This window comes from Microtus pennsylvanicus, chromosome 11, assembly GCF_037038515.1.
Source record: "Microtus pennsylvanicus isolate mMicPen1 chromosome 11, mMicPen1.hap1, whole genome shotgun sequence".
Classification (NCBI taxonomy): Eukaryota; Metazoa; Chordata; class Mammalia; order Rodentia; family Cricetidae; genus Microtus; species Microtus pennsylvanicus.
In genome coordinates, this window is record NC_134589.1 from 85850302 (window position 1) to 85921481 (window position 71180).

Consider the following 71180-nt stretch of genomic DNA (forward strand, 5'->3'; position numbering starts at 1 on the left):
CTGGATGTTCTTCCAAATGTGCTCTTAGACACATATGCGTTTTTTCATAACAAAAGATGAGCACACTTACATTCTGCTGTAATTGACTTCATTCACCTAATAAATCCTTTCATAAAGATGCTCATTCCTCACTCCACGGACAGCTGATGAGAACGCAAGGGTGGGGGAGCACAATGCCCAGAGGGGGGTGACATTAGATCAGGATCTATGCCTTTAATAAACAGAGGAAGTATTGTTATGGGATGGATGGCTGACATAATAGAATTAGAAACATATTTTATTTTGGGACAGAGACAGGTATCCTCTGATTGGTGGATTTCTGAAAACAAACACAACTTGTGTCATGAATGTGCCTTGCTAGATAAAAGGGTATCTAAGAAGCCAAACCCAAAGGATTTTCAAACAAAAAGACGTGACAAGCAACTGTTAAAAAACAGTGCCTTGCTGAATGGCACCAGCTCTCTCAGACAGCTAGCCCCTTGCTTGCTTCAAAAGGAAACTGGAAGACGAGGAAAGCCAAACTCTGACACAGTAAGTGCATCCGTGCTAACGTTCTGAACACCGCGGTGGAAGGCTTCAGCCTTCTCTTGGCTTCTGTACCAGTCGACTCTACGAGGCTTCCCACTGCTGTGTTCACTGCTGCAGTGTTCGGGACAGAGACTTGCCAGCATTAGCAAACAGAAGTGTGGGAGCCCCCGTTAAATTTGAATCTCAGATAAATCACAGATCTTCTGTCTAAGTGTGTCATACAAGAGACTCGGGACTTTCATACTAAAAAAAATCTTTTATTGTTCCTGTAAAATTCCAGTTTAGCTGAATAACCTGTATTTTATCTGGCAGCCTTCTCTGGGAAGCTCCCTGTCTCAGTGGGAGAGGGGTATTGGAAATACGAGGCAACTGCTTACTTGGAGGGAAGCGGGGAGCAATGTAGAGTCCCATTACTAACATCAGTTTGCACTTCAGGAGGTATTTCCCTGGGAGAAAACTAAGTGGCTGCTTGATGCCAGCTCCTGGATGATGGCAGTGGGCAGTGAGTGAGGCATCACTTTTCATCACAGCAGTCAAGGTGCTCCAATTGTTCCTGCACCCACTGTATAGTGGGCCATGGGCAAGCCCTGGTCATCTGGACAGCGAGGGAATTTTCCTGATCTTTCTGGCTCTGGTCAAGCCTTTCGGATAATGAGGCTAGTGCAGGTTCAGGGCTGCTCCCTCCCGAATGCATGTTCCCAGGCATGGTACATAGCCATGTTCAGAAGAGAGTTAGGAATCCCAGGAGCATTGGTCCTTAGACACAGTGACTAGCACTTTTAATTGACAATGAGCTGACAAAGGAGAGAAACAGAAGCCCCGTGCCCCAGCAAAAGTAAGGTAATTCGTCCAATTTGTTCTCCTGGAAACTAAGGCTTTATGTCAGGAATTTGCAGTAAAACTAACCGAGGGACTCACACTCAGCTCCATAAAAGGCTTAATTGCCTTGTTCTGCAACCATTTTCCCTTTATGGGGAATTCACCAGCTTTTTAATCTCCTTTATTTGATTAACATTAGAATCAACAATTGCAACCTATGCTGGTTTCTGGTAAAGTACTGCTACCAAATTAATAAAGACAATAGGTTTGTTTTGCTTTATTTTCTCAACTATAAGAACCCCAGGCTATAAGGAGCTGATCATGCTTTTATGGTTTTATTTCCTTAGGGAGAAAAATTCCACAAAGACAGAATATATAGCTGTGTAGCTATTTAAGGAAGGAATCTGCAATCAGTTGTCATTGTCACCTAAGGCAGTGGCTTGCCATAGCTGCCCCTTCAGAGTTTCTCGTCCGTCTATCCTCCTATGATGATTATTTAAAGGAAATACGAAGTCAGTTCTTTGTGAGTAACAGATGATGGGCCACTGCCAATGCCAGTCATGGCAATCCCCTATAGTAGGAGGGTTCAGAGCGGGTGTGTAGGCAGGCCACTTACAGAGGTTACCGAAGTTTCTGTTAGTCCGGCAAGAGGTATTTAAAGCACAGGAAGTGAGACAATGGCAGTTACTGAAAACGCTAGACAGATTCTGAAATAGGTTCAGTGTGCTCAGAGCCCCACACCTACACAGTCTCAACCCTCATCACCACTTGACCTTCAGGATTCTCCAGCTGCAATGCCATCTCAGCACACCTACCTAATAAATAGTTCTTCTTAAGTATCCCCTCCCCCCTTTCTCCTGCTGTTATCTGCAGGGATTTTCCAACATACCTGAAGGGGGGGAGGAGGGCGCAGGCTGTAAGCTCTTCTCCTAAGTCAATTTTATTCTGAAACTGTTTTCTTCCTAAGAAGAAAAACTGCTTCTTGCTAAGTTAGCCTTGCTTTTTGGAACACACTGGTGCTAGTTCTGTTTATTTTATTATTGTTGATGTCCTTGATTCAGAAAACAAATGTCACTCACTCTATGCTGGCCACCATACATTTGTGTGCCCGTGTGTTCCTTATTATGTGTGTTTTTATGTTCAGTGGTCAATTGAAATTAAAAGTTTTGGGAGGCAGGCTGGGCTCATTTACCATCACAAGATGGTCTATCCATGTGCCAGGCAGTCCTGACACGACACCACTGACAGAATATCTCGGACAGCAGAAACAGCCACTCGTAGTTCCGGAGGGTGGAAGTCAAGGCCAGAGGGATGCTGTCACCTTTGGAGACTTTTTGGCTCGCAGAGAGCCTACTTCCTTCTGTCTCTTCGCAGGATCTTTACTCTGTGTGTGATCATTCCTGGTTCTTTCTGCCTGTTAGAGTCCCTCTCTGCTGTCCAATCTTAAGCCCTCTCTGCTTTAAGTCACAATGACCTCTTTAAATGCACCCCAAGTAGGCTCACATTCTGAAGGGCTAGGGGCTAGCATTCCAACACAAGAATTTGATAGGGACAAAAATCCAGCCCAGCAGGTGTAATCTGGCCGAGGAAGCAGCCATCATCGTGCAGAGAAAATAACAGAAGAACCAAGTCACAGACACGGGATGAATTCTGTGGTTCTGCCATTTCCTGGCTGTGGACCCTTGAGCAGGGCAGGAGTTAAGCTGTGTGAGAATACTCCGCTTTTTCTATATAGCTGGGACAATAGCTGCTTCAGAGCTATCAGGGTCAAGCTCCTAACATAACACATGGCACACAGAGCTCAGAGAACCCCCGTTGTCAATTCTTTAGTGTCTACTTATATTCTCATAACTCAGATTACCATACGGAGATAAGACATCAAGTAGTTACATTAAACATATTAAGGGAGTACCAAACAGAAGTATTGCATTAAAAATATTAAGCAAGAGGAATATTGGCACAGGAAACTATATTAACCACAGCACTGTGGAGGGCTGATTCAGGAAGTCTATTTCTAGGAATTTGAAATTTTATTTCTAGCTTGTTGAGGATTAGGAAACTTTAGAAAGGGAAGGATTGTCAGAGAGCATCGAATCTGGGATCCCCCAATGCATGAAGAAATCCCTCCAGTAATATGAAGGATGCTTATTCGGGCACATGGGCATCAAACAGCATAGACTCACAGCGAGTTACTCCTCTTCCAGTTCTTTCACTCTTTCTGATACTATTCAGATGGAAGTCTCAGTTTGTGACACTTTCCTCATCAATAAGAACCCATTTAAACAAAGATCAGACTCTGAAGACAGAGCATCCAGAGGCAAGCTCACAAAATGTAAAATATTGTCTTATTTTCATTTGCATTCTCTTCGCCTGTTACCTTCTGGTCACATTTTATTTCACTTATACTGGTGATGTATAATTTTTTAAAGTAAATTTAAAGGGAGGGAAGTTTAAGACGAGATAGTAATAATAATTTAGGTGCCACAATAATGTTATCTGCAATAGGCTGTTATATGTTAACCCAACCACGAGTGAAATTTATCCTGTGCCTCTCACAAGGAAACCCAACAAGGAAAGGAAGGCTCAGAAGAAAAAGGTAAGTTTTCTAGGACCACACAGCTACAATCGGGACTGAAGCTCAGTTCTCCTACACTTTCCTCATCTACTGAACTCAGCGTCGGACAAATTCTACATGGTTAAACGGAAGGTAGGCTAAATTCAAAATGACCAACAGACTGTGCTGTGTCTTGTCAGGAAGGCACTGATTCAGTAAAGCTTGCCTGTACCGTGTGAGAGGCCTGGAGGAAACAGAACGCTCTAGCACTTGGTGCTGGAGACCTAAGATCTCAGCAGGTCTAGAGTAATAGCCCAGAGCACCAGGTCAAATGCCTGGGCCAGAGCCTGAGTGTGTCATGGCAGGGATTCCTCTTGGAAGCAAGCAAAGATGGCTTGAATCCCAGCTTCTCCACTTGGCAAGAAACCGCTGTATCTGTCAGCTCATCTGTAGCCTACGCATTTGAAAAATTTATAAGACCGACACCAGCAAGCTGGACGATAATAGCAATTGCCTTTAATCCCAGCGGAGACAAGAGAATTTCTGTGAGTTCCAGGCCAGACTGGTCTACATGTAAAGTGAGTTCCAGGAAAACCAGGGCTACACAGAGAAACAATTTCTTGAAAGAAAAACAGAAAGAAAAGAAAAAAGCAAACCATTATGTATGAGACAGTTATCAACCACCAAACACCTCTGATAAATTATCTCAGCCCTCAGAATATCATTCCAGCATAGTTTTTTTATTGTTGCATAAAATGGAGGAGGGGTTTGGTCCCAGGGGGTTGCAGGGTTTATCTGTTTCTATTCAACTGAAGGAGTGGTAAATTCGGCTTCAAACCACAAGAATCAATCTAGAATCTGCCACTAGCTCCAGCACTGCACTGTGGGAAGAGAAGTACAGGTAAACCGCACCTAGGAAGCAGAAAATGACAAGGCCTTGTTGGCACTCTCAGGCGTCACTTGCAGTCTAGAATTCAGAATCTGCCCTCGAGTTGCTTATTTAAGACTACAATTCCCAGAATGCCACAGGTGACAATACTACCCAATCAGAATGCTGCAGGCAGAGACACTGGCCAATCATGCAGGCGGAGACTCTGGCCAATCAGGAAGCCTATCTTGGTTTCCCTGCCATCTCTCCACACCCAGCGTCAAGTTGGCTGACTGTTGAGGAGCCGTGCGTACAATATCCGTTGACGCTTTTCTTTGTGGTGAGCAGTTGGGAAGGTGAGTTGTTTGAAACCATTCGGTCACCAGGCCAATTTCCAGGCTGAGGGGTGGCTGGAGAACAGGTACCCGCAGGGTGGGTGAGGGCTGTGGAAACTTCCAGGCTGCCTTAAGCCTGTCTGCAGCCGCTGGGCAGGGCATGGGCAGCGGGTACTCGGTGACCCCCAGAGAGCAGAGGCCCTCAGGGGGTGTTGGTGGGGCCCAGGAAGAAGACCTCTGAACAGACTCTGACCCCGAAACCCTCTATCAGGGTTGAGGACTCAGGCTGGGCCCAGGGCAGGGGGAAGGGCGTTAGTGACGTCATGCCCGCGTGTGCGCCATATTGGCTCTGACACCATCTAGTCCTTGGGCCTGGATCTTCTGTGTCCAGTTAGACGTCATTTGAATAACGATTAAGCTGAGCCGACGCCAGCCCTCTAGGATTTGGCACCCTAAGCCCTCTGACGCTCACTCCCCTACCCACTGTGTGGGCCTCAGGACGTTCCTGTTAGTTTCATTTTCTTATTTTATCAGTATTAAGTTTTATACTTATTTACAGCCATGTTCCCCCCCCCCCCAACCCGAGACCTGGGTTTGGCATGTCCAACTGAGGTTATTATTGGCATTCTTGTGTTACTATTCAGGGACATAGAGGTGGATGCAAAGTGCGTTTTATTCATTAATGTCCCGGAAAAGAAAAAAAAAATTTGCAGCTCTTGTAAAGGGAGTGTGAGGGAATTCAGGAAAGGACAAAGACAAGGTCCAACTTGGTGGTTTGATTTCGTTATCCTGCTCCAACAGTCCTGACTGACGTGTAACTTCCCAGCGTTTAGATGGCAGGAGTGGCCTGGGCTAATTAATTGTAGTTTATTTTTCAAGTCATTTTGTGGGGTTTGACTAAAAGGTTAGTATCTAGTGAGCCATCTCTCTGCAGACAGCCTCGGTTAGATATATTTACTGTACTTTATATAGCACAATGTGGTGGTTTATACATTTTTAGATATACCCTTGTTGACAAATTCTGTGTAATCACATCAACTTTTCGTTTTAAAGAAATTGCAAGTGGGCACTGTCATTCAAGAGTCAAGACACTGGCTAACATGAAATTAGGAAAGGTCCCACACGATTGCTGAATTGTGCGGTAGTTTGTAAACACAGGATTTTTCTAGAGGGGACTTTGTTTCTATTGTAAGGGCCCCATCTTGTGGATGTGGTTTGATAGAGAAGGAACTTCACCCCAAGAATTCCAGATGCAGTTGTTTCCAGATACAATTCCTCTTGAAACCTGGAAAAACAAAACCAGTTGATGCTTCCCTAGGTTGTAACTGCCCTAACCATTTAGGAAAGACATTGATTTTAAATTTTTCTTTTACAAGTTACATTATTTTTTAAAATACACATGACTATTTTTAAAAATAACTTTTTTTTTTTTTGGTTTTTCGAGACAGGGTTTCTCTGTGGCTTTGGAGCCTGTCCTGGGACTAGCTCTGTAGACCAGGCTGGTCTCGAACTCACAGAGATCCGCCTGCCTCTGCCTCCCGAGTGCTGGGATTAAAGGCGTGCGCCACCATCGCCCAGCAAAAATAACTTTTTAAAATTTATTTTCAACTGTGTGTGTTTGTGCCATTTGTGTATGGGTATCTGAAAAGGCCAGAAGAGGCCATTGGGTCCTCTGCAGCTGTGGGAGTCTGATGCCCAGTGTGAGTGTTGGGAACTGGATTTAGAGTCACCTCACCAGCCTCCCACAAAAATAGCTCTGCTCTGTACACCATTCTGGTTTCTCTTTTATAATCAGATGTTGAAGAATAATCATCATGACCACAAGCAAAGAGTGGAAGCCATGATTAAGAACATTAATACAATTTCTTTGGAGATGAAGAAGATGAAAGGTAAGGACAGACTCGGTCAATATGTTTGCACACCACTGCTATGCAAGACACGGTAGAGCTAATTTGTGCTTCAGGTAGGGCAGTTTCTCTGCTGATTATAATTGTCCTGATGAGAAGTGTTTACAGTATAATCTCAACTATGTGTTTGAAGGTGCTAGGCCTGAATCCCTATTCCGACACCACTAAGTTAATCTACCTGTCTAAATTTCCCTTCCTTCAACACAGTTAGATGACTACCATGTTCCACAAAATTCAGTGTCTTTATCCATGAATCATTCATTATTAAGCTCCTGAGGTTTTGCCAGATTAAGAATTAAAAGTTTAAATCTATAAGTGAAATGATTGTCATTTTAAATATATTCTTAGTGTAATAATAGATCTTAAAGGTCATGATGTGTTCTCCTGTTTTACTCCTAGCCATGTGAGCTTTCTCTGATTGAATATTTTTAGGGATAAGCTCTCCCCACAGCATGCTGGGGAACTCTCTCATCAGTTAGCCTATTTCATTTTCGATAGTTCCTCAGGGATTAGCTGGGATCTGTACCCCGGCTCTCTTCATCTATAGGTCCCATTCCCATCCCTGGAACCTATTTTGAGTGTAAAGTTATTCTTACAACCCTGTAGATGTTTTCTGTGTCACTTTTGGGACCTGCAGCTGCAAGTAACAGATAGCACCTATGTGATGCACGCCAGGAGAGAGGCAGTCAGAAGTGAGGGCAGCCCTGGAATAATTCACTGGGGCCAGGGTTTCCCATCTTGTGCTGTATACTGTATACTGTCCATGTATTCTGCTGCTCATCATTACTCCTGAGGTGGCCACACACAGACACTATTTCTGCCTATGATATCTTTTTATAAGCTCCAGCAATTCTCCATTCCTTATAAAAACATGAGGGCCATGTAGCAATGATAGAAGGCTTGCCCAGCACGCACAGGACCCCAAGTTCAACCTCCATTACTGCAAAATAAATATATTGGGAGAGAGGAGACTTGTAATAAGGCAATGGCCAAGTTCTAAATAGGGAGAAAAGCAATTTACTAACTAGGGGACATTTGCGGTATCATGTTCCTGATTAAAAAACAAAACAAGTATAGTTAGGAGCAAGCCTGCCCCTTCCTCCAGAGTGGGATGATGTAACTACAAAATCCAGCTGTGAAGAGGACCTATATAAGTAAAATTGCAGGTTAAATAGTGAGTTAATAAAAGCTTTCCTCTTCAGGTATATTTGAAGGGGTGGGGAGTCAGTAAAAGAATGTCTTTAGTCAGGAGCAAATGGCAGAAATAGAAAGGAAAAAATGTCTTTTGAGATACAGAGAAATCCTAGCATACTCACACCCACTCTGTCTTAGTCTGCTTTCTGTTCCCATGATTAAATATCATGACCAAAACAACTGGGAGAGGAAAGGGTTTATCCCACCTGCAGTTTACATCATGAAGGGAAGTCAGGACAGGAACCCAAGCAGAGAGCACAGAGAGAGGTGGGTCACTGACTTGCTCGGTTTGCATTCTTATACACTTGGGACCTGCACAGGGATGGCACTGCTCACATCCACATCACTCACCAATCAAGAAAATGCCCCCACAGGCACGTGTCTGTGCCAGTCTAATGTAGGCAATTCCTCAGTTGAAATCCCTCTTCCTGGTTATGGGTTTGTGCCAAGTTAACAAAGATTAATCAGCACACCACCAAAGGAGGGCAAACCACCGCACACACATAAAACCTAAGAAAATGACAGGGAAAGTTGAAACAAGAAGCCTGTCTTTGTAATATCTTAGTGGTGGCTCCTATTCTGTGTACTGTGTGCACATGTAAGGTAGCTAAGTTTAAGATATATTTCTACAGTGTTGCAGTGTAGGAAGATAGCTGGTGGATGGGCGGAGGGCCTTTGTACCCATGGTTTTCAATCAAAATGGGTCACACCTTAGTAGTAGCTTGAACAGGAAATATTTGAAAATGTCATTAGAAATTAAGAAATAGCCCTTTAAAGCAGTACTAGTTGTCATGACACCGGTGCCACCATGTCTTCTCCTTACACAGAACTCTCCCATATCCTGCTGTGTGACCTCAATCTCCATTTTGGTCAGCCCAAGAAGACTGAGGACCCCAAGGAAGCAGAAACAAGCCACTCACTTGAAGAGACTGAGATACCAGATGTAGCCCTTGCTTCTATCAGTTTATCTGACTGAATTTTTTTCTATTTGTTTTAAATTTCTGGTTTTGTTGACTTAAAAATATAGAATAATTAAGTTTATTAGTGTAATTTAAAACAGTATAAAATTATAAATAAGCCTCTCATCTTGAAAACTGATCTTTTTGGTTTTTGTTTTATTTTAATGTCTCAAAGGGAAACTGCTTACACCAATGCTGGAAGTCTGATACTGGAAACTGAGCTGTCTGTGTTTGATGTGCTGGCCTTGTTCTCTGGTGTGGACAGGCTTCTTCCATGTGCTGGGTAGAAGATGGTAGTAGCACAGCAGCAGACAACTTTGCCTTTGTGTGGCTAAAAAGAACTGATTTTCTTTCCAGAGAGGGACCCTGATGGCCTAACTTTCGTTAAGATGTGAGTCCATGAGCAGAGAGCTGAGCAGTGGTGATAGATCCAGTGGGATCATAAGGCCCATGGCTCAGATAGGCAAGGCTGGCAGAAGAATAGAATTGAAAGAACCCAAAGAAAGCATGTGCTCATCCTGAAAACATGAGAATCCCATGATTGCAATCATAGGAGTGGAAGCGAACATCTTATCCATGGGTTCATTTTTGCCCCTTTACCCTAAGAAATTCAAATACGTTTTCTCTCATGTCATCCACTGCTACTTTCCTTGTTTCTGTGAGCAAACACCTGTAAAGAAGCAGCTTAAAGGAAAAAGGTTGGTTTGGGCTTATACTTTGAGAGAATATGGTTGATGATGGCAGGGAGAGGAAGTGGTGGGCTGTGAGGCAACTGGTTACATTGCATCCGCCATTATGAAGCACAAAGAGATGGATAGTTTGCTCTGGGCACTCAGCCCACATTTAGGGTCTTCCCTCAGTTGAACCTCTCCGGAAGCATTTTCACAGACACAGCCTTACCTGATTCTAAAATTTGGTTAAGTTGACAAACTTAGCCATCGGAGCTACCAGTAGATGCTTTGAGATCTACCATGTCCTTCAACTTCATCACCTTCAGATATAAAAATACCTGCAGGGTCCTGCTGCTCTCTCCCCAGGACGTAGCTCAGTACTTTACACAGTATAGATGTTATAAGTCCCTGCTGGGCATCCTACTGAGGAAATTAACACAGCGTTTTCAGCTTTAGCATCTCCAAGTTCTGGGTCCTAAATTGAGAGCTCTGGGTTTGTAAGGATGAGGTTTTGTAGAACATTATTGTCATTTGTTAAGCATCACCACATTCTACCTACTCATCTTAGTGTGTCCCCAGTATTAACCTGGTGACTTTTAAGGTCCTTTCTAAAAAAAAAAAATGTTTTTAACTCATGAAAATAAAGGTATATAGTATTCTTTTCTACCTGAAAATTTTGTAGATCAGAGAAATCAAAACACTCTCAATAAAAGTCACAAAGTGATGCTGAGAGTCCCAAAGGAATGAGATTGGAAGAACAAGGCATGCCAGTGTTCGATGAATACTAGGTTATGGCTTGCTAAACATGAACAACACTGCAAATTCTCATCAGACACTGCTGTCTTGATAAAAGTTACAGTGACAAGGGCAAACACTATGAACTGAAAATTCATTTACTGACAATACCTATTGAACATCAGAGCTCAGCCTAGCCTGTTAAACATGCTCAGATCATGTACATTAGCCTGCAGCTGGGCAAAGTCACCTAACACAAACTCTAATTTGTCTTAAAATACTGAATATATGTTTTTAATTTATTGAATTTTCACAAGCTCCCCACCACCACCAAAAGAGGGGAAAAAAACAAACCTGCTTGCAACATATAATACTGTAAAATACTGTTGGGTACCCTGGTGGTCACATGACTGACTAAGACTTTCGTGTCACCTATTGCTAGCCTAGGGCAACCAAAATTCACATTGACACACAGTTTGTCTTAGCAGGCATCACTCCCACACCATCATACAGTCACAAATGGTAAGACAACAGAAACCAGAAACCCAACTGTATGTCTCATTAAGTGTGGTTTATAAACTGAAGGAAAGTTGAGATGCTTTGAAAGGTTTATAATCCAATCTGAGAAAGATGAGATGGGAGTCACAGCACACTTCTTGTTTTGAGGGCAGAAAAGCACAGCTGAGGTGTGGATAGGTAATCTTCAAAGGCCCTTGTGTTAGAGGCTTGATCCACACACCAGGGCAACAGTGGGTAGTGATAGGACTGACCACAGGAGGACAAGCCCAGTGGGATGGTGTGAGGTCAGTACGTGCATTCCTTGAGGGAAATTACCGGTCTTCCTTTCCTTTTGCCTCCCAGCCACCATGAGCTGCACAGATGTCTTCCATACATTCTAACTTGAGTGTCCTGTATGCACCACAGGCGCACAGACCATACTGAGCAAATGACAAGCTTTCTAAATGAAAGCCAACTAATAAAAGAAGTATCTAGTAGGGAGGTGGGCTGGAGTGTGTGTGTGCACCATCCTCCCAGGAGATCTTCAGTACTAGAAAATTCTTTTAAAGATGGGCATGGAGGGGATACACTGTGAATATAGATATGGGGGATTAAAGAAGAATCATAAAACCCATTGTATTTGACAGCAAAATTGCATCACTGATTCTAAAACTGTTTCCTTCTTAGAGGATTTTGTAGCTTACATTTACTTTAAAACCAAAATATAACAGCATGGACTAAACAATAAAGTTGTTTTAAGAATCTAAAAGAGTAAAGCAAAAGATAACTTTAATCCCAGGAGGTTATCCCAACATGCATTTATCTCAAATATGAAAAATACATAAAAATACTCCCTGCAAAACCAAATAAGAAAGGATGAAGTTGTGTTTTTGAAGCCTCTTAAGTTATTGCTGCTCCAAAAATTAAATTTTAATTATTTTAAGTTGTGTAAAAAACAAATTGCCTCAGAACGATAAAGTTTCTATTATAAAATGTGTGATATCTAAAATGATCCATTCCAGTACTTCTTAAACTTGCCCCACATTATTTCTGTAGTATGGAAAGTACAGTATTTTGGGATGGATTGTTGAGAATCTCAGGTCTTGAGATGAAGTATGCAAACCCACTCTTGGACTTCATATGTGGACCTGATTACTTCTACACTTCGCAGACATGGAAGAAAATAAATAAATTATGGGATATTCCGCAACCTTCAAACATTTTAAAGGAAGGGCAAAACACTGTGCCCACACTGAGAGACTTGCTTTGGTCCTAAGTGTTCAACCATTTCCTAAGGTCGCTTGATCTTCCCTCATTGAGGACGGAGTCACAAAGGCTGACCTGCTGGGCTGACTTGTTATGGATACCCTGCAGCGTACGTCAGTGTGCACTGGTATCTGGAGCCTCTGTTTTTCCCATCAATGAGCAACAGTGGCATTTTCCTGAAGTAGTCAATAATATCTGATACAGAGAGAAAGTCCTGGAAAAGTCAAATGGGAAAATGAGTTAACATCAGAATGGACAGTACCCATTTCATAACTGTCGTTTTCTTTGTTTTTTGATTCAGAGTTTGGAAAATTTGTGGGAAAAATAAAATTTGTCAAGTATTTTAGAGATTTCTTTATTGATAGTCAACAAATTTTAACTAAGAGATAGCAACGTTAGGTTGGGTCAGCAAGATGGCTGAGTGGTTAGAGGCCTAAGGAACTGAGGTCAATCCCCAGGACCCACACAGAGGGAAGAGAGAACTTAAGCCTACAATTTGTCCTCTGAACTCCACACATGTGCCATGACACACACAAAAATAGAAGTTTGGTTGTTTTGGGTTTTTTGCTTTTTAAGGAAACCTTTAACTTCTGCAATGGCTAATTTACCCTAAATATTTCCGTCATGATACCCATGGCTTGGTATTGGTCTCTGATTTTCATTTCTGCTTGGGTTTCTGTATCCCCACATTGCCACAACCCAAACTTTTAGGAGGTGTAAAGAACTAGGAGGTCAGATGGGGGTCATTTCTAGAAGTGAAGCTTTAGCATGGTGTGACCATTTCTCCCCACTCTCCTCCACACTCCCGTATGAGGGATCAATAACCGTAACCTGGACCACCCAGTGCAGATAGTCTAGACCCACCCAGCCCTCTAGATGCGACCAGAGTCCAAGCTGTACCTAAACTGGATTGTACAGTTGTTCCTCCCTCTGAGGAAACGTGTTTTTATATCAGAGAAATCTTGGGAGGTGACACTCTGCCTCTGGGAAGACTATGTAGTTCCATCAACAAAGAACAAGTGACCCAAATGTTTGACCAAAATTGTGTTCTTTCTGCTTAGCACTGTCACTGTTTTAAAGTATTTAAAATTATTAGTGAATTGTTCTAATTCTGTTAATGTCTTGATCAGATGGTTTTCTTTGTGTAACATAAAAAAGCAAGTCTTAGGATGTTACGTTTGTTGATTTCTTCCTCAAAAGCAACCTAATGATTATTCTCACATCAAATTATCCTGGTCAAACAGGATAATTTCTTTGGTAATATGGCCATCTTCACAGAGCCAAATTTCTCAGTTTAGCAAGAAATGCCCCAAGTATCACAATAATTACTGTAGCATAATTCTAGGGTTCTCTGATTTCTTATATGGGATTTCAAATTAAAATTTTTATTATTACTCTGTATATGTGTATACATGCTTGTCTGTATGTATACCATGTGCATGTAGGTGCCCATGAAGGCCAGAAGAGGGCATGAGAGTCCCTGGAACTGGAGTTGCAGGAGGTTATGAATCACCCAATGTGGATCCTGGGAATAGAGTCCCAGTCCTCTGCAAGAGTAGCAAGTACTCAATTTCTGAGTCATCTCTCCAGCCCCTTTGAGGGTATTTTAAATAATGTTTTATAGGTATAAGCATAATCTTACATTGAAATTACGTCAAAAAGAAGTCAAAATAGATGATACTTACTGCTGTTGACACTTCCTAAATGTATTTTTTAATTTCAAAAGTTACACTACAGGACCAGTGATAGAGCTTGGTGTTAGCACCTGACTGGTGTGCATAAGACCCCAGGTTTAGTCCCAAGCATCACAAGCAGGTTAAAGCTATGATGTTGGACTATTTAAAATGAAAATACAAGAAAGACCCCTCTAGTGGAATAAGTCACTTGTAGTGTTTGTCTTCTCTCCTTCAGTAAGTGGGTGGCTTTACTAAAGTTCTTTAACAGCATCACTGATATACAACACATGATTTAATTGAATAGCTGCTATACAGCATGTGATTTAATTGCATAGTTGCCATATAGCATGTGATTTCACTGCATGGTTGCTATATAGAATGTGATTAGCTGCATGGTTGCTATACAGCATGTGATTTCACTACATGGTTGCTATATAGAATGTGATTCGCTGCATGGTTGCATAATAGCATGTGATTTAGCTGCATGGTTGCTATATAGAGTGTGATTCGCTCCTTGGTTGCTATACAGCATGTGATTTCACTGCATGGTTGCTATATAGCATGTGATTTAGCTGCATGGTTGCTATTCAGCATGTGATTTCACTGCATGGTTGCTATACAGCATGGGGTTGGGGAAAAGAGTGAAGCATGGAGCCCTTACCTCTTTTCCTCGGAGTCCAGTACCCAGCAAGTACACTTGACTTTCCTCCTGGTAACGGATCTGAATGTTGTAAACTTTATCCTTGTACAATACCATGAGCACGTATGGATTGTTTACTGTCTTCTTAGAACTATCTCTTACCAGAAAAGTACCATCCTAGAAGAATAGATGCTTGTTGTTAATGTTGTTAAAGAATAGTCCTTTTGTTGCCTGGAAGAGGCAAGCCTCTAGGGGCCCGCAAAGCTGGCACCTGTCAATTGACATTGAGTTCTTCTCACAGCTGGATCCCAGGTCACCTGGATCTTTTTTGATTGTTATGAGAGACAGCTGAACTTGTACCTGAAGTTTCCAAGTTAGTATCTTTGAAGCTTTTTGTTGTTTTGTTTGTTTTTCTGTGTAGCCCTGGCTGTCCTGAAACTCACTCTGCAGACCAGGTTGGCATTGAACTCATAGAGATCCACCTGCCTCTGCCTCCTGAGTGCTGGGATTAAACGTGTGCACACCACCGCCCAGATTTTGAAGATTCTTGGTATAATTCTTTTTTTCAGCAATGGAAACAATCAGCAGGTGAGTGAAGAACCATAAGAAATAAGGTGGCTCACTTACTGTATACTGCTCACTTCAGTTAACTATCTAAACTGCCTTTCCACGTTCTCACTCAGAACACACTGTTTGCCTGTGAAATGCATCCCCCCTTATCCCACACACTGTATTTACCTCTTACCCATTTCACACCTGAACACAAGTGAATGTGGACTTTCTATGTACTTTTACCCTTTTCCCAACACTTTGTAAAATGTGATTTGTTCTGTAATTTTCATACAAGAATTACTGCAATGTAATAAAGCATGACAAAGATCTAATATTGAAATAGAGCTAATTAGTAAGAGCAATGTAAATCACTCCCTCCTCTATGTACTTAATTAGAGTTGGTTTTAAAGAGCCATCAATATGCAATAATGAAGCCTTTGTTCCTTTTGTTTGTAGTTAATTGAACCAGTCAAAACATATCTGGTAAAGAAACTTCCCTCTGGACCAGTGAGTCACAGATTTGGCTTGAAATTCAATAACTCGGGGAGTCTGAAGACTCCCTCAGCCCATCCTGTACTCCCACTATCTCCCCAAAATTCAGAAACCCAGATTTTAAAAAAACCACTCCCCCAGATGATCAAATCTGCTGCTGAAACTGAAGATGGTTGCTGTAGCCTTAACAGTGTGAAAGATGAAGGGCTGTTTTTCTCCCATCTCTGACCAGGAGACTCAGGGTTAAGGGTCAGCACTGGAAATGAGCAAAACTTTATAACAATAAGACTACCTAGAAATTTCTAGGAGACTTTGCAGATAAGCCTTCAACTTAGATAGGCCTTTCTCATGAATTTGAATGGTAACTGAGTGTTAGGAAGATGAATTAACAAGATGTCTGAAATGCTGCACGATTCTTTGGTCCAAAAAGAGACACATTCATTAATGAAACTCCTTAATATTTGCCAACCCATGTTTAGTAATGGCTTGGAGGAAGCAGTCTATGGATGCTAGCAGGGAGGATGGCAGCACTAATGGCTCTTAAAGGAACAGCAGCAGGAGCAGCAGCCAGCTCATACTTGAGTCCCAAAGCATATCAATGCCCTTTCTCTTCCTCCACTAATATTTATAAGTGCATAAATATAAACTGTAGAGTGATACCTGGTTTATCTTCCTGAGAGCAGATTCTGCCTCTGCCCGGGTAATATAAGAGACATACCACTCTTCATCTAATGGAGTCTGCAAATAAGAAATTTAAAAGCACTGTAAGTTCTGTAGTTACATAAGCAAAGTGAAAAGAAACGAAAAGGGAAAAACCTAATATTTCCCATAAATCACCACCTCAGTTCTCTGGGTTTTGAAACATTTGTTTTCTTGACTTGAATCACTTAGATGGGACTACATGGAAGACATTTTGTGCAATTTGCTTCTTTATCTTGCCACTGGCTGCAAAAGCAGCTATGTAGGAGCCTCCCTTATATAATGGAACCTTTCATCTGGAAAGACAAAGATAGACGAACTTCTCCAGCTTATTATATAGTAGTAACATACTTAATGAAAAATCTCTCTTAATGGAGCAACTAAGAGACTTAGTCATTCGAGGCTATAAATCAAGATACATGAAAAAATAGGATTGTTTTTCTCATTTATTAATGTCCCTCAAAGACTGAGAGAGAACACTAAAGAAAACATTTCTTTTCATCTGCATCTTCCCCTTAGTTTTTGGTTTATTGTGTGCGGAGCTGTGGATTCAGGGCAAGGCTTTACATGGTGTAAGGGTTTGAGCACTGAGCAACACAGCTGCCCTCTTAATGAAATGGCAATAAACAAAACTCTAACCGAAGACACAATATAGCAGAGCAGCTGATGAGAGTTTCTTAAGGTCCCTTTGCTAGGGAGAAAGGCAAACAGAAGTAGAAACAGCTGTATTACCTCCTCTTCCTCAGGAGATGGGGGTTGCGGTCTGTTTGGAACTGGCAAGGGTAAGTTTCTGCCTTCATTTCTGAAAGGTGGTCTGTTGCTGGGACCTTTAAAAGTGAAGTATTGTGAAAATTAATTTACTGTTGGTCATTGTTTCTCATCTCATAGTGCATCCATCACAGATGCCCCGTGACAGTAGGGGCATTCATTTGTCAAGAACATGAGGTTGGAGGGAGCCTGCATGGAACTGGTCTAGGCCTTCTGCATATATGTTACAGCCGTGTAGGTTAGCTTTCTTGTGGGACTCCTAACAGTGGGAGCAGGGGTTGTCTCCAACTCTTTTACTGGTTTTTGGGACCCTACTCCTCGTACTGGGTCACCTTGCCCAGCCTTAATACACGGGAGGTGCTCAGTCTCTCTGTAACTTGATAACCATGTTTGTTGATAGTCATTTGAGAGACCTGACCTTTTCTAAACAGAAATGGAGGAGGAGTGGATTGAGAGGTGGGAACAGAGGGAGAGGGTGGGGGAGGGGCTGGGAAAAGGGGGGAAGGTAAACTGCCCCCAGAATGTAAAAGAAATTAATTTTTAGTTAATTAATTAATTTTAAAAAATAATTTGAGGTTGGAAAAATAATTTCAACCTCTTTCCAACACTGAGGGTTCTTTGGGCCATGTTCCATACCATGCTGGTGAAACTTTGAGAGAAGACCCTGACTGTTCAGTGAATCACTAAACATGCAAAAATATAATGTGGGCCGATTCCTAAAATCACATTGTCTGAATGTGTTCCTCAGCAAGGACATGCAAAAAGCAGGCCTTTCGTAGACGCCTGCCATCACGGCACACAAGGAATGCTTCAGCAACACCCTGCACATTGGCAGCGGTGATGAGATAATTATGTTCTCAATGTCTACACAGAGAGAAAGGGAAGGCCTTGAGAATGGTGTTACTTTAGAGCCAGTGTTTGCTGCGGTTTTTCTGTTGGTTTTGATTTTGCAGTTCCCCAAGCTGTAGAACTGTTAAACCAGAGGCCACCATAAACTGCTCACTTGCTTTAAAACCATCCCAGTGCAGTCCTGTCTCATAGGCCTTTGCTAGAACATGACCCAATAGCTTCAGTGTCCCCTGGGAACTTGCTACAATGTAGTCTCATTTTAGCCCAGATGATGCCCAGCCCTCTTGAATTAGGTCCTCTTGAACATGATTCCCAGGTATCTATATAAACAGTGAACATTGAGAACACTCACAACAGCATAATTAGAAAAGGAAAGTCTCCGGTCTCTCCTACTGACTCAGAAACTTTTGTTGTTTTTTTGGAGGCATGATCTCATGTAGCCCAGGCTGGCTGCAAACATGCTCTTTGGCATAAGATGGTCTTAAACTTTTTTTTTCTTGACTTAAACTCTTAATCCCCCCCCCCACGGGTGGAGATTACACATTTTAGCTACCATATCTGGTTTGATTCAGAATCTCTGGGGCTCGGTTCTTATAATCTATAGTTTGAATATGCTTCCAAATTCACAACCTGAGAGCAGTTTCATCGCTAAGACAAAGAAACTAAGCACTGCTCTAAACTCTCTACCAAACCATCAGGAACATAGCTCTGAATGGGAAGATGAGGGATAAAGGCTGGCCTGCTGCTACTGCTGCTGCTGCTGGTGGTAGTGTGGTTGGTGGTGCTGGTGCTGGTGGCGCCGGTGCTGTGTGTGTGTGTGTGTGTGTGTGTGTGTGTGTGTGTGTGTGTGTGTGTGGTTCTATGTAGTGTCTCATTCCAACAGTCTTTGTACCTGCAGACATTGAATTAAGTGTTAAATGAAGAAGTCATAAACTTTTAGGAAACAGCCTTTGCCTAAAGGCTTTGAGTCACATTATACTGTAAACATATAGACATGACAGTTGGCAGAGATCGTAATCACGTACAAACCTTGAGAGAAGTATGGTGGCAAGGAGGCACTCTGCTGGAAGCCAACGTTACTGTAGAGACAGAAAAAGAACAAGCTCTAAGCTGAGTTGGAGTGATGGGACCTGACTGGGGAGCTGGATTAAGAAGCCAGGGTGTAGATGCTTCTTGCTTTGTTAATGCTGCCCACCACACCTCCGTGGCATCATAGAAGATAGGCAAGGGGGGGAATTTATTTGACATACTTTACTGTGTCCCAAGATGGACGAAGTCTAATGTGCTTCACAAGCCAAAGGCAAACAATAATAAAAATCAAGCTTGTAAACCAAATTTAAAAGGTACATTAAAAATGGGGCTGTGGTTTGGGTCTTTGAGTCTATGGAATGGCCAAAGAAAAGACACACTAATTGGAGTGCATGCGAACAGTAAATCCTAAGGAGTTGATGGTCTGCAGAGAGAGAGTGGGTCCAGGGGGAACAAAGGGCTGGGTGCTGCTGCATCAGAGAGACATTTGCAAGGCCAGGATGGAGAAGCAAATCTGTGGAGGCCCTGGAATGCTATCTGATCTCTCTATGCTAAGCACTAGCACCAGCCATTGGCCCAAATAGTAGTATTATTTAATAGTAATACTCTGCACACCTGATCTTCTTGTTGTTGGCAATTTTCAAGAAAAAGATGGGGCTAGAGTTGTGTGTGAGACAATGCACGCAATGGGGCATGGCCATAGAGGAGACCAGCTAGAGAAATGAACGGAAAGAATTGAAGGCATGAAAACCCCAGTGCAAAGGGAAGACTTTAAGAATTTCCCTAGAGAGTTGGCAGAAGTGGACAGGCTTGTGTTTGTGGTCGGTTTTCCACAGTACGTAGGGAGAGAAGCTGGGCTTTTTTTGAATACTAAAGCGTTGGGGGGCTAGCATGCCGGAAGCCCTGGTGAGCAGCCTGAGGCAGCCCATTGGCTTTCCTGGGCAGGGATGGTCTGGGTCTTCCCTGGTTCTCCTGGCCTTGCCTCTGTTTCCGAATGGTCTTATTATGACTGAGAAATTCTAGTTTTAGAGGAACAATGCTTTTGAGGACAGCTCCCGAGCATGGTTGCTTGGCCTCTGTTGTGGGCAAGGCGGTCTCTGTTTCCCCATCCAAGAACTTCAGTTATCTCGGTTTCTTCATGTTTGTTTGTTTGAAATAAGCAAGTGACATCACCCGCCATTTTCTGTCAGCCTTTGAACAGTTGCAAGACAAGCCAACCCCTACTCCCCTCAAGTTCAGGAACTTCGAGGACAGCTGCGCTTTCAGGTTGCTCACCAAGCTCATTCCGCTTCTAAGGAAAGACAGTTCTTCCCAATGACTCATCTCTTTCCTCCTCCTGGCATTTTGCCACAAGGCTACACTGTGCTGGCTAGTTAACAGTTGTTAACTCTGGGGAAGCCAGTCACAACTGAGGAATTATCTGGATCACATTGGCCTGAGGGTGGATCTGTAAGGAATTGTCTTGATGGTTCCTTGGGGTAGGAGAATCCAGCCCATGGTAGGTACACCATTTCATGGGTTAGGGCCTAAGCTGTATATAAATGAGTGAAGTCAGCCAGCAGAAAAGTGTGCAAGCAGGGAACATGGGTACATTCAATTCTCTGTGCTCTGGACTGTGACTATGATGTGGCTAGCTTTCCTGAAATGTGCGTCTAGAACCTAAGATTGTAGAAGAAACCCTTTATCCTGTACACTGCTTCTCGGCAGGTATTTGTCATAGCTGCAGACATGAAGCTAGAACACAAGCCCCCAGACATGATGCTTTGTTAGAACTGGTGACAGCTACTAACCTTTCTGAGAAGGCACCGGGCATGTGAGACAACGGGAATGTGTGCTTGGGGTTGGGCTTGGCAGATCTCGAAGGGAATGTGTTGGAGCTCATAGGAGGTAGTGATGGCTGGGGCAAAGGTCTTTGATGCACTGTGGGGGAAGAAGAAAAAAAATATATATAGTCAGAATTCAAATCTGGGGACATTCAGAGAGTACCTCCCCAGCTTATACTAAACGCAAGCCCCAAACCAGTGCATATGGGGAGACAAAACTCCAAAAATGTAATTAGCAAATGGTAGGAAGATAACCTACCTCATTTTTTTTCTAGATAGTTCATCACCTTCGAATGCACTTAAAATTGCTGTTGCTCTCTATAGCGAATTTTTTTATTTAATTTTGAATGGCTTACTTAGGAGAGAATTGTTAGTGGGAAACTTGTGAATTGCACAGATGATTTACCATTTTTATTTTGTCTTTTGCAAGCTAAAAGCACATGATATTTTGTTCATCCACAGTTACTGATTTTGTACCCATGTATGTAAGAGGGTATAAATGTTAGAAAATTTTCTATCCAAGACATATATGCAATTTTCTGTGCAGTTAGGTGTTCTAAACATGTGAACCTAAGTTTTTCTTGGTAAATCAAGCAAGTGGTTCCATTTTACTACGGTTGGGAGGTAAAGCAATTGGTGTATGTCTGTGTGTGTTAAACGGACATGTATGGTTCCATACTCAATAATTCTATTTAAGTAACTGATCAGAAAAAAAAATGAGAGAATAAAGGTTTTAAGAAATGAGGATAGGTTGTAAAAAAGATCTCCAGACATACCATCATCTTCATCCTGTATGGGAAAAATAATAAGAGATATTAGCTTTTTATCAAGTAACATCCATCAACACTAAGCCCCCCTTTTGTGAGCTGTGGAGGTTTTCAAAGGAGAAGAGGCAGGCTTGGAAACGTTTGTGTGAGACTTGTACTCTGCAGCATCTTCCTGACCCTTTCCTCCATTGCTGCCCTTCAATGTCCTTGCTAATCACCCTTGGGAATGAGACTGCAAGAAGTCAGCCACCAGGGGCCTCTCGGAGCGAGAGGAGCTAGGCAGTTCGGCCTGGTGAACTCTAAGTAAAGATGCAGAAACTGGCATTTAACAGATTCTATGGAGGTCTTGCTCTTGTTACTTGACTTCAGATGGGGGCCCACCTCCCCAGACTCTACACTGGTTGTCCTTGTGCCAAGCATTTATTAAATGACATTTCACACTTACATTCTCCCTTCTGTCTGGTCCCCGTCCATGCCTGAAATGATTTAGAACACAGAAGTGAGCATCAAGAGTTTCAAAGAGCCAGCCCCAGAATATAATGTCAGTAAATTGCATAAGAAGAAATAAAACCCACTGAGCCGTGGCCAAAGGGGAAGTTGCAAATGCCAGCAGAAATGCTGGGGAGAGGGAAAGAAGGGAAGCTTGGCCACTGGATGCTCTGTTATCATTGCAAGCTGAGCTAGGCAAACCTTTGTTCTGCAGAGCTACTGTAGCAAGTAATTACATAATTATAGACATATATATGTGTAGTCAGCTTTTCGTAGCTATTAAATTTCACTGAGTAGATGTTTTCCCAAACAAATAAAAACATTTTCAGTGATATTCTTCTTTGCTGAAGTTTTAAACCAGCAACCACAGGGTCCACCCTTCGGGTAGTAAGGAAACTGTTGGCAAAGGCCCCTGCTCTGGGCTTTTCCACAAGGGGCTTGGTGCCATTGGCACAGATGAACAACCAACCCAACAGCTTTGGCAATAGCTGTCTAAGGGCTGCAGAGGTGTCTGTGCTTCCTGGGAAAGAAGCGGGAAGAGAAGAAGAATCTGTTGACTAGCTAGCGTCACAAGCTTTTCCGGCACCCCTCAGTACTTCCTGTGTCATTGGACATTTTCATATTTTGGCAATTATGATTTCTTTTGTATTTCGATTTTGTTAAGTAATGCATTAAAATGTTATGAAAGTCGATGACAGAGGATTTCCTTGGTGCACTCTAGCCCTGTTCTTAATTGAATCCTCACAACAGCCAAGCCAAGGCCACGGTTATGAATCTTGGTAGGCAGATGAGATAATGAACTTCACTGCTTCCTCCCCAAGTAGCCTGGCTGGTCCTTAATCCGGGCACACCTGTGTCACTTGGTAAATAGACCACATATGATTTTATTATAGCAGAGGCAAAGCTGCCAGAGCAGAACTCAGTTTTCTGTGGTTGAAAAAATGGTTAAGCAGTAAGAAAGAAGCTAACGCTGGCCTAACCCCTGCCCCCAGTCCTTGTTCTCCGATCCCTAATGACATAAACTGACAAATACAGCTTCTCTGTGCTGTTCAAGATTCAGTCCAGCAAGGTGGGGAAACCCAACAAAAAAGGGCGCTGCTTCAGCAGGGTCTCCCCCAGCAGCCACCCTGTACCCCCACCCAGCGCTTCTCCCCACGCCTCATCCAGACTCCATTCTCTTCACAGACCTGAGTACTGATCATCTAACCAGCGAGGGCAGGAGTTCCTGCCCTCCTACCCAAGTGCTGGGAGCTCAAGGGCCCACTGCAAGCATTGCGGGACAATTACTTGGGAACTGGTGGCTTCTTCGCTATCAGGGGTGCAGGTCTTTCACTCCTTTCGTGTCTGTCCATGGCTGGTGGCAGAGGAGGCTTTTGTATCTTGGGTATATGCTCCCCGAGAGTCCTGCTGAGTGTGCAGAGAAAGGATTTATTTGTAGAGAAACCACCATAACTCGGCAGAGACCTACAGGGAAACTCTGGGGCTAGAACACAATAGAGGCTTACCTTCCCACGGGAGCTGAGGGCTGCAAGACATTAGAGAACACAGGTGAGGGTCCAGCACATTCCAAAGAATAAAGATAAGACAAAAAGCAAACAAAAAAACCACGCAAAAACTAAAACCACAAACCAACCAGGAAAACAGCTTACCTTGTCAGAAAATGCTGGTTTCTTTCCTGGAAACAAGAGAGACCAGAACATTCAATTTGGGACAAGTGTGAGCTCGAGAAGCAAATTCTGATGAACACCATATCTGGGTCTCTGGGGTAAACTGGCTTCAAGCCTGGGTTCCAGATTTTGAAGGGTCTTTTGCAGAGCACCTGATCTTCTTGGCTTAAAAACACTGCTGAGCTTGTCCAAGTCACACAGCTGAGTACATGCTAATGGGATGTGGGGAGTAGGGGCGTCTGTGCTGCTTCTCAATTGTGTGAAATAGTATAACAGCATCAAATGATGGTTGACTTCTTGGGATTTTATTTTTCCTTTCATTGGCTTAAATTCCCTCCAACTCCTGTGGTACACTTGGCATTATGTAAAGAACACCATTTGGTTTCTGGAAAAAATTAACTTGGGAACAAGGACTTTAGGAGATTGTCCTGGTGTGGCAGAAAACATTTGATGGTGATGATGGTGGTCATGGTGGTGGTGGCAGCAGCAGCAACAGTGATAGTGATAATGGTGGTCATGGTGGTATTGGTGGTCACAGTGATGGTTGTCTTTGTGGGGTTGGTCATGGTGGTAGTCATGGTGGTAGTGGCAGTGTGAGTGATTTTTCTTTGCTCATTTTTTTTATTTCTTTGAGACCAGATGACATTGAGGTCAAGTATTTATACCTGATAACTCTTTAGTGCCAAGTTATTCAAAACAACTTAAGTTATTTATTGTACCTGAGATCCTGTGGGTTAGGTGGGCCTTTTGTTTTCTATGTGATGAAAACATTACTAATGAGGTTCTAGTAATCTGGAAGCAGGCCTGAAAGTACCTGAGCATGTTGGACCTCGTTTTCCATGGCTGTGAAGTCAGTGTAGTTTTGCCATGAGGGTCAGATGGCAACTTATATACAAGGTCAGGGCCAGGATGGGTGAGCACTGACAAATGCTGGCTAGTTCCTCTGTTGTTTCCACCCTCGCATGCTTAGCACCCCAAGGCTCATGCTGATGCTGTCCACCTGAATCACATTTTCACAGCATTCTGTAAGGTCTGAGTTCACAGTAGACCCAGGAAGGTCTAAGATTGTCTACTTTTAATAACTCACTGGCCAAGGGAAGAGCATTCTCGTGGCACAAAAGTTCAGTACATAGAGTTTGAGATTGACCATCTTCTTTAAATAGGTACCCCAAAAGTAAATTAACATTCTTTGAACAAGTATATTTTCATTTTTAAGAAAGTATTTGATTCATCAGGAACAAAAAAACCAAACAGCAATCTTCTGATGTGTATATGCTCTTTTCATGTTGGGAATTTTATGGCCAAAGTCTAAGCATTAGTTCCTCTGCAGCATCATGGACAAGGATGCAGTTCAAAGGTCAAGCATGTATTATCAGGAAATGGTTAGAGTCCAAGTCAAGTCTATCTACTTTTGGTGCTGTTGTTGTTTGAGACAGGGTTTCTCTTTTTAACAACCCTGGCTGTCCTGGAACTCCCTCTGTCGGCCAGGCTGGCCTTGAACTCACAGAGATCCACCTGCTTCTGCCTTTGCCTCCCGAGTGCTGGGATTAAAGGCATGCACCACCATCACTTGGCTCCTTTTTATCTAACATGTGCAGCTCTCTACGGTGAACTCTAAACTCAATGGATAACACAGCTTCTCATGACTCAGCACAGTTAGCATGTGAATCCGGGAAACAACAGCAAGCTGCAGCTTCGAATCCAAGATCTCAAAGTCATTTGGCCAGCCGAGGAAAATACTGAGGCAAAGGCTTTGTTCAGGGTACCAGTGGAGAGGAGGAAGGATGGAGCTGAGATCTGGATTCTATATCTACTTAGTTTAGGTGCTTCTTGACCAGGTCCACCTAGTCTTTAGCAGGTTCAAAGCCTAGGTCCTCAATGTCATGCGATAGGATGTAAAAGTCAGAAAGACTTGGGTTCAAATCTCAACCCACCTATGCAAACTGAGCCCCTCATTCAACCTCTCTGAACTTGTTTCATCATCTCAGAGGCGGGGCTGATAGTAACCCCCTTCACTGACTTGGCCTAAGGCTATAAAGAGCCTGCCACTTACTAGGTGTTCAATAAATGATACCTAAATTTTAGAGTTGACTTAAAAAATAACTTTAAGGGTAGCTAGAATCGTGGCTGTTTGAATCATGAGTAAATTATGAGAAAAATCCAGTGTTTAATCAACTACACACATCCACAGCAAAGGGCAACTCTGACACCTGAATGGTACTTAGAATTTGAGAAAACATTTTCTCCTAAGAGAACATCTTCCTTATGGTGAGACTGTGCTCTAAGGAGGTCACCACCTCCCGGGTTCAACATACTAAGAAGTAGCAGCCAAAACAGATGATGACAGCTCTCCAGAGCTCTGCCTCTCAGCCCATTTCCTCCCTGGGTACCAGGATGCTTCACAGTCTTGGTGGAGCAGGCACAGCCCAGGGACTAAGAACAGGGGATCTGGGTTTAGGTCTCTCTATCTTCATAATTTGGTAGTTAGGTGCTTCTAGAAAGTTACTGCTTTGTACCTTGGTTTCTTTCTCCATAAAACGAGGATGCTTCTCCCAACAGTAAAATGAGACGGTGCATATAAAAAAGTGCACTTAGTGCGCTATAAACGTAGCCATGGCCATTATGCATAAAATATGAGCAATACCAACCTAGTGTAAAGGGCTCTCGGTCAAGAGGCGCCAGTGAGCGGTCGAGGGGAGGTTTCGTGCTTCTGTCTATTGATGGAGCAGGCACTGGGGTGGAAAAGGTTGAGGTCAGTTAAAAGAAGAAATCAATACTGGTTGGAGATGGGGTAGGTGGGCTGGCGGGCAGAAGGCAACCCTATGCTTACACTTCGCTGGTTTGTGGTTTCGACTTCTGCTGGGTTCTTCATGGTTGGGATGGGATGGTGATAGTGGCTGCATGAAATTTTAAAAAAAATCCAAATATTTCAAAGCTTTTTCATCTATGCCTCAGCAAGACTTTGTGGCATTGTCTCCCCAAATCTGTCTGGATCTGCTCCCTCTTCTCCATCTCCGGGTCTCACTGGCAGCTCGCCATCCCCTCTGTCAGCTGAGCAGGGGAGGTCACCTTTCTGAACTCCCTCACTCTCTCATGAAAAGTGCTTTCTGCACAGCAAAGGACCAAGCAAAAGCTCCTTACAAGCCCTCCATGGGCTCTATTCACATCAGAAGTGAAACCCAAGCCCCATGTGAAGTCCTACATGAGATGTTCCTGCCTGCCTCTCCAAAGAATTTATATGTTCTTCTTGGATGCTTTCAGGTCACTACATAAGGATCTCCTTGCAGCTCCCACATCCTTGAACACGTCCTCTATGGCTGTGCCTCCTCTGCCTAGGGCGTTCTCTCTGCTTTCTACATGACTGGCTTGTCCTGTACCAGCTGAGTATCAGTTTGGTACCCTCGGTCGCATTACTGGGTCTTCTCCCTAACTACATTTCCAAATCATTTCTATATCTATTTACTTGTTTAGCATCAAAACCTTATGAAAGTTAAGACATTCTGTACTGTTCATGTTCTTCCCCTGGCACGGAGAACACTGGTGTGCAGTGGCTGCCCAATCAATATCTGTCAACGTGATGGACAAATTCTGCCTCCTAGTGGTGGAGGTGAAAGTCTCCAGACTTCAAAAGCAAAATGCCTGTGTAGACTCATGGGACTCCATGAAGCCCCTTTGCAAAGGTGCTATGCCAGCACAAGGGGGCCATTTATGAGAAGGAGGTTTTCTATATTTGCCAGGGCCCTCCTCTCACGCTAATCTTCCCTTCTGGTCCTGACATTTTGGCATTTGCCACAGTTTCTAAGGTGCCCTGGCCACTAGCAGAAAGAGCACATTGCCAGATGCTGACTTTAGCTCTTTGTGAGTTCCATAGGAGCTGGACTGAACGCCGAAAAGGCAAGAAAAGGGTTTCTCCCTGGCTTCACTGCGTTGGAAATTTCCTCTGAAGGTATTCATCCATGAAATTTGAGATCTGGCCAGCAGGTGGCGCAATGCTGCTTGCAGGAGGGCACTTTAGGTTGAGAACCTAGGCAACACCAGGACCAGACTTAGTTCTCCCACAGTTAGATAGATGAATATTGAAAGAGGACCCTCTCATTAAACACGCAGTTCATATTGTTTATGCTGCCAAAAATGGCAACAAACATTATGACATGAATAGAAACTGCTTATATAACACCACAAAATCGAACCGCTGAGTGGAGTTTGTGGGTACACATTTCCCCATTTCTTACAAATTTAGAACCAGGTAAAGGAGCTTAGTCCCTTTCCTCTCTGCTAAAGTAATAATTGCTGTGGACCCAAAGTGGCCTGAAAGAAAAGGAGGAGACTTACTGAGTGATTCCGGCCTGTTGGCAGCGGAGGGAGGGCGGCCATTGGTCTCTGCGGGGGCACCGGAGGCTGCTGAGAGACCTTGCTGGTGGGAGGCCGGTCTGTAGAAACACAATGTTCAAATGGAAGAAGAAATGAAAATTTGAAGTGAGTGTTGTCTAAGTGCAGGGTTCTCTTTAGAACATGCTGTGCCTGCCCATGCAGCTGGAGGTGCCAAGAGTACCCGATCCTTGTCCTCCAGACCTCCAACACCACCAGCACGAGTCCCAGCTACAGAGTCAGACCCAGTCTGGGTCCTACAGGAGACAGGAAGCCCTTAGCCGCTGTCTGCTCCTCTTCCTGCTTAAATTGGTAAGACTCTCCACATACATACGGATAATTCCCATAATACCTCACACCAACAGGTGATGTCTGAGACACTGCCAACCAAGGGAGGCCACTCTAGGATTACCCCAGTGAGAGTTTTCAGATACAATTCTACATGTGTGGACTACATGCATGCACACATAAGCCTGCATGCATATATATATGCATATATGCACATAAAGTTCATATGCATGTGCACACATGAGTACCTAGAAACATATGTGTATGCTGACACTCATGCATGCACAGAGACATATGTGTGCATGCCTGCATATATAAGCTCACACTGCACCCAAAGGTGCTTATCAGTGTTACATTAGCTGCTACCCCTCATGGGCCCCTTGTTCTGTGGCTTCCTTCCCTTCACAAATGTTCTGGGCTGCCTCACCCTCCTACTTCCTCCTTTTGCCCATCTCCTTCTGCAAAGGGAGGAGCTGCCTCCCACTTCTGTTACCAAGTTAAATAGCACATGGTCTGCCTTAGATACCCTTATCACTCTGGCTGCAGAGAACTGCCCGAGACCAGCTTCTCCCAGTCTGTGCTGGGAGAGGCCAGAGCGGAACTGTGAGGCATGAGCTGTGAGTGGCCAAGGGCCTCCTGGCATCTTGTGCTTTTGGCATGGCACTTGGTCACACCTATAGAAACCCGCACTAAGATACTGCCTATGTTAGTTTTAGGAGGACTGTGGAAGGAGTCTGGAACTTGGGATTGAAAAAGCACTGAGTGCTCTCTTGATCCACCTTTTTGTCAGCCCTGGGAAGAATGTCATTCCCTGTTCAGAAGAAATGGGCTCAAGGCAAGGGCAAGCCTGGTCTTCTCCACCCCACAGGCTGCCTTTCAGCTCCCCTGATATGTCATGTTCTTTGGGACCTCAGGGTCTTTGTACAACCATAGTGCTTCAGATGTTCCTCCCTTACCCCCACTCAGCCTCATATAACCAACTCTTTCTCATTTTCAGTACACTATTTGATTATCAGCCGAAGACTACCTCTCAAATACCACAGCCCGAGGGAGCAAGCCCAATTATTACGCTGGCTTGATGATAACAATGACACGACGCAATTGTCTGCTGTTGTCTGACCCAGGAGACTAAGAGTGCTGGCTGTCTTGCTCACTCTGTCTTTGTGGCAAACACCGAAAGACACTCAGCAACCTGGGTTCACTTTTCTGCCCTAAGTCTGGAACAGTCTTGGTGATGATTGACACTTCCTGCCTGTTAGCTTTAGTGTTCTGTCCTTCAACACACTAAATGAGGTGATGGGATGGAGCACAGCTCCCAGGGTTAGACACAACACTCCCTAGTGCGCCTACGATCATTTCCTGTCACCTCCTCTACTCGAAAGGAATCTCCACAAGACAAAGGTGCATTTTCCTTCCTGGTAGCTTCCGGCAGCACGTGCCGTCTGGCTCACAGTAGGAGATGAGGAACCTTTGTGACTTCGTGAGTTAATGAAGGAGTGAACGAGGAGGGACATATGGGCATAGAGAAACAGGTAGATGAGGAACATCGTAGAAACTGTCTCATTGTAAAGGCAGAACCAAGCCCTCTGAATACCTTCACATTTATTGTGACAGTCTGCAGATGGCAGTACCACATAGCTGCCCTCTTTCCAGCAAGCCTTGCCCTCTGTTCTGCCATTAGCCTGCTTCACTCAGGAGGAAATGGCCAGAGTGGTGGATTCTTTGGTCTCAAGCCACCGTTTCCCAGAAGCTGAGCAAGAATCAGCACCCAGAGAAGCCCAGTGGGCAGCTTCTGGCCAGCAGGTTGCAGAGGTTCTTACCAATGTACATGGAGTTGGTGTTGGGGAAAGGTTTGGCGGGCAAGATGGAGTTCTGCAGAGCCTCCTCATCATTGGAGGGCGGCGGCTCATAATCATCAGCGCTGCCCTCCTGCACCTCTTCCTCCTCATTGGGGGACTCATAATCCCCGTCGTCCTCTCCTTCCAGATCATCATCGTTGGGACTTTCATAATCATCTTCTTCCTGCCGGCACAGTGGAAGGACAGCACATCTGGTACAGATGTCACAGGACAACACTTCAGAGTACAGCCTCTGTGAGCTCTCGGCCCAGAATGCCAGCATCCTCCCGGCAGATCTGTCACAGAGGGAACTATAACGTGTCACAGCCTCCACAGATGGGAAACCCATGCTTCTGGGCCAGAACTGAAGACTAATCTCTGGCTGAGCACAGGAGGGCTCAAGACAAACCTTCACAGGGATCCAGCTGCCATACTGAAACACAAACATCTGGGGGAAACCGCCCTCTTGTTTCTTTTGTACAGAATAAATCTGCTTTGTTTTCCCATAAAAAGCATACTTTCCCAGAAGCCATTTTCTTTCTAATGAAATGATTTTATTTACTAGAATCTCAGTAAGACAAGGGTTACTCCCTCCATGACTGTTTTTGAAAGACCTAGAAATGGTCGTTTACCTGAAAGACCACTTAGACTGAGGACTGGGAAGCCTGGGCCTCAGATCTGCCCGGACTTGGCAAAGGACCTTGCCCAAGGCACACCCTCCAGAAGGTTCCCTAGCTTTCTCTTGCATCACAGAATCCTTAGCTCCAACCTGACTCTGTGCATGGCGACAGTGTGCAGTGTGAGGAGGGGGGTGCACAGCCCATCAGACTCTGGAAGGCGCTGTCACTGTGACCCTTCCCACGCAAACCTGGCGTGGGAGCCTTTCCAGCGCTAACACCCCGTTATGAAATGTCTTCCCTCTGGGTCACCCAGTGGTGACTTAAGTCCACGAGAACAAGAGTTACAGTAGCATAGATTTCTAGAAAAGATAGCAGAAAGGGAAGGATTGCTGTTGGGCTTGGCAGCGGTGAACAGTGTTGCAGCCAGCAAGTTACAGCCCCACCTCTGCATTCTTCTAAGGAAATTCTGCTGTCACAGCTGAGCCCACCTATTTGTTCATGGCCGTGACTGCTTCTGTGTCACGTGGGAGGTGGGGGGTAAGAGCTGAGTAGTAGAGAAGAAACCTTTCAACTTCCAAGTTGGAAATATTACTGCCTGGCCCTTTCAGGGCCCTGAAATGGGATGTGGAAGGGGCTTGCTCCTTTTGCAGCATTGCGATCAACATAAAGTCACCCCAGCCACCAATATGAAGTTGATTTAGCCCAAGTCATACTCACAAAGGATGACCAGCCCCCATTGTCTTCTTCATGGCTTTCTGCGGAGGAGATAACACCACCATCAGCACCCAACAGAGAGTCAGAGCAGGTCTCCCTCCCCGCATTCATCACTGGCCCTCATCCTTCCTACTTCATGCTCGGGGCCAGCAAGGGTTGTGTTGAGTACAATTTACCCTGCCAGAACTCATGGTAAGTCACAATGTAATGGTATCAAGGGGCAGTGGGATCTTTAAGAGATAATTAGGTCAAAGGGACCCCATGGGTAGATACCTTTCTCTATGAATGGATCGATACCTTTCTCCAAAGACTGACTTGGGTCTCTGCAGGCTGGAGTGGGTGTTGCAGGAGTCATCTGGGCCTTGAGACTAGATGCCTTATTACAAGCACAGTCCTGGTATTTTGGTCACTTCTATAAATGCCCTTTACTTATTCTCACGGTTTCCCACATGATGCTATTTGTAATGAGGTTGAATTCAGCCAGAAGTTGAGCTGATGGCAGCACCATGCTCTTGGACTTCTAGAAGTCTGAAATTGATAAACCTCTTCCCTGCATATGTAACCAGCTTTAGGATCAGTGTTCTAGCAACGGAAATCATATTAAGAGAGCAACTTACTATTGGCCATATGATTTCTGTTAGAAGAGTTCTTTCTACCAGAGAGCTGCAGAGGTAACTAAACTCCCTTGTGTGTATACAAAAGTGACCCAGGATTGCTTTTCATAGAGTAAGACCTGGGGCTTTATTCATAGAGTTTCTTAATCAGCATGACTCTATGGGATCCATAAGCCCCAACCTAAATGGTTTTGAGCAATCAAACAATGGAAAACTGCGTGTAAGACTCAGCGATGAAACATTGGCTAGGCTCAGGTGCTCAAAGCTGAGCCTAGGCTCTCCCACAGATGGAGTTTTGCAGTGTTCCTCCAGAGGGGCACCCTTCTGCCTCTTAGTGGGAATCCAAACTCTTCTATGATAAATAACTGGCTGATAATTTGTGTCCTATGCAAGGCTCAAAAAGGCCAGAACTGAAGCACACATCACCTCCTAAATAACTCCTCTCAGTCCCGGTCCCTTTACCTGTCTCCTCTTGAAATCGTTGAACCTGGGGTCTGCAAAAGCAAACAACAGCATCTCAGTAGCCTGTCAATCAAAGGGCATCTCCTTTCCCCAGCCTAGCCCTCTGCACCAATCGGGATTATGTCTCCCTGCCTAAGACTCATACTCCTGTTGCTTGGTAACCAGAGTTGAACTGTCCCTAGCTTCTGGGGACCACTAAAGTCACACTGGTGCCACAGTCGGGAACTTGTGACTCTTTAATGATCTAGGGACTGTTCATTCCCCTGTTGTCCTGGACCCAGGGGCAAAATGTTCACTGGGGAGAAGAAACTCCCTCCCCTCCTTAGACACTCTCCTCATGACTCCTGGGACAGACGGGACCACCACAGGTGAAGTAGAGGCCAAACCAATGCTGCAGATGCTTTTAGAGGCTCTACTTGAGATTTTAACTCTTGAGTTCCCTTGTAACAGGGCTTAGGCTGCAGCTGCAACTCACTTGCGTGTAAAAATGCTCCTTCTCTCTTCATTCTTGTTGATATCTTGACTTAACTTGGTGAGAATCCTACAAGATAAAGGCACACGTGAAGAGACAAAACAATCCCTTCCTGGCCTCCACTTCCTTGTTGCTCCCCCATCCACGTGACCTCCATGCAACGTAGGCCAAACTTGGCCAATTTTCTTTTGGTGTCCATTTTCCCCATGCCAGCCTTACATCTTCAGCTCCATTTCCTGCCCCCACCTAGAACTTGTCCCCACTTTCCTCAGGATCTGACCTGGTGCCAACCACTTCTGCCCCCATGAAGTCTTCTGTCATCTGCTGACCTATGTCTACTGAGCCTTTGATATCCGGCTCTGAGCTCTCCTTAAAAACTGGTCATCTCACGCCTGCCTTCTCCCTGCTCTGATGGCCTGGGGCCCGAGGATCTGCGTGCTGGAGTCGTATAGCCTACTGTCCTGCCATTCATAGGATGTGCTGCCTTGAGTCTTGGTGGATCATTCCTGTGACCAAACCATCTGCTAGACTCGGAGGCCCATGTGTACTTCTTATTACAAACTCCAGTGGGCTGTTTCATCCTATGGTCTCCCCGCCCACCATTGTCCCTCTTTGCGTCTGCTTAGTCACATGGTATAATGGTCCATCTTGCTTATGTGCCATGGTATGAGGTGAGCAATCTTGCTTAGCAGTTTGATTGGATTGAGAGACACCTAAGAGACTAGAACGTCACACTTCCTGGTGTGTCTGAGAAAGTGTTCCCAGAGATGACCGAACTGTGAGCGCTCTGACTTCAGTAGGGGTTTTGGCTCAAATTATGGAGACCCAGGATCTGCCCAGAGACTCTTGCCAGCTTAAAGTCAAGAATTTCAGCACAGTTAGCAACATTTGCTGCAAAAGCTGTACATTCAGAGACATTTTATAGAGAGATACTTTAATAAAAATGTTAAAATAGCAATGAATCATGCTTAAGACCTATATGTACATGACCTTTCTCCTACTCCACATAAAAACTCTCACAAGAGACCCCACTGGCAGTGAAAGACACGTCTTCACCCCCTTTGCACAATCTTGTGGCTCCTAGTTTATTTTTCTAATCTTGTAACCTATGGGTCCATCCTAAAATCTCCCTTATCAAAAGGAGACAGACAAGGCGGTGTCTGCTCTTAGTAATTATGTGAGCTGTAACTTGAGAGACATCAAGTGTATACCGTGACTGCTAAGACACTTGAGGCTACTATCCTTGAGGAAGCGCATGCCCACCCTCTCTGTGTGTCTTCTCCCTCTGAGGGCATCTCCTTCTAGTAATCCTTGTATTTAAATCTATGTTAAATTGAACTTCTTTTCTTCAGGGAAGTTAAAGATGGACTTCACCTGAGGGGAGGTCCCTGAGGGTAAGGGGACCCTGAAGGCCACTGGGAGCTGTTGTGTTTTGTGTCCCCAGTCTCATGGGTGCAAATACACTTATGCGTTCAGATTGTGAGCAGACTGTCGGAAGGAGGTTGATTGAACTACAGAAGTGACGGCCAGGTTAAAAGACGTTGGTATCTAGAGGCGGGTACCCGAAGAGTATTTCAGAGCCAGTATTTTCTCCTGTCTCTCTCTGCATTCTGGCTGCCATGAAGTGAATGAACGGCTCTGATCTTCCATGCCCTTGCGCACCGATTCTCTGCCTCACTTCAGGCCCAGAAGTCACAGACCCAAAGTGCACCCTCTAAATCTCCAAAGTCTTGAGCCAAAATAAACCCTTCCTTAAGTTGTTGTACAATGATTTGTCACAGCGACGAATAACTAAATCACCCACGTGGAGTTCTCTCTTTTTAAAAAAGATTTATTTATTTGTTTTAGGCATATGAGGGCTCTATCTGCATGTACAACTTTATGCCAGAAGAGGGCATCAGATCCCACTATAGATGGTGGTGAGCCACCATGGGGTTACTGGGAATTGAACTCAGGACCTCTGTAAAGGTACATCTTGCAGAGGGAGAAACTCTTGATTTATCCAGTCCCTGAGACCCAATTCTGGTCAAAATAACTGAGTATAACATGTGCTTAGGTACATTCATACAGAACCAGCAAGTTCCCAAAACCAAGCGCAGGGAGAGCCTTGGTTCCGGGGCTGTATCTCAGGTAGCCCCTCAAACCCCCAAAACATAAGACTTCACACTCCGGACTTTAGCAGGACCCTCCCTGGGAAGCAGACTTGATGCTCTTTGGAGATTACGTAAGTGAAGAAGCTTCAGAGCTCATCCCAGTTACATTTTGCAGGAGGTGACAGAGGTTCAGACAAAAGAAGGGATATCGTAGATTACTGATGAGGGCCACCTGTCTCCACAAAGCACACAGCAGTGGGTCAAAGCCAACCTCTCCAGTTAGGCATACCACAGCCTTGTGCAATTCTGTCTGTGCTGCCCTCTTCCTGGCACAGGGCACTCTTGAGCCTCTTCCTAGCTGTGAAAGTGATGTTCAGTCTATGTCTCTTCTGCTCACGGGACAGGTTAGTCTCGTACAAATTTACTAGATTAGCAAAGACAGTCCTTAGCAGACCTAAGGTTTCTACTCCTCCTTCATGCCTAGGGGCTCCCAACTCACTTTTCAGTACCCTCCTACCTCATAGGAGTGACAGGGAAGATTAGTTTGAGGAGCCTAGAGACTCAAGAGTGAAGTCAAATAAGGCAATAGTAAGCCCCCATAATAATGTCATTGCTAAGGCAGAGGTTCTATCTATCTGTCTGTCTGTCTATCTATCTCTCTATTTATTTATTTCAACAGGGTTTCCCTGTAGCTTTGGAGCTTGTCCTGGAACTCATTCTGTAGACCAGGCTGGCCTCATACTCACAGGAGCTCCGCCTGCCTCTGCCTCCTGAATGCTGGAATTAAAGGCCTGCACCACCACTGCCCAGCCCTAGAGCAGAGGTTCTCAACCTGTGGATCTTGACTTCTTTGGAAGGTCGAATGATATTTCCACACAGGTAGCATATCAGATATTTACATTACGATTCTTAACAGTAGCAAAATTACAATTAGGAAGTAGCAATGAAAATAATTTTACCGTTGGGGCCACCACAACATGAGGAACTGTGTTAAAGGGCTTTAGGAAGGTTGAGAACCACTGCTCTTGAGGGAGAGGAGCTTTTAAAATGTGGGGGTGGGGAGCACTTCCTAGTTCTCGCTAAACACAGGATCAGGACACTTGTGCCATGACTATTGTCACATGTGGCCCAGCAGTGATTGTTGAGAACAGACAGCAGGCATGCTAAAGATCTCCCATAGGACAGCCAGAGAAGAGTGCGCCCTGCATCCTGCCAGGATGCTGGGAATATCTCCAGCAGCCACTCGCTCCTCTTCCGTCACCTGCTTACTAAAGAGCAGGCATCAAGGCCTTCAAAGGGCCAAGGACTCTGCTCTTGACCTTGATGGAGAGAAGGAGACAAGGGGGCTATGGAGATGCCTCAATCAGCAAAGTGTTCTCTACATAGAGCATGTGGCCCTGAGGCGTAAGCTCCTTTGATCCCCGCCACCCACATCAAAGCAGGGATGGTACCGAGCACTGGTGATCCCAACACCAGAGAGGCAAAGACAGGCTGATCCCTGAAGTTCACTGGGTAGCCAGCTGACGCCCCAGATCTCGGGGAGAGACCCTCTTCTAACAGCACAAGGTACAAGGTGGATTGCTCTTGAGAAATGAAGACTGAAGTTAAGCTCTTGCCTTTATACACATCACACACATACACATGCTTGTGTGTGTGCAAGCACACACACACCTACATGCATACACACAAAATAAGAGAAAAGGCAAGAACAAGTATGTACCCATGCACACATGCAAGAGAGAGTAATAATAAATGTTTATTTGAGACAGGGTTCCACTGTGTAGTCCAGCCTGGCCTGAAATTTGAAATCCTCCTATTTCAGCCTCCTGATGGGTGGGATTAAAGGTTCGTGCTGTCACCTAGATAACAATGAATACTTAGGGAAATAATGTTCAAAGTAAGAAAGTACCATGTATGTTCACATGATGGCCGAGGGAGCTTGGACAGGAGGACAGGGATTGCAATTTAAACCTACCCGCCCTCAGCAACTAGGTTTTCAGCAAGGACCTGAGAAAGGCAGAGCTGAGCCAGAACTCAGCTCCCATCCCACAGTGCTTAGCTGGCCTTTGACTCGTTCCCACACACTCTGACTCTTAAGAAAGATGTCTCCCACTGGGTACCGTTGTGCTTCTCACAGTATCTCTAACAGCCAGGCTGGGGGCTGTTGGGGCTCTAGCTGGAAAGGAAGGAAACGCTAAACCGCAGGCCTCACACAGTGCAGCAAAGAGCTGAGAAAAGGGCAGGATGGCTCGGGCTGTCACAGGCAGCACAGCTCGGCCTCCCAGCGTCCTGCTGCTGAGGAGGGCTGCTAAGACTTCGTCCAAGGCGCCAGCCATGCCTGACCACCACCTCCGCGGGGGCAGGCTGTTGGGTTGCTTTGCTAGTGAAGTGACTGCTACCTTTGTGTGAACCCACAAAGTTGCTCTCCACCCCAGTGGACCAAATGACAGTGAGTGGCAGAGATGACTCAGTTCCACTCTCCCCACAAAGCCCCAAGCCTCGCTCCCCGACCAGGGAAGGAGAAAGAACATTAGGCATCCACACGGTCGATGGTTCTTCCCCTCTTCTGAGGGTGGTGCTGGCTCTGGAGGACTTGAACCTCCCAAATGAAGTCAAGCCATTGCAAGAGGGTGGCATTCCATAAAGGCCTAGGTCCCAGCCCCAAAGCATCTCTAACTTACTGGGTGACAGAGCCGGTCTTCATCATCACATTCTCAGATCTTTCCCGAGGATGCACAAGGGACAGAAACTGCCAAGTGTGAGATTGTGGCCATAATGTCCTTCCTCAAGGCTAGCATCTGTCTGTCCTCAGCAAAGCAAATTCCAGCCAAAGGTTACATATTTTTGTTTGCTTGTTTTAATTTTTGTAATCAGTAGGTCCATCTGCCTACTCTCCTGCCTACTCATCAGGATGGCCTAGGTGCCTGTATCACATAGATTCCCAGGTCTACCCTACAGTGGGTCAGAGTAACTCCCAACAGCCCCGAGCTGGCCCTGATGATCAGAAAATCTTGCAAAGTAACTTTTGTCCCTCTAGATTTCCATGGAGATTGTTATTTATAAAAAGAAGAAAATAAAAAAAGGAGAGAAGAGAAGGAACTTTGTCATTACAAAGGGAATAAGGTTGAAGTGGAGTGAAAGAGAGAGAAGGGCTCGTCTGTCTGGGATCCGCTGCCACGGCTCCCTTCTCAACAGTCCATTCTAATTTACTGATTATATCCTGCCTGTGGGCCTGGACTCAACTGTGCTGATCGCTCAAGAAGAAACAGAAAGGAAGGAAGGAGAGGAGAGCACCAATGCAGGGGGGTAGAGAGAGATAAGGAAAGAGGGGGAGCCATCAGAACACAGAACACACAGAAAGAGCGGACATCATCTGACCCAATCCAAGCTGTGTTGCCTCTGTCGTCCTATGTGCAGCTGTCTAGTAGCCAATGGGGTGAGGGGCAGGCTATTTCTTATCTTAGCCAGGCCACTAAAAGTGCTTCCTACCCCCACTCTGGTTGGCATGCTCCCTTGAGAGGCTTCGTCTTGCCTGGGGAATCCCTCCAGAACTACACGTTCCAGGCCCAGAATGGGGTCGATAACACACCTCCCTGGAAGGACATGTCAAAGTGTCTCCTCCAACCCTGGCCTCCGCCCTCCTTCTGGAACACCTTTGTGCCATCATGGCCCCTGCTCTGAATTTCACCATTATTTAAGGGAACAAAGTGTTTCCACCTCTTTGAACCGTGAGGCAGGCCTTCCATATCCTTCTTCAGCCAAAGAGCCACAGTGTCTATCTTTTTTTTTTAATTTATTTATTATGTATACAATATTCTGTCTCTGTGTATGCCTGCAGGCCAGAAGAGGGCACCTGACCCCATTACAGATGGTTGTGAGCCACCATGTGGTTGCTGGGAATTGAACTCAGGACCTTTGGAAGAGCAGGCAATGCTCTTAACCTCTGAGCCATCTCGCCAGCCCCCACAGTGTCTATCTTAAGATTCAGGAAGGTCCTTGCATGGCCTCTTAGCCTCCAGTGGAACCCTGCACGTAGGTTGGAAAATCTCCGGGAGTAACGTGACCTCCCCACTTCTCTCTCAATGGCCTTCATGCCTACCTTTTACTTGGACCTTACAACCACCTGAGTGGTAAGCAGATATAGTTAGCTCTGTTTTATGAATGTGGAACTCACAGGAACGGAGAATCAGTGCCCACGTTCAGTGAAGCCTTAAGTAGAGTTTCCTGAACTTGCATTGGAGGGGAAGAAATGGCAGGTGAGATGAAGCACCTGCCATTGAGAAGGATTGTGGAGGGCTGGGTGCCTGGACCGGGATTAGCCAGTTGGTGGGAGAAGGAAGGCTGGAGATAGGTTTCCGTCTCATGATTGCTTCTGTTTTGCTGGGGGCTGGTTATTTATTTGTAGGTAAAGAGTGTTCCTTTTTCCTCTGAGGCCCCCCTGCTCCTTCCTCATGGCCTCCTCTTTCTCGGCTATAGAGATAAGCACTGTGTAGATGAGATAGGAAGTCGTCTCTGCTATTAGAAAGCTTGCGGCTTTCTTGGGAGAGGCATGTGAGCAGATGGATCTAATCATTGGATGTGATAGATACGGTGAGTGTTAGCAATGATGGGCATCAGCTCAGGCCGGTCTGCCCCACTGCACCACCCACACCGGTGCGGCCCCCCACCCCCACCCCCCCCGCACCACCCACACCACTACTGCCCCCTGCACCACCCACGAGTGCTGCCCCACTGCACCACCCACACCGGTGTGGCCCCGCCCCCCACCGGTACACACACACACACACACACACACACACACACCCTGCACCACCGCTGCCCCCATCATACTAGGCTACAGCAGGAGGCTCACTCTAGCCTCGTAAAGGGAACTTCCATTGTTTTCTCTAAGATCCCCTTATCATTAAAATGCTCAGGGTGTCTTGATTAGCAACTATGTCCCGAGAGAGTGACTGTCTTTGCAGAAAGAGAATTTCATTACAGAATTAACCATTTTAATAAAATCTAACCTAACTTTGGTTTTGTTTGTTTTTCCTGACAAAATACCGTTGAGCTCATTTTGTGTTGGCCAGCTACTACTGGGCACGGGGATTGCCCTGAAGTGTGGTTTATATACCAGAGAGACTCCATTGAGGAAAACTGGTTTCACCTTTGCTATCAACTGCAGATAGCTTTATGGTTGTGTGTGTGTGTGTGGGGGTGTCTAGTTCCCCTGCTCAGCATTGGGACCCTGTCTGACTGGAACTTGTGCAGGCTTAGCATGTGCTGCCATGGTCTCTGTGAGTTCGTACATGCATCGGTCCTGTTGCATCTGGAGACACTGTTTCCATGGAATCACATCACCCCTGGCTCTGGCAGTCTCCCCCACCTCTTCCACATAGTTCTCTGCGCCCCGAGGGGAGGGATTTGATGACGTCCCCTTTAGGACTAAGTGCTCCAAAGTCTCTCACTCTCTGTATATTGTCCAGTTACAGGTCTCTGATATTCTAAGCAGTGGGGAAGGACACAGAGTGACCATATTTTGTTTCTGTACTTGACTACAGTCTCTTTTCCATCAGCCTTTAGGAAACTACTCAGGACAAACCAATCTCTTTGCACGATGGTGGAATACTAATTATTAAATATTTGTATTGTTAAGGACAGAACCGAGGAACTTATGTTCCTTTCATAATAACCCTCCCTCCATAAGAGCCACAACTCTCCCCTTCCACAGATGGGAAAACTGAGGCTCAGACTATTGGGTAGCTTCTCCAAGAGCCCCATTGGAGGCAGGAGGCAAACTCAGCTTTAGAAGCAATCCCTCTCTCCCTGCAGCCGTGTGCCCTTGCTAGTCTCTGACCCTCTCTTTCCAGCAAGATAGGATTAGTAAAACTGGAAACCATGCCAGGGACAGCTCTACACAAAAGACAAGCTCAGACTTATTCGATGTTTTCATTGCTTGTTTGTTTGTGCTTTTGTTTGTATTTCCCAAGCATTTCTTCTAATTCCCCCCTGACCTTTGGAGGTCAGTGCCATTATTATTCTTATTTTACAGACGAGGAACAGAGGCTTCCAGAACTGAGACAGCGTGCTCAGAGTCCTCATAGCCTCTTGAGATGAGAGCATCCACATCAAACTCATTATCTTGTCCCAGCTGAGTCGCCTCTAAGTCGTCTGTCACACTTCCCTGGACAGATCTGAGATGTAAGTCTTCCCTAATACTCTCCCCAGTACACTTCCTCACTAACTCTTCCTTACAGAAGCTCACGAAAACTTTAAACTGTTGGCAGCACATACCAAGTAACTAGGTTAGCCTCTTCGTTTTTCTCTGGCCAGCTGCACATAGCCCAGACTCTCTGACACAACAGTAGTACCAATGGATGTCCTGTCCCCTGTGTTTTTACAATATGCTTCCTTCTCCTAGAATATTCCACAGGTCTTCCCTTTTCTATTACTTTTCCTTACCCTCCTCCTCTCCTTTTTTTTTTCTTTTTGGCAATAGGGTTGGTTTCATACAGCCCAGTTAACCTCTAACTCATTTGTGTTGCTGAGGCTGGCCTTGAACTCCTAACACTTCTGCTTCTGCCTCCTCCCAAGTGCTGGGGTTACAGGCGTGGCCCACTATGACTGTGGATGGATTGTTACCTGCTCTTCCACTTAGAATGTAAGCAACTGTGTGAAGGATCTGTCCTTTATCTTTGTAGCTCCTCAGGGACAAGTCTTGAGACACTATAGGCATCTAGCAGCATTTCACCAAAAAAATGAAGTGTTCATGAAGCAGAAATTTGTGTCGGGACTGAGAGACGGAACTCAGATGTCCTCGAAGGGTTAATATATATTACAAGCCCGTGGCATCATTTCTGACACTTTGCATTCTTCCATGAAGATCCATATTAGCAGCAGGGGCCATTTCCTTCCTCCCGGGAGATTTTCTCTAACACTTGTAGCGCGGCTCAGCATTTGGGATGAGTGCTTGGAGATGTTCTGTGTTTGGAAAGACCTGTTCTACCTGCACTTGCCCGCTGTTAGACAACACACATTTACTGATGCCTACTGTGTGCTGGGCACAGGTCTAAAGGACGAGAACCTGCAGCCAACACCACATCAGAGCACAGTATAACAGCAGGCTCTGCTCTCACATCCCCACCCCTTCTAGGATGCTTGTCTTTTGACCAAAGCCAGAAGCATGTTCTGAGGCCTCCAACTTCTCATGACTCTCATAGTAATTATTAAGACATATGCTTTCGATTATTTGGTCAGTAGCAGTAAATATAATGAAGACTCAACCAAGGCAATCTGGTTAAAGTTTTTGCCTTCATTTCTGAAATAACATGTTGCTGGGGTGTGGTCTTGAAACTGTTCCCCTTTTTGGCACTTAAGGGCTCTATCTTCTCAGAGACTTTGTTTCTGATAGAAACCGCTCCCCGCCCCCATAGCCATCTCCATAGTCACTCCTGGAGTGCGATGCAATTTCTCATCTCTGACTATGTGGGTAATTTTTCTCTTCACCGTTTATCACTAGTCCGTTGTTTTTGGGAAATTTGACAATGAAGCATCACAGAGCAGCGGTCTGCCTGCTTCTTCAGCTGAGGGTTTGTGATGCCTCTCGAATCTGTGGACTTAACAATTTTTTATCCAACTTGGGAATTTCTCAACGGCTATTTCCTCATGCTGTTTATTTCGGTATCTCCTCCTCTCAGTAGGCAGATCTTTTGAGAACCACAATTCTGCACGTTCAGCTAGTTGAAGTGCCCCCTCACCCCCAGGTGCTGGATGCTCTGCCCACTGCCAGCACTGGAGAGCAAACCCAGAGCCTCAGGAATGCTAGGCAAGCGCTCTGCCCTGCCCTGAGCCATCCCCCAGCTCCCTAAGATCGGCTGCTTTGCAATACTTTCTCTTCCGTTTGACTTTGGATAGTTTCTCTTGCTCTGTGTTCGTGTTCAGTGACTCGGCTGGTTCGTTGTCAACTTGACACAACCCAGAGATACCGGAGAAGAGGGAACCTCACCCAGGGAACATCCTCCAGGCAAGAATGTGGGCATTTTCTTCATTGCTAATTGGTAGAGAAAGGTCCAGCACACCGTGGACAGGGGTACCCCTGGGAACATGAGTCTGGGAAGTATAAAAATAGCAGCTGACTGCGAGTCTGGGAGCAAAGCTGGTAAGCAATTTTTTGTTCCTCAGAGGTCTCTGTTTCAGTTCCTGCCTCTATGTTCCTGCTTTGAGCTCCTTCCTTGGCTCCCCTGATAATGGACTGCGACCTGCCAATCAAAATCACCCCTTCCCACCCCGAAGCTGCTGTTGGTTATAGTGTTGATGACAGCAGCAGAGAAGAAAGTAGGACACTGAGGTGTGATTCTGCAAAACCTAGTTTCTGGTGACACCAAGGCAGTTCGCCCCTCATACCAGATACTGCCATCTCTAGAGTTTCTAAACAGATCTGTTTGTGCTACCTGGGCCTCAGTTTGACTTTGGGTACCCAGAGTCCAGCTTACAGTGCTCTTTTTTGATAGATCCAGCTATGTTGGTTGGTCATGAGTCGGTTTTAATATGTTTATTTTTTTCCATTGTGGGTCATATTTTCTTGTTTATTTCCTTGCCTGTTATTGATTAGGTATGGCACACAGTGTTTTTGTTTGATTGTGGATACTTTTGCATATTCAAGTTTTGTTTGAGAATGCAGTAAAGTTGCTTGGAAGCAGTCTGCGTTGTCTCCACCTTGCTTTTAAGATTCACTGGGCTGAGCCAGAAAAGGTTTCAGATTAGGGCTGTTCCTCCTTCTTCATTTCGGAGGCAAGGCCCTCTTGTACACTCTCCTTGGTGACTGAGTCTGGGTACCCTGACACCTGACTGGTAGAAACGCGCCATTTTCCACCCTCTCTCTCCTGTTACCTCTCTAACTAGATAGGTCTTTAATCAGACACAGGTTTCCTCCCATGCCTAGGCTGACCAGCCCCCTTCTAGAGAGGGCCCTGGGAAGTGTTCCAGGACATCTTCTATCCAGCTCTCTCCTCTTGGGCTAACAGACTCTCATCTCCTGGAGTCTCAACTCCGTCTCCTCAACCCTAGGACCCATCAGACTCAGGCTTTCCCTGTTCTCTTTGCCCTGGGCAGGAGATGAGCACAGGAAGTTGCTGATTCTCTTAGTGAGAACTACAACAAACTTATCAGCCCCATTTAAATAGGAGTATGGACATCAGATTCACCCGGCTGCTGCACAATAGGATATGAGCCTAGAATTGTACTTTCCTGTTGCTTTTTGGAGAAAGTAGATTCTGTGAAACTTGTTGATTTTTCCAACATAGGAAGAACAAAACCTAAAGTATCTGAAGCTATGTCTGTGGCCGTCAATTTGGACTCCTGAGTGCCTGACTTTTAACAGAACCCATTCATTCACTCATGGGACTGTCCCCCGTGCCTGTACTCTTATAAAACCACAGCCCTTTGTCTCCAGGAAGTCCCCTAGCAGACATGTCTGAAGTGATAGGTGATATTGATCCTGCTATATCCCTTAGAACAAGAGAAGGGATGCTAAGGAATACCAGGAGTAGATGTTTCAAACCATTAGCACCAAAAGTCCATACAACTCACGAGTAGCTTTAGGCTGACTGTCACAATGTTTAAAAACATTTGAGTCAGTATTGAAAAGTTTGAGACACAGAACATTTGAACTCATGTCTCTTTGATCAACTTGAAGATTAGTCATCGTTGGGTACAAACTGATGAGAGCTGAGTGACAGCAGATCTTTCAGAATGGAACATATGATACATGATTTGCCATAACCAACATTACCTCCTATTGTTTAACCATCAATCAACCTTTGTACTAATTACCTTTAAAATCATAATTTCCTATTTTTGTTTTAGTGCAAAAATACTTCTCTAGAGACACCCAGATTCAAGGATAACAAAAAGAAAGAAAATCAGCGGGGATTTGTTTCCTACTTTGTACATTTATATCACCTGCCTGACCTCTGCATGTGAGGCCTCCACGAGGACGATGAAAAATACATGTTACAATATGCACACCACTGCTTCCCATTTCAGCACCCAGGGCAGACATTACTAATCAATCACAGCTCCTTTTCCTCCACATTCTTTTTAACTCTACACTAATAGCAGCCATCTCAAGAAATCGGTATTGACGGATATAATTATTTCCCTTGCCATTATTTATTTGGGTCCATGTTCATTTTACTAACTAAGAAACAGAGGTCTTAACATCTTAAATCAATGAGTCGGTGAAGATGCCCTGAGGAGCTAGACAGATGACTCAGCAGTGAAGGCCATGTGCTGCTCTCACAGAGGGCACAGATTCCGTTCCCAGCGCCCACATCAGGTGCCTCACAACTGCCTGTACTCCAGCTCCACGGGACTTGGCACATTCTGCACGCCTATACACACACCTTTGCTCTCATGTACACACCCACATGCAAGCATACAGACAAACATATAAGTTTAACATGAAATAAATCTTTTAAAAGATGTCATGATGAAACCATAGGGTCTCTTCACTTTGGTACTGTGTTCACAGGCCCAAGCCATCCTCTCAAAAAGACAGGAAGTGAAACACACAATCCACTACTAGCGCCACTGGATTTGTTACTTCCTTCTAACTCATCATGCGATTCCTCTTCCCCAGACACAGCTATTGTCCTCAGCCTCCATAAACACACACACACACACCCCTGACCCAGTCTTCTCTGAACGGATCTTTATTTCAACCTGCTCCCCACCCTGCTGCCCACGGGAGTTTACTCACGGCATCCTCAGCTTAGGGAACTTCTGGATGTCATTCTCTGTCAGGTTCTGGAAAGAAGAGACACAACGACAGGCAGGTTAAAGCACACAGGAGGGGCCCTGATCAGGTGGCTAAGAAGGGAGCAGACAGAGAACCACAGTCACTGCAACACCCTTAGCTTTCCTCAAACTGGAATCTTATGCAAAATTTCCTGAATTATAAACAAAAATGACTTTAGTAAACAAACACAGGATAAATCTGTGAAAACAAACAGAATCTGTTTCATGGACAAAAATTGGCAACCTGTTCCTTATAATTTCACACCATGGTTCAAGTTCCTAGTCATCTCTGCATGGGAAAGGAGCAATTAGGTTCTCATTTCATCAGAGGATCTAGGACTGAGGTGTCTTGGAAAGGTTCTTGTTGGAGCATTAGGTCCAGCCTTTATTATTAGCCTGTGGTGTGTTTTCTGACCAGGCCCCTGTCAGGCCATCTGAGTTGTAATGAAAAGATGAAGGAAAAACCTTATACTGGGAAGGTGGAGGACCAAGGCTTTTGTTCAGAGTATGGTGTGATGAGTTAAAGGCATTTGGGGTCTTCCGGAGGGACACTATAGAGGTGTCTGAGAGGAGGACACGAGCTGAGGAAGTTGAGGAAGAGAGGAAAGAGAAGATGCACATGACTATGACTGGGAACAGAAGAGGAGGATGCTGGGAAAGAAAGAAGGCTTTTAAGACATGACCAACAGCTGAGAAGGAAGATGAGAAATGTTGAAATGGGCTTCGGGAGTTTTGTTGTGTGATAAAGCTTCCCTGCCTCCACTTCCTTCAAAACCCTCCAGCAATCCTGAGCTAAACTTTATTGGAGTTAGATTTATGGATTTCAGAAGCACGATTTTATGCTGAGTTCAGAAAAGAGGTCCACAGAGAGGATAGCTACAAACCAGGCCCCTGGCAGAGATGCAAGGTGGTAGACAGGGCTGCTTGTATCTCAGTGTCCATTCTTTCTGCCTCCCTTACTATCAGAACCTGAATTTGGCTCAGGGTGGGAAATGTGTTTGTGCAAAATATTTAACTCCCCAGGTTACCTTGGAGATGGTGGAGTCATATGACTCACTTGTGGGCAGTAAGGTGTAATCTGCAGTCTATTGGATAAGATCTCCAAAATAATGGTTATTTTTCACTATTTTTTTTTGCAAAGGAAATAGGACATATTCACCAAATACCATGCTCTCTTTATTCTCTGCCTTTCCCCTCTTCCTCTGCTATAAGTGTGTTTGTGTGTGTGTGTGTATAAATATATACACATATATATAATGCATATATGCAATATACATATAATATTACACACACACACACAATGTAGAGGTGGAGTAGCCAGGTTTTCAGTAGGCTGAATGGGGCCTAAGTTCAGGGCTTTTTCCAGAAGTCGTTCAGCCCCGAGTGTCCACTTGTACCTGTCTTATTGCTTGAGAAAGACCACATATATGCCCAGTTAACCCAGCAACTACATCCCTTCTTGTCTTACACCTTTTCAAAGCACAGCATCCCCATTTCTCACCATTCTTTCCCGTGTTAAAAAAAAAAGCATCATTAAGACTGAAAGGGGGGTGGTTATTAGCTTCCACATTGAAAAAGGAAGGAAGAAACAGAAGGAATGAGGAAAGGGAGGGGGAAGAAGAAGGGAAAGTGGGCATAGCAAACACTGTCACTTTCAATAGCAGAATAGTCCTGGATATTCCAGAGCCGGCAGGGGTATGAGATGAGTAACTCGAGCTTGGATCAGGACTTTCAAAGTGAGCTCAGAGCACAGTGCATTTCAGAGCACCCAGTTGCTGGGGCAGGCACTAGGTTCTACACCCTAGTCTCTGGCTCCTCCTGCCCCTTGCTCTCCCTCCTGTTCACGGAGTGAGCAGGATGTGCTGCTTTCTCTGAATGACTGGCAGGTCCCAGAGATTGGAACGGAGGAGATGGCTGTTCAGATTCTATCTCTCAACGAAAAAAACAACCATCCTATCAAGTCATTTCAGGCCTGACACTCACATGGTGTGTTGGGAGAAGAGTCACACAGCTGAGAAGTGCCACTATTTTCCCCACTATGACCCAGCAGTGTGTTCAGTCAGCAGAGGATGAAGCAAAGGGGAACTGGGGACAGGGGACAGATGCTTACTCAAGTTTAGCCAGGACAGCCGGGCAACCAGAACCCTCTTCAAAGACGTTGCCCTCCCTGTACTCAAAGAGCTGTCTCTTTTGTCAGTGCTAAAGCATCCGAATGAAGCATACAGGTTTGGTGTAGTTGCAAGAACAGCAACAATAAAACTCATGGAATTCTATTTATTCAAAGCTCAGCATGAACAAAGCAACAACAACAAAACCTGCACAGTATAGGTCTAAGCATGCTTTGGTTTAATCATTAGGTTTGTGACTGAAGACAAAAATCACATCTCTGCATATGTTTCCACATTTGTAATTGAGGTGGTTGAAGGCATCTGTGAAAGTATCTTTTTTTTTCTTTTTGCTAAAAACAGTTTCATGAAGGCAGGAATCTTATGTTAATGATATCTCTGTCCCCAGCATATGACATTATCTGTGATGGAAAATGAACTCATCTCCACAGGAGACTTTAGAGGTTCCCTGAAAGGGGGAGAAAATTGCAGGTGGCGGTGAGGGCACCACCGCTGAAGAACCTGCAGCAGAGCAGGGCTGGGATGCTGTGGGAGAAAGGCAGGCATTGGTATGTTGTGGAGCAAGCTGCAGCAGATGAAGCCTCATGGTCAAGCTCCTTTTGATTGCCCTTCTCACTCAGAATCTGAGAACATTTCCCATAAGACCTTTAAATTAATTTTCTTCCCTTTTTAAAGAGTGAAACAAAGTGCCCAGAAGGGATGGCTAGGACTAGTTAGAGTTTGCTCTTAATGCACAAGCAAAGCGTGGTTTCTGGGAAATGATCGGACCACCTGCCTGACAGCCAAGAGCCTCTGCCTTCATCTGAACTAAGTCACTTTCCCTTTGGTGGCGCGGATTCAACGTGAACCTGAACCATGAGCCTCTATTTGAAGCGTGTGGAATTTTACGAGAGCGTGGAGATCGCCATCACGTGTTTGTTTGACAGTCAGCAGGCTTGCTCTGTAATAGGGAGGAAATGGAAATGGAGAATGACCACCCGTTCAGTCCTCTCAGTGGATGTGTATGCAGAGTTAGCAACCAGGAGTGAACATCTCCAGTTCTTTAATGCTATCGCCCACTCCGGCCTTCTCAAGAATATACATGGCAGTTGAGTAGAATTTCAAGGTGTGTGTGTGTGTGTGTGTGTGTGTGTGTGTGTGTGTGTGTGTATGGGGGGTTTAAACTGTGCTCAGATTCCTTTAATATATGTCTTTGGAGTATATCTTATCGCCTATATAAGAGCTTACAAGGCTCCTGAACAAGACACTGAGAATTGGTGGGAGAGACTACCAACTCTTTGATCGAAACAAAGGGCTTAGTGGAACATTGATCACAGACACTGACCACAGACAGCCTCAGGGACCAGGTAGATTGGTTGACCCTGCAGCTGTTGGGCAGAATCAGTACATTTTTAGCTTCAGTGTATGGAACTGGGCAGAGCTTACCAAAAACCGAGCGCCATCAATGTGGTACTTCTTCACGGCCTTCTCACAGTCCCTGTAGTTCAGCTGCACAAACAAACACGGTGCTGTCAGTGCCATGGGCTGCCGTGTTCCCCCTTCTTCTCCTCCCCCGGAGTTTAGCAATCTGCGGTACCTGTGGCTAGCCAGCCCCTTCCTGATCCTTTGTCTAGCAGAGGGGCCAGGTCCCCACCTCAGCCATACTTTCACTATCCCCCTGGCAATGTCTAAAGTGGAGAAATTGTGTGCTCTAGTCCTCGGGACCAGAACCTCTGGAAACACACTGTCTTCAAAGTCCAAGAAGGGTGGTCACGCTGTAGTCAGGAAAGTAGAAAAGAAATGACAGAAAAACCAAACAGCAGCCTGTGTCTTACGTCTCCCAAAATAATCTCAGTGACCACCCAGTCATGTATGCCTAGCCCATTGCTCATGGAGGAACCAGCTCCTGTTCATTCAGTCTTGTTACAGTGACATTTTTTTTATCTCTTAAAAGCAACAACCTAAACAGTGTCTGGTACTCTGACCAACTTGTTTTAAATGTTTTGTCGAGGACCTTGTTCCTTAAATATTTCCCATGATTTTAAACCGCTGAAGGCTCAGGTCATTTTCCCAGCCACCAGCTCAGCAATGAGATCAGCGGCTGCTAGCTAGCACTGGCTGCGCTACATGTACAGGGCCTGCTCCCACCCCAAAGCAGCTCCAAGTCACTAGGTCCTCCACTCCCCACGGATGAAGGGTGAGAGACACAGAGAGCTAAGAAACGTGCACGGGTAGAAGGTGACATAGGTGACACCCGAGCTTTGGGACTTGACTTTAATGTTTCCATGAAGAATAGTCTTTGGGGAACAGCATCCCATACATAAGAGCCCACTGTGAGCAATCGGGCACATACCCAAGTGCGCCATCCAGATAGCGTGGTACTGCACAGTGGGCATCCTTTTGCCTAGCTTTTTTCTATGTAAGATAAATTGTTGAAGTCAAATTCCCAGAACAGAATGATGGCATCAACAGAGGTAAGTATCCATAAGGAAGGTGTTGGTTATTTTTCGAAGCTAACCTATGACTGTGATGTACCCACCTGCCCTCAACAGCTCCAAGCTTCACATCAGAAATACCTCTACCTGAGGTCTGGTGTATTTAAGGTAAAATATGTTTTCTCTGAGGACCTTATATGCTTCTCACAAACAGTTAGTTCAACCTTCTTTGGAGGAAATTTTAAAATAAATTTCTTATCTTATGACCCCCTTTTCCAGATAATGTAAGAAGTAAACATAGCTGGATGCAGCGGCACACACCTCTGATCTCAGCACCGAGGAGAATGAGGCAGGAGGACAGGATTGCTGTCCGTCCAAGAGCAGCCTGGGCTATACTCCAAGAACCCATCTCCATAATAATAATTTTAAATACACTTGTTGCCACCTCCTAGCCTAGAAGGACAGAGTGAGCATCGCATTCGGGAAGCTGATTTATAGGTCAACGCTGAGGGCAGGCAGCATCTGCAGCTTGTTGCTGTCTCCTTGACCCACGGGCAGGGTGGGTAGCGGGTTTGCCAACTTCCTTTAACTCATTTCACTGTGATCGCTATCAGATGCATCGCCAGCTCTGCAGATGCCAGTTCTGACTCTAAACCAAAGATAGAGTTCTAGCCTTGAACCTAGTCAGTTTATGTAGTCCAGTAAGACCCGAGTCTTGGGACCTAAAATCTGCATCTCAACAAGCACCCTAAGTAATTTTCCTTAGCACCCAAGATGCCAATCTTGGCACTGGCCGAGTGGTTTTCAGCTTTGTAGATGACGGTAACTGGTGCCCAGGGAGAAGAAAGGTCTGGCTTAAGGTCACACAGGGAGGTAGAAACCCAACAGGATTAGAACGCATGGCTATGAGCCAGTACATATATTGCATGGCCTGGGAATGCTCTCCTGCTAGGCCTAAGCCAGTTGGAGGAGTTAGGAGCAAGTGAACTATGGGCTTAATCCTCATGGTTTCTATCCCCAATACAGCGTAAGCCACACATATCTGAGACAAGCTGACACAAAGCCTTGCCACCCTGCCTCAGCCTCCCCAGTCAGGCTCTGGTGAGAAGAGCGGGATTAGAGTGAGGTAGGACATGGAACTCAGTGTTTCATGTGTGTTTACTTTCAACCTTACCTCCATCTCGTCTGGTTAGCTACTGTTAATACCTCTCTTTTACTGTTTAGGTAAGCAAGGTAACTAAGGGAAACTAAGTCCCCAAGCCAACTGGAAAGGACACAACTCAAACAAGGTGTGTCTGACCTCAGAACCGGGTAGAAGTCTCAGTGGCCCAACCCAACAGCTTCTATAGACATCACACTTGCTGGTCAATCCTTTAAAAGGCATACCGACCTCCAGGAGCATCCTTAAGTAATCCTGTGTTCATTTCACAGAGTATCTTCTCTGGGGACCAATGAGTTTGGGGTCTGAAGGGTCTCATCTGTGTCTGTGGCTGGGGACTGGTCCTTCTAGCATCACCAATTCCCCCTCAGCATCTTAGTTCCTACTCTTGATTCTTTCCCTCCAGAAGGTGAGGCCTGTCCCTGGGGTGTGGCTTTTACCAAGGTCCACAATCCCCAAGAATAAAACTCCCCCTTCCCTTAACTCAAGCACAGTGATGTCTACTTGGCCTACCCAAGACCCACCCTGTGCTGAAGGGAACTTAACCTATGCATTATCTGTGGCACCATGGGATTACATAACATCCAAGTTAACACTTGAATATTGGGGCCTTTCTGTGTCTCTTGGTCTCTCTCCAGATTTCCCTGCCTTAATTCTTAATTTCATTCTCATTACTCTGTTGAAATAATTCACGACTTCACTCCACCATGGAAAAGTTACCTTTCTGCCTGCCCTCACTTTCTTCGTTTTTAGTTAAGAACAGTAGTTTAAAAAACATGCTACAAAAGAGTCAGTTGTCTAATCATATTTCCACCCACAGTGTTGAGAGAGAAGTTTATGAAGATATTAAAGGGGAGAAAGTGAGTAAAACAAGGTTTATAAAAAGTGGCAAATGGCAGGATCTGTGGGACAATGATGCTACCGTGCCTCGCCAGTACAGAATGATCACATTTTCTTCCATAGGTTGGGAAGGAGCCACTGTATGGATTACAGGTTTGCTTACACACCCAAAGGAGACTATTCTACTTTATGTGTCTCTGTTTCTTCAAAAAATAGAAGGAAAATAAATGACTTCTTTGGTCTTAGTTTTAGGACTTCACCTTCACCACTGCCTGGCATATCAGGGGAATTTGAGGCCAGTTCACAGGGATGGGGACAATAGAAGCTCGTGTTTTTCATAAGACCTCTTACCTGTCCTGTATGGGTGCCTTAGAGGCATCATGTGTCTTGGAATGTGCCTAAGCAGACATGTGGTCCTCCTTAGCATGTAACAAAACAAGGACCCTTGACTATCTCCTCCTTGCTTTCTAAGTCTATTGAGCCCATCCTTTGTTTCCCATCCTGGTACTCACGTCTACTTTCAAGGATTCTCATAAAGCTCCAGTGAGACTCTGGCCATCTTCCAGGATCATGAGCAATGGATGCCCAAATACCACGGTTCATCTAGCCCTCTGCCCATCCTTCCTGGCCTACCTGTTTACTTTCCTAGCCTGGGACTCCATATCGCCTTTTCTAGTAAGTAGACTTCACCATAGCTGTTCTCTGCATTTCAGACCAAATGCTTTAAAGCTAAGTAGGCACGGCTCCAATTCAACCCAATGCAATAAGACTCCAGGGTGTTGAACTGCTTAAACTCCCTGAGCTGACTTTTCAGCTGAACGAAATATTGACATCGAGATGCAACACTGTCAGTGCATTCATTAATATGGTGACACTGACCTCACATTACAGAGGGTTGTGTCTGTTAGGACACAGTCTGTGGAACCCTGGATGCGTGCCTGTATGTGCTAGGGGCTTACACATGGGAGAGCCCCCTCGGCTATCCTCCTCTACAGGACACACTGCCTGAAAGCTCAGTCGTCTGTCTGCCTCCCAGGAAGGTAGCAACTGTAGTTGGTAGCTCCACAGTTTTCTTGTACACGTTCCATATTCTTTCCAGACTCCACCTCCACTCTCTGGCCACCCCATGAAGGCACACCAGCCCCGAGCAACAGACTCACCTTCCTGAAATAATCGGCTAGACTGTCCGGGTTCCAGGCTAAGACCTCCGAGCGAAAGGGCACATTCTTCAGGGCCATGGCTGCTGTTCAGGGAGAAGCTCACAAGCCGGGGAGAGATGCAGCAGCCATGAACAGAGAGGGAAAAAAAATCAGATCCAAAGCTCTGAGGTGTCCTTGGCTCTTCTGAATCCCAACTATGCTCAGGAACACACTTGTCGAGCAGGCGTCACTACGCTGTAGCCAGATCCCAAGAAGCACTGGCTTCCCCTGTGAGCAAATATGGTCTCTTCTCAGAAAACGACTCAGCCGGTTTCCTTTACCACTTCCTCTGCTGACTTCTAAATAAGTAAACAAGGAAGGCCAGCTCTAGGGGCTCACAATGCAGACAGAGATAGGGGTAATTCCCCACTGGCCCAGATACCCCAGGCAAGTGGGCACTTAAACTCAGTTCAAGTACTGTTTCTCCACTATAATTCCGGACACCCAAAGCTGGACACCACATTCCTGCATGACCGCGCCTATACAGATAAGAGCCTCCTTTGACACTTCCCTAAAATTGTCTGTAATTTCATCCACTAGTGAACTATGGGGGAAGGAAAATGGTCTCTTCATGTTTTCCAACCTCCTACCCCACCAGTTTGTTTTCACTGAAAGCGGGGGCACCTTCAGCGGCTTCTTCATGTTAGGGTGAGTGTGAGTGAGGCAGTCAGGCTCCAAGTGGCTAAGGGTGTTGGGGTGCAGAGGACCAGCTACATTTCTGCTGTCTTGGGTATGGAGTGGCTGAAGGGACTCAGGACACCCCAAGGCCACGTTCTCAGGACAAAGGATATTTACTTACCCCAGAGGGACAAGGGGCAGGGAATAAGACACAAAGATGAGGGATAGAGGATGAGGGAGAAAGGAGAGAAAGGAGGGGTATTTGTCCCAGGGGACAAAAGACTGCCTCTGGATAGAGAGGAGACAGACCTGGCCCATAGAAAAACGGCAGTTTATAAAGGTAAAGGGGAAAATCATGTGTAAGGATGAGGTATTTCATTTTAATTGGGCATATTAATTAGTAAAGCAAAAGGGTTTTTTTTATTTCTGGACTTCAAGACTTTGATAGCTGGACAATGGTAGCCAGCCTCAGGAGGAGGAGGCTACTCTAGCTTTAGGAATGTAATTTAACAGATTTTAGCAAGGCGGAGGCAATGGGGGAGAAAGGCAAGGCCTGCAAGAGCCATGTTTGTCATGTTCAGGCCTTCTATAGTCTCTTCAGTGACAGTCTAGGTAACTGGTTCCCATATCTGCAAGGCAGGCGAACAGAGGGGCTACACCCATGCAACTTCGGTGCATTTGCTAGGCAAATGTAAAGATAAAAATCTTAAAGAATTGTTCTTATTGATGACACAACCCCTTCTATACACCGTGCTTCCTCACTTTGCTCTCTCTACTATTGTGTCTTCCATTTGCTATTGAGTCTTCCACATATCTGGCCAAAGAGTCTGTTCTCTGGAGACAGGCGATGGGGATCTCTTGCATCGCCCTTCAGTCACCGTCTCCGAGCAGATCTCATGGGCTGAAAGAATCCCTGGCAGTGAGTGAGACCTGAGGCTAAAAGCAATTGTATTGATGCAATACGGCAACCTGCAAATACAGATTAACCAGGGTTCCATATGTACGTGTACATACATGCCCACATAGGCAGACTGCACAGACGCACACGTGCGCGCATCTCTCGATTCCAGCGCTGGTACCTGAGATGCTCTTTCTGGAGGTTTTGCACGATTGGCTTCAGTCGTGTGTGCTTTCCCTTTCATTCTCACTACAGAAGCCCTGCTGCCTCCAGTAGCTGTCTCATCACCTGCCTATGAGCTGAAGTGAGATGCAGATGCAGTGCCAGACCCAGCCCTAAAAAGTGGTCCATGATGGTGATCTGCAGAAGGCATCAACCCAGGTAGCTTACATTAAGTGATCAACAACTGATGCTCAATGAACCACTGCCCTGCTGCTCTGAAATACCCTGACTAGTGAGAGACATTACTTCGTTTTTCAAATCAGCAGCGTGACAGCCATAGTGGAGACAAATCACTTTCAAGTAGAGTAAAGAAGACATCATGGGATGAACTGGGTTTTCGGCAGGGGTCTTAGAGAGGAGAATGGAGAGGTAAGGATTCTGGACCTCATTAATCAATCAATCAATCAATAAAAGTCTCTTAAAATAGAGAACTTCTGAGGAAAGGAACATTCCAGATCATCCTTAAAAGTAAAAGCAATATTGGGTTTTGATTTTTGGTCAGAATTGTGTTTTTAATATTGTTCACTCAATTAAGGTTAAAAAAACAACAGAAAAGCAGAAGATAGACTAAAATACTATTAAATATTTTTATTCAATAAAAAGTGGCCAAGACAAACAAGCCATGGGGACCAGTGACAAGGTAGCCACAGCAGCCAGAAGCCAGGACAATGACAATGAAGGTAATAGAGACACAAGACCACAGAAATCCCCTCCAGTGTGTCAGAGGATGAGCCGAGAACCTTCCCAATGGCTGGCACAGTTATTACTCCTGCTTCATTGAGGAGAGCAATGAAGTCAGAGTGGAGAAGCCATTTGCTTGCCCTCTACATCCCCAAGTAGGTCGTGCATTCCAGTCTTGTCGAGAATGGACCTGAATCCAGAGCCACTGTCCCTTACCATTCGCCTCCTCAAGGTTCTGGGATGCTTTGACAATGCCCAGAATAGAGTCAGGATTCAAACAAGGCCTGTCTTCAGAGCTTGTACAGTAGCCCCTGTGTTCATGGGGACAGCGTATGGTCTGCAGTCCACAGAAAGCTAGCAAGTTGCTGATCTGAAATGTCTTTCATACTGTGTCCACTGCCCATTGAACCGCAGACCCATACCTCAGATAAAGCATGGAAAAAGAGAGAGAGAGAGAGAGAGAGAGAGAGAGAGAGAGAGAGAGAGAGAAGAAAGAGAGAGAAGAAAGAGAAAGAAGAAAGAGAGAGAGAATGATGAAAAGGGAAGTGTGTTGCTTCAGGCCTAAAGACTGTCCTCTTCCTATCCCTGGGTGATTTCCCAATAATTTTAGGTTTCGCATCTCCTGTGTCTGGCAAGTGTTTCAGAAACGCCCAAGGCAGGGCAACTCTGAAGAAGAGCTCTCAGGAAACCAGGACAATGTGTGTGATAGCATGTCATCTCACTTGTTGCGTACTAGGTCTCTTTACATGTGAAATGGGCAGGCCTTCGCATTTATCCCAAGACAGCAGTGGTATCAGGATGGCAGGAACTCAGTTCCTACCAAGATGTCATTTTGTTGGCTTTGAGCATGAAGCAGAGTAGCAGGTGGGGACCAGCTAAGGTTCATCATTGCAAGCTAAGAACCTCTTTTATAGGGCTACTGATCCCATCCCATCTCTTTTGGCCAGATCCAGGTAGAGAAACCCAGTATATATATATATATATATACTAAATACTATTAAATATTTTTATTCAATAAAAAGTGGCCAAGACAAACAAGCCATGGGGACCAGTGACAAGGTATATATACAAGTTGAAAGGTTAAACAAAGCAAGAGATTGCTTCCGAATCTTTCATAGGTATTGAAATTTGTCAGAGCTCAAGTTCCTTACATAAAATTATCCTCTCGCATAATCTGAGCCACTTCTAGAAGGTTCACAATACCTAAACATACCAATGCTATGTGTGTAGCTGTGATTCTCTGTTGTTTAAGGAATAATGGCAAGGAAAAATAAAAAACTCTATCTACATTCAGTGTGGATTCAGTTGTTTAAAAATGTTTCCCATCTGTTGTTGGAACACATGGATATAGAATCCGCAAACACAGAGGACCAACCGTATGTCTTAAGGTTAGGCAAGAGCAACCCACAGACAGCACTGAGCCAGTGGCAGTGGCAGGGGCTCACAAGATAGGCATCGAGAAGCTATGGAAAAGAAAGCAGTGCTTGTATTATATCTGCCTGTGGGAAGGCAGGGGCAGACAGTGGAGGTTCTCTTCCCTCCCTCCCTCCCTCCCTCCCTCCCTCCCTCCCTCCCTCCCTGCCTCCCTCCCCCAAGCCTAGATTCACAGCACCTGCCCACCCCTTTCCCTCTAGCCCACACCAGGGGCAGGGGCCATGTCTGCCTTTCCTACTGACTGGTTTTAGAGGTGAGAAAGCAGATTGGGGAGCTGCTGCTCCTGTGTGTGCTGTGGAGGAAGGATCCTGGGGAACTGTCATGTCAGGACCAGAGAAGAGAGAAAAATAGAGGCTTCGTATATGAGAATATGTTGCCCTTCTTAGGGCAGAGGCTAAGGAAAATCCCCCCCCCCCCACACACACACCATGCTTAGAGGCAGGCAGTAGAGATGCCACCCGTTCATAGGATCATTCTGGATGACAAAAGGTGATAGGATCCAATGGAGGGGAGCCTCTCTCGGAGGGTCCTTCGTGGTACATGACACACCACACTATGGTGTAGAACAAAGAATACCTTCCAAAAAGTGCAGGCTAATGGGGGGAGCTGGACCCCAGCAACCGCCACCTGGGGAGGCCCAGTACTTCCTGGCACTCCTTGGGGCTGCAGAATAGGAAATGGTGAACACGGACTTGCACGGCCCCTTCCCAGTCCTTCTCTAGATAACATTCACTCTGTCTCCCACAGTCTCTGAGCGCTCCCTCCCATCTGCCCTGGACACTGGTCTTACCTCCCCCATCCATGGATAACACAGGAGGAAATTATGAGTGGGCTGCCCTAGGCAAGGCAAGGACCGGTAGGTAATATTTTCCACTTCCTTGTGGCTGACAATTTTGTTCTTTATTTTTTTTAAAGTCTCCTTGCTTTGGTTCTCTGGCTTTGTTGTTCAGCTGAGGTACCTCAGAAGTTCAAGGTGAATGGGAGGAAGTCCTTATTTGGACTTCCTGTCAGACCTCCTTGTCTTCTCTCTCATGTTTCACTTCAGTTGCCTGAACTCAGATAAGCAAGTTGCAGAGAGAAAACTCCCCAAATGCCAGGAAGGGTGGGTAGCTGATGGCAGGGGCAAAAGATAAGAAAGGAGAAACCTTTGCTTTCTTCTGTGGACACCCTGGAACGTGGCAGTATTGGGGGAGGAGGATGGAGCACAAGAATAAAAAGTAAAAGGTATTTAGGCCCCTGGCAACAGCCTCTCATGGTGAAAGGAAGGTTCGAGGTTAGAAAGAATAGCAAGATTAGGGGATCGGTGTATGTTTTAGGTGAAGTCAAAGCATCGAGAAAATAAGTCTACCACCGCTTCCTGGGGACCTCTACAGTTTGGAGAGAAGAATGGTAGGTGGGCCTTCATTCATTACACCATGTAACTCCCACAAGCACTGCATGTGGGGGATTCTGGCACGTGGACCCATTTTACAAATGCAAAAGAAAGGCACAGGAAGACCACCTGCTTACTGAAAGCACACAGAGAGCCAGAGGTAGAATATGGGGTCTGCGTGATGGGGACACCCACTGAAGCAGTCTACCTGAGCTAATGGGAGCTCACCAACATCAGCCGGACTGGGCAGAAACAAGCATAGGACCATACTAGTCCTGAATGTAGTTGACAGTGGCAAGGCTGGGGCAGACTGAGGGGCCACTGGCAGTGGCACCAAGATTTATTCCTACTGCTTGTACTGGCTTTTTGAGAACCCATTCTCTTTGGATGGATACCTTGCTCAGCCTAGATATAGTAGGGAGGACCTTAGACCTTCCCCCAAAGCAATGTGCCTTACCCTTTCTGAGGAGTGGATGGGGTGGGGTGGGGGATAAGTGTAGGGGATGGGACAGGGAGGGAGTGGGAACTTGAATTTGTGTGGATAATGAGAAAAGATGGATAGTTTGTTTCCTTTTCAAAAAGAATATGGGGTCTGATGCCAAGAGAGACACGGTTTCCAGGGATGGAAATCTTACAGCCGGAGTCCCCAAGCTCACAGAGAACAGGTCTTGCAGGTCACGTCCACCATGCTTTGAAATTCCTTTCCTTTGGGTTCTCCTAAGATGATGGTGCTGTGTTTGGGGCAAGCCAAGGGAGTCTGATACTGTGTTTGTGGTACAAGCCGTTTGTCAAAGGACACCACAGCACTGCAAGCAGAGAGACATAGCTCCGCTGCGCCAGGCTGACTTGGAGGTGAGGTGCTGGAGGAGAAGGGGGAAATGAGGTAGGAGAAAGACCATCAAATTCCACCCTTCCCACTGGGGGTCCAATGAGGCTGGAGACACTGCCTGGCTCATCATATTCCAAGCTTGATTCTGAAAACTGTGCTTGCAGGTATGTGAGGGCCCTGGATCCTTCAGGTGGGGTACCTTGCTGGACGGGCATTCTGATACCTGTATCCTCAGGGCCCTCGCCCTGCAAGAACAGGTGCAAATTACTGTCCAGTTTGTCCATACAATGTCAAAGGAATAGAAGAGGTAACCTAGAGTAACTGTACAGTGGACAACAGGCTGGCAGGGGGCTAAGCCCCACCAGTAGAGTGTCTGACCTTGAGCTCCCTTTAAAACCACCCAATCTTTGTATTTTTATTTAGTAGAGCTAGGATTGAACTCAGAACCATGCAATGTTACATCCCCAGCTCCTTTTGTCTTTAGCAGGGTGCAAATAGCACTTAACATCCTTCGTGGTGCTTTCGTTGATAATGAAGCTGTTAGTGTTACATACCTGAGCTATACCTGATGTAACATAGAGATGTTTCCAGTTTATTCCCCCCCCCCCCGGACAATGCTAGGGTTTCCTTTCTGTGTTAGTGTGCCATGATCCTCTCAGTAGCTGATTAATTAATACAAGAGAAACACAAGTAACCCTGTAGTGAGGGTTTATTCTGCAAAGCTCCCGTGGAGTGCCATCAGAGGATGATCAGACATGTTAGCAGGGAACAGGGATGCTGCTGCTAGACGAAGGAGCTCTGCTCATATGATGTTGAGCAACAAGTGCACCTTGGGGCCGTGCCTAGAGAATAAAAATGCAAGAGAACCCTTAATCTGTCCCCACCTCCTTGTGTTGATGAGTCAGTTTTCTCCCTGACATGTCTCATCTGCTTCAGTAACAAAATCCCCTGTTCCTCACTTGTCCCCAGCAAAGAGCAGCTCTGTTTGCTTCTAGTGAGAAGTCAGAAGACAAGGTAGGCAGGAGAGTGTGTGCGGATGTGACAGCCACACACTCAGCTCACTGAACTCAGCAGCAGCTGTTGCCCTGCTGCTAGGGAGTGAGACCCCTCAGATCACGGCTTCAGCCTTCATTAGCAGAACGGGGCTCCTGTTGGTCTTCAGGCAGGGAGAAGACATAGGTTCCCAACTCTAAATAAAACTGGGGCTAGGCCAGTAAAAGCACCAGGTTCTCATAAGCAAGCTTCTACCTCCCCAACCACTTGCCACCATTGTTCCTTGATACCTCTAGGGCCTCTTAAAAAAAAAAAAAGAATGGCCAGTCTTCCAATTAGCATACAAAGTAGTTAATTTCATTGTGGTGTTTTGTATAATACATTGTTTTAATAGATCTTCTTCCCTGATTCTCTCCCCTAATCTCTTGCTCCCCATCTTGCACCTTCCTTCCTCAATAATCCCCCTTTTCCATGCCAATGCATTCTCTCATTTTAAAAACTGTATTTTTATGTGAAGGAGTGCTTTGCTTGCCTATGTACATCACGTGTATGTGTAGTACCCACAGAAGCCTGAAGAGAGTATCAGATCCTCTGGAACTGGAGTTATAGACAGTTATGAGCTACCATGGGGATGCTGGAATCTGAACCCATGTCCTCGGAAAGAACAACAAGGACTGTTAGCCTCTGGGCCATCTCTCCAGCCCAGGTCAGATGTATTCTATCCCACCCCCACTTCTCCCTGCCCAGTTCCCTTCCCATCCCGTGACGAATGAACTGACAGAGTCAGGCCGTTTTGCATGTATATTCACTCTGTGATTCAGGAAGTCTCGCCAAACAACCTCAAGCCCAGAATTCCCCAAATGGAAACATCCTCTAACAGAGAGGGGTTTTTTGGCTCATATTTTGGCAACTTCCAGGCTGTCTCTGGGACCACAAGATGATTCCAGCAGAATCAGCCTCTCAGTCTTGGCTTTTCTTCCCTCGAAATTTTTAAAGCTTAAGCTCCCATCTCTTTCCAAAGACAGAACTTAAGAAGGGTGGAGCCTCAGAGCAGGGCATTGGAATAACACCATCTAATTCCTCGACAACTACCCTATAGCTGAGTGGCTTGGGTAGCCCACTCAACTTTTTCTCTCTGTGCTTTCATTTCCCACAAGGATGAGGAACGAATGCAGTTCGTGGAATGCAGTGGTAAGCATAGAATGCTGCCTGGCTTGCTGTTGAGGGCAGTCCTTGCTGGAAGGTGGGAGAAGAACGAACAGTGATAAATGACAGGGAGATAGGATGCTGCTGACCTTGAAGATGGGGAAAGGACCCAAGCCAAACATGGGTGACTTCTGGAACTGACTGAAGGCCAGGAAGATGATTCTCTCTTAGAACCTTGGAGAAAGAAAGAGCAACCTTGATTTTAGCTCAAGGAGATGCATCAGACTCTTGATCTAAAAACTGTATGGTAATGCGTTTGTATTATTGTAAATCTCAGAGGTTCTCAACCTGTAGGTCGTGACTCCTTTGGGGTTGTATGCCAAATATTTACATTATGATTCATAAGACTAGCAACATTACAGTTATGAAGTAGCAATGAAAATAATTTTAGGGCTAGGGTCACCACAACACGAGAAACTGTTTTAAAGGGACACAACTTTAGGAACATTAAGAACCACTGCTCTAAGACCATGTAATTTGTTATAGTAGTAGCAACAGGAAACTAATTCATCAACTAACTTAAAAAAAAAACCTACCCTATCACTGTGCCACCTCCAACAATCTTCTTTCTCCTCAGTCCCCCGAGCTTCTGGATACACTGGCCTTCTTCCCCAGCAGCCGCCTTCCACAAACAATATGGCCATGATCTAGAACCTCACCATTTTGACCCTTGTGTTGATACAAGTAATAGCAATGGCCTGCTTCTGCTGGCTCCGAGGATGCTATCCATACAATAACTCAGCAGAGAAACACCAGGAAACTACCGACCAAGGTATCATTTGCCTGCAGTGATACCGTCATTGAGCATCCTGGATATTCAGTTACACAGTGAGCAGTGCAACACGTGCCACTTCCCGAGAGAGTCTGGGCTGCCCGAGGATGCTCAGCTGGACACTTTGAGTTTTGAGTGCTTGTGCCTCTCTGAAGCTTAAGGGAGCATGTCCTTGCAGTGAGGAGAATTTCTATTCTGTCCCCTGTCATGGGTTAAAAACCTCACAGCTTGTATAATATAACCACTTGAGGTGGGTGTACTTTTAACTTGGACTATTGTAATGCCTTCATGCAATCAACTAAACATACCCAATAGATAGATGGATAGATACATAGATAGCTAGCTAGATGGATGGATGGATAGATGGATGGATGGATGGATGGATGGATGGATGGATGGATAGATAGATAGATAGATAGATAGATAGATAGATAGATGGATAGATACATAGATAGATAGATAGATAGATAGATAGATATATAGATAGATAGATGATAGATAGATAGATAGATAGATAGATAGATGATAGATAGATAGATAGATAGATAGATACATAGATAGCTAGCTAGATGGATGGATGGATAGATGGATGGATGGATAGATAGATAGATAGATAGATAGATAGATAGATAGATAGATAGATAGATAGATAGATGGATGGATAGATACATAGATAGACAGACAGACAGACAGATGATAGATAGATAGATAGATAGATAGATAGATAGATAGATAGATAGATAGATAGATAGATAGATCGGTAGATGTAAGCTGAACAAACCATGTCTTTCGGTTGCAGGAGCTTCATGCCACTGTGACTGAAGACTGCTGAAAGATGAAGTCTTTTTTTTTTTTAAGTTGGAATGACTTGAAATCATCAACAAGAACCCCATGACCTACTTGGACACTGAAGGACTCGAGATGACTCAACTGTGACTCATGCTAGGGGTGCTAAGCCTTAGTGCGAAGCTCAGATCTGCATCTCTGCTAGGTGAATGGAGGTAGACCGTGCTTAGTACAGCGCCTGACTGTGTGACAGTCACGTGGATGAACATGCCAACTACATAAGCACACTGAACATGGCTTGGAAGAGGAAGAAAGGGCAACGTAAGAGGCTACTGTGTTCCTACTTCTCTATTTAAGAAAGGAGTGCTGTGGGCACAGTCAGGGTAGGTGTTCCTTCAGAACTTCTAACTTTGTCTAACGAGAGACCCTAAGACCTAAGACACAGGACATCTTGCTAGGCTCTTTGCCAGTCATCATTGTCAGTTTTGTCACCTGCTTCCCATACCAATGTTGTTTGATTGTTTACACACCAGCAATGTCCACTAATGCAGTGCCACGCTGTGTTTAACTCTTTGAACCCTGGGAAATGTATCCAAAGGCCTCCATTATAGAGAGATGGGTCCTAACAGGTCTTGGCTCCATGGTGACAGCCTTAGGCATCTTTTAGTTATGGTTCTGCATGTTCTGCTTGGGCCACAGTGCTCCTTCCTGCCCCATCCCAAGAAAATTCTTTTGAAACCAAGTTCTCTTCCATTGGTCTCAGTCTTTGGTCGACCTCTGGGGCTGTCAGCACTTTTCACTCAGCTGGGCTCCTTGCTGGGCTCCCAAGAGAGCAGTGCCACTGTGTTCCGCAACCTTGTTAAAGCTCCATGCTTCATTCAGCTCACTTACTCATTCGTTAAACAAATATTTGTTAATCATCTGCTTTGTGCCAAAGAACAAACAACACTGTTGGTCTAAAACAACCTAACAGGTGAATAATGGATAATTAATTAGCATTTATATTTACTTTGTGCCAGGCTAACCTTAAGCTATATGTGTGTATGTATATATTATATATATGTAATCTTTTAGAACTATAGCTTATATACAATATGTATAATAGTGATTACATCACATATAAATGTACCTGTGTATATATTCAGTCTTCTTTATGCATGGGTTGGTATCAATAGAGTCAACAAATTGGAGATTGAAAACATTCAGAAGATACTTGAATCTGTGCTACATACACGCAGACCCTTTCCTCTCTGGCATTCTGTAAGGCACTTAGGTAACAACTATTTACATTGCATTAGATGTTCAATACGGAGATGATCTGAAGCACATGAGAGGATGTGCACGAATTCCATAAAATAAGATTGTGATATTTCTATGGACGGTGAAACTAGTCCCCCAAAGACACTCCCCGCAGCTCCATGAAGTGCTCCCCAAACAGCAAGACGACACGACTGAGACACAGAGCAGTCCCAGGCCACGAACTACCCACCAGCCTGGCTGTCTAGCCTAAAGAAAAACGAGTGAAATAGTTCAAGATTTGCTTCCTCAGCACCACACACCTCACATGCTCAACAGTCACATATGCCCCATGAGGCCGCACATACACCGGGCATGTCCACTGTGGCAGGACTCTGCCTGGTGCGATGGTCCAGAGTCCTGTGGCTGGCCATAGAAGCCCCAGAGTGTGTCTCCTGCTCTGATACTCAGCAGCTGGGAGACTTGAAGCAAATTCCCCAGCCTCTCTGAGTCTCGGGATATTGATCTACAAAACGTGTTTACTATATATGAGCACTCTCGTGGAGTTTGGGGGAAGATGAATTAATCCTGGCTTGTTTAGGGGTGCCTCACATACAGTAGACACTTGACCTATTAGAGCCCCTGCGTCAAGCTCCTGAACTGTTAGGAGGTGGAAACAGAGCAGAGCAAGGAGATAGAAGGTGAGAGGGGCCAGCATAGGCAGGCCTTAACTTTGAACGAGTAGCGCCTAAGGGGGCGAGGAAGCCCCACGGGATCAGCACGTGAGAAACACGCAAACTCAAGGCTGTGGTTAGCTAGGCTAGCCCAGGGCTTGCCGTGAAGCCAGTGTGACTGGAAAGGGGTGTATGGGGCTGAGGACAAAAGCACAGCTTGGGGACATGCTGAAGAACCACACTATGGACCTGGCCATCTGTCCTGAGCATGGGGAGCACTTGTGGTTTTAAGCAGGAAGTGTTGGCATCTGACTCACATGTGAAAGTTATCTTGACCAGCTATGTGTGAAGGGAAGACCACAGAGCTGAGGTGACAGGGGGAGCCTTGTCTGGGGGACGCTCAGCTGGTGGGCCCATGAGAGGGTATAGAGGATGGGGGCCCACAAATTTCATCTCCCAGCCAGCTCCTCATTCAGAAGGCTCTCTGACTGGGAAACTTGGCTGAGCGTTCGCCTGGCTCACTCTCTCACTTCCTTAGGTGCTGACTCAGAGATTTCTGCCCTAGTTTCGTTTCCAAACAGTGACAGAATTCGGAGACAACAGCAACTTAGGGGGGAAAGGGCTTATTTTAGCTCATGAAACCAGAGTGAGGGCCTTTCGTCGCTGAAGGAAAATCAAGGGACAGGAAACCTCTAGCCACATTTGGTCAAGAGAGGATGTGAATGCTTAGTTCTCAGGTAGCTTTCTCCTTTCTATATTGCCCAGGATCTTAAGTGCAGGGAATGGTGCCGCCCATGATGGGTGGGTCTTCCCACCTAGACTAACGAATCAAGATAATTTCCCAGAGATAAACCAATCCCCTTATTAAGACTATTCCCAGGTGAATAGATTGTATCAGGTTGATAATTAAATGAACTGCCACAATCTCCTTTTCAGAATAGGCTTCCTATCCCCTTTTTCTGGTTTATTTTTTTCCCCTCCTTATCCCAAATTAATTTATACTATATTTTAAGAGTCTCATTATTGTTCATACAAGGGCCAATATGATATGATAACATGGTTTTTGTCACCTCTGTTCCCCACCAAATCCCAAAATTCTACATCACAAAGCTGGTGTTTATGAACTATTGTAGAATGAACCAGTGAATGACTAGCATAGGGAGGCAAGAGAGCAGGTACCGAGGTACTGGAGAGCGATGTCACTGGCCTGGAGCCGCACAGAGCGAGCAGCAGAACCGTGCTGCAAGCCAGGCCTCACAGTTCCCACCCTGTACTCCTTCCTCTCTGCTTCTCGGTACCTCATCTAAATTTCTTCTGTGTCCGCAGGGCTCTCCATGGGTCCCCTCTGCTCAGTTGTCTCTTTTCCTCTTGTGGTAGCAGCTCTTAACCACCCTTTCCTTCTCTCCAGAATGTGCATCCCCTTGGCTGAGCTTTCAAAACCTGGCCAACTGTAGGGTCTGGAGAATTACTGCATCGTGTGAAAGAAAAGGAGCAAGATGCCAAGGTCAGATTTCTAACCTGTTTTTTCTACTCCGGCCATCTGTCTGGTAAGGTGCAGAGACAGTGACTCCAGGGGCGAGGGTGATGGGGAATGCAGAACGGGAAAACCAAGCCGGATCATGGTCCTCCCTCGGCCACAGCTGCTGCTGAACACTGGTGGTGGGTGTGCAGTTTGCTCTGGTACCTGTGCAGGGACTGAGGGCAGAAACTTCATCAAATCTGTCTTCATGAACAGAAGCATGGCGCCATAGTTCACTTCCCATGGCTGGGATGTTTATAAAGAATAAATGGTGGCGCCCGTATCTGAGAGTGGCCTCCTGGCTGCATCAAAACCTGCAGAGGGCCTCACTTTCTAAAGCAGAATATAAGAGGGGGTTTTTACAGCAGAGGGATTCCTGCAGCAAGTGAATTCATCAATCCATAGATGCATCCGGCCATTCAAGAGCCAGCCTCCCCGCCCCCACAGGCCTCGCATCTCCAATACCATTAGCACGTGGCTTGAGGATTGTGTTTTCCATCCATGATTTTGGAATCACATCTAAACATAGCTTCAGGCTTTCTTCTCATCTGGTGGATAGGTTCTTAAACCGGGTCACTCCACTCTTCCGGCTCTTCCCAACAAGCAGAGCGGGCTGCTTCAGCTTGCCTGTTGGCTGTCCATCAAGGTCTCTCACTCTAGCCCACAGCAAAATTTTCCTCTTTTTTCTGAATAATAGAATAGTAAAATGCCCGTTGGGTTGGACTCCAGACATTTTTGCAAACCTGCAGTGCTGCGCATGCGTATCCCTCTCCACAGCAGAATACCGACTTGGAATAGCCCCCAGGTGAGAAGTAAAGTTCGACTCAATCCTAGTGTCTGAATCTAACTCTGAGCTTTTCTTTACCCTATATACACTTTCCATTCATTCATTCATTCATTCGTTTGTTTGTTTTCGGCACCTTTTTAGTTGAACCATACTGTGTTACACGGTCCTTTTCTAAGCACTAGGCTATAGCGGTGAACAAGCAGACAAGGTTCCAGCCTCAGAGAACTAACTTCCCATTCAGGCAATGAGAGAAAAGGTGCTGAACAGGAAAGACCCGTCAAGCTAAGCAGGAGAAGATTGACTGCTGCGCCAAAGAAAGCACAATGGTGGCTTCTTGACTGGAGGATTGGAAGATCGATCGGGACACGTTCCCTCATGCTGATGGGATGCTGTTGGGTACCAAATATAGCCAAGTGAACACTCTCCTGGGAAGATTGTGTCTGGGTCAGGAAGTGCCTTGGAGAAAGAGAGGGAGGGCATCTGGAAGGGAGGTGGGCGTGGCTGCTCCTGGAGAAACCCCGCCCCCGTGTCCGGTTGATCCCTCCCCTCCCCCCAATGACTTGTTCTGCAGACACAAAAGGCTGACACAGGAGGCCTTTTGTGATACAGCAAAAGGCCTCGGCTCCCCTCCCCCCGCAGCATCATCTATAAAATTTCCAAGCCCTTGTCTCTCACTCTCTGTTGTTTCAGTGCAGCTGGGGCCCGTCCACCAGCTCCACCCACAGCCTAACACCTAGATTCCTGCCGGCCCTGCTCAGCCGCCTTCAGACTGGGAAGTTGGTTGGCTCTTCCACTCCGCTGCCACTCACAGCCTCACTGTGGCTACAGCCCTCCTACCTGGGACTCCGGGAAAGTTCACTTCCTCTTTTGACATCTTAGCATGTAAGAACCATTCCAGATTTGGTGGCTCTTCAATTTCCTCTTTTGTTTCTTCTAAAAAGCATGACCTGGGGGAATCGACGGGGTTGAGCGAGGGTTGAAGGATCAGAAGGGTTTTTTATGAACTTCACTGAGTCCTCAAAGGCATAGAAACTAGAATCCCTCTGATATAACAGAGCACACCAGAGCAAGACATAGGGATTTCTGCATTTCCGGGAAGCCCCTGAGATACCTGCTTACAATGTAATGAGTCCGTGTCCCTCTTCTAGAGCCTTGAATGAGCCAGAAGTCAGAGGTACCAGAGGCAGCCAGAGGAGGTCAGCAGGGGAATCTGGCTTCATATATATTCATCAGCAGAATCCTTCTAGGTTGTCTGTGACTTATTTTGTTTGAACTATGTTTTATTTTTTTTCTATCTGCAGAGGTAAAACATAGCCATTATGGAAATGTAATCAAAACACAGGTGAGTAAATAAGCATATTACTAAAATGCTTGCATTTCCTTTTATTAAAAGAGAAAACTTTCTCACTACTTATAAAAGATTTGTGTGTGTATGTATGTGCATGCATGCATGCGTTGTGTGCGTGTGTGTGTGTGTGTGCGCACGCACGCGTGCCATCTATGAAGATACCTGTGTAAACCATGAGAAGTTATTAGATCCCTTAGAACTGGAGTGACAGGTAACTGTGAGACCTTGACATGGGTGATGAGAACCAAGCTTGGGTTCTGTGGCAGAAAGGATTTTTAACTGCTGACCCATCTTTCCAGCCTCAAACGGTCTCACTTTTCAAATGAGACTACACTTCTCACGCCGTTCTTTATGGACTCTATAAAAAAGAACAACTTCCGGCAGCTGTAATAGCCCTAACTTGGGCAAACAACAATTCATGAGTCTGCAGAACTCAGAACCAGACTAGAGTCAGACAGCCACCCAGTGTGAGTCGCCGCCTTTCTCAAGCCAGATAAGCAGGGGCATTACCTGACAAGCCTCCAGCTGATGAGGCATGACACAGTAGCTGTCTATGATTAGCTAAAGCTCAGCTGTTTAGGATTGGCTGGAAAAAAAAGCACTCAGGCTTCAGTTTGTCTACACAGCAAGCTTCGGTGCAGAACTCAGCGAACAGAGGTAGCCGCTAGCTAACGGCCTCCGCTTATTTAATTTAGCACCCCTGCGGGGCATTTTTAAATGTTGTTTCATATCGCCAACATATTGTGAACAGCTTTCCTCCTAATGGAATGCCATCCCAAAGCAGTTTTTTAATGGCTGCTAAGCGCCCTGCAGAATCCAGGTACCAGAATTTATTTCAGCGATTCCCTCTGCTTGGGTATTTAAGCTGGTTACAAGTTTCATTATTGTAACTCAGAAACAAGCTTTCTTTTACCTCAAGGGCTGCACACAGCTGTGATTATTTCTTCGGGGTTGCTAGATGTTGATGTGCTGGATTGAGGATGTGAGCTTTTTATATTTCGCCTACATCTCACCCCACTGCTCTTGACAGAGAAGGCTTTCATTTGGCTACTGCTCATTGACCACAGAGGTGTGTCTTGTCACCTTGTGACATTTCCTCCTGTCACACTTCCTTGGGTGCCCATTTAACCTGTCTCCATGGGGATGATGGAGGATAGGTATTGATAAAATTCCTTCCCTGGGAAGACGTGAACAGCTACCTCCTCCTCTTAAGGTCCCAGTGGCAAACCAAGGTGCAACGCCACCAAAGTTCATTCTTGGAAACCTGAGTTTATTAGGCTTAGTGGTAGAACAATGGCTAAGGGATTATGGGCATAAGTAACCTTAAACAGCCACACTGAGAGATCTGCACCCAGCACGAAGGATGAACCCCCAGGACTGCAAAGATGAAGCCATACTTCCTTTGCTTTCCCTGCTCATATACTTGAACCCCTCTCTGAGGTCACATGCATTAGGGCGGCATTGTATACAACTGATTGAGAGGAGTGTCTGAGTACTCCCTGTGAGGATCCGATGACCTCCCTGCCCCTCCTTCTGTAAGGTTCTTCTATAGTTAATGAACCCAGTTGTGGCGATCTTTTGAAATCAGGCACATCTAATCTGCAAAGGCAGCAGCAGCTTGTCCATCAGGGTAATGCTACACAGAAGAAAGGCATGCATTAGTCAGATGCATCTGTTGGAGGAGGGGCCGCTTGTTCGCCCCAGCTGCCCAGAACCAAAGTAATCACACAGAAACCATATTATTTAAATCACTGCTTGGCCCATTAGCTCTAGCTTCTTATTGGCTAACTCGTATATATTAATTTAATTCTTTCTATTAATCTGTGTATCACCACATGGCTGTGGCTTACCGGCTAAAGTTCTGGCTTCTGTCTCTGGCGGGGTTACATGGCTTCACTCTGACTCAACCTTCTCTCTCCCAGCATTCAGCTTAGTTTTCTCCCCCAGCCTAGCTCTGTTCCTCTATAGCTCTGCTATAGGCCCAAAGCAGTTCCTTTATTTATCTGTGATAATCACAGCATACAGAGGGGAATT

The 71180-nt window shown here is 45.5% G+C and overlaps 2 protein-coding genes across 3 annotated transcripts; one reads left to right on the forward strand and one right to left on the reverse strand.

The window, feature by feature from the left end:
• The first annotated feature begins 5054 nt into the window (after positions 1-5054).
• Positions 5055-9303, forward strand: C11H5orf58 (chromosome 11 C5orf58 homolog). Its single transcript, XM_075941343.1, has 3 exons — positions 5055-5125; positions 6900-6993; positions 9033-9303. The coding sequence occupies exons 2-3, from the start codon at positions 6900-6902 to the stop codon at positions 9179-9181; spliced, it is 243 nt and encodes an 80-aa protein (XP_075797458.1). The 5' UTR covers positions 5055-5125; the 3' UTR covers positions 9182-9303.
• Positions 9304-12298: 2995 nt separating this feature from the next.
• Positions 12299-53926, reverse strand: Lcp2 (lymphocyte cytosolic protein 2). 2 transcript variants are annotated; one of them, XM_075941342.1, is made up of 20 exons: positions 53733-53926; positions 49585-49647; positions 45996-46042; positions 33165-33230; positions 32690-32721; positions 31617-31654; positions 30262-30463; positions 28118-28215; positions 26616-26682; positions 26434-26517; positions 23768-23793; positions 23624-23643; positions 23406-23522; positions 22062-22105; positions 20830-20959; positions 19040-19089; positions 17126-17220; positions 16355-16432; positions 14672-14827; positions 12299-12548 (listed from the first exon to the last, which is right to left on the reverse strand). In XM_075941342.1, exons 1-20 carry the CDS (start codon positions 53808-53810, stop codon positions 12426-12428), a joined length of 1614 nt encoding a protein of 537 aa, XP_075797457.1. In that variant the 5' UTR covers positions 53811-53926; the 3' UTR covers positions 12299-12425. The 2 variants fall into 2 exon arrangements, with proteins under 2 accessions (XP_075797457.1, XP_075797456.1); XM_075941341.1 differs by having other exon boundaries at positions 23406-23525.
• Between the last annotated feature and the right edge of the window lie 17254 nt (positions 53927-71180).

What these genes read in the sequence shown, in the direction of transcription:
- C11H5orf58 (XM_075941343.1), top strand. Translation starts at nt 6,900, where the DNA reads ATGTTGAAGAATAATCATCATGACCACAAGCAAAGAGTGGAAGCCATG. An exon ending in GGAGATGAAGAAGATGAAAG is followed by an intron (nt 6,994 to 9,032) that starts GTAAGGACAGAC and finishes CTCCTTACACAG; the next exon opens with AACTCTCCCATATCCTGCTG.
- Lcp2 (XM_075941341.1), bottom strand. Translation starts at nt 53,810, where the DNA reads ATGGCCCTGAAGAATGTGCCCTTTCGCTCGGAGGTCTTAGCCTGGAAC. An exon ending in TTGATGGCGCTCGGTTTTTG is followed by an intron (nt 46,043 to 49,584) that starts GTAAGCTCTGCC and finishes TCTTCTTTCCAG; the next exon opens with AACCTGACAGAGAATGACAT. An exon ending in AAGAAGCCACCAGTTCCCAA is followed by an intron (nt 22,106 to 23,405) that starts GTAATTGTCCCG and finishes AAATCATTTCAG; the next exon opens with GCATGGACGGGGACCAGACA.